Source organism: Ctenocephalides felis, unplaced genomic scaffold (genome assembly GCF_003426905.1).
Source record: "Ctenocephalides felis isolate EL2017-DRISC unplaced genomic scaffold, ASM342690v1 CF-g0.4_SCAFFOLD_01604, whole genome shotgun sequence".
NCBI classification, from domain to species: domain Eukaryota; kingdom Metazoa; phylum Arthropoda; class Insecta; order Siphonaptera; family Pulicidae; genus Ctenocephalides; species Ctenocephalides felis.
This window is the reverse complement of record NW_020537758.1, coordinates 38,346,995-38,419,083: the sequence shown is the minus strand read 5'-3', so window position 1 is coordinate 38,419,083 and position 72,089 is coordinate 38,346,995. Positions and strand designations below refer to the sequence as shown.

General features: G+C 28.3%; 5 protein-coding genes, 1 non-coding gene and 1 pseudogene across 6 annotated transcripts; 3 read left to right on the top strand and 4 right to left on the bottom strand.

Annotated features, from left to right (window-relative positions):
- Positions 1-41,920: 41,920 nt before the first annotated feature.
- Positions 41,921-43,235, bottom strand: LOC113373715 (ribosomal RNA-processing protein 8-like). Its single transcript, XM_026613992.1, has 4 exons — positions 42,806-43,235; positions 42,532-42,706; positions 42,205-42,441; positions 41,921-42,128 (listed from the first exon to the last, which is right to left on the bottom strand). The coding sequence occupies exons 1-4, from the start codon at positions 43,233-43,235 to the stop codon at positions 41,921-41,923; spliced, it is 1,050 nt and encodes a 349-aa protein (XP_026469777.1).
- A 2,135-nt stretch (positions 43,236-45,370) lies between these two features.
- On the top strand, positions 45,371-47,919 carry LOC113373713 (anaphase-promoting complex subunit 4-like). The gene is made up of 4 exons (XM_026613991.1): positions 45,371-45,479; positions 45,571-45,851; positions 46,012-47,603; positions 47,685-47,919. The coding sequence occupies exons 1-4, from the start codon at positions 45,371-45,373 to the stop codon at positions 47,917-47,919; spliced, it is 2,217 nt and encodes a 738-aa protein (XP_026469776.1).
- A 60-nt stretch (positions 47,920-47,979) lies between these two features.
- Positions 47,980-48,863, bottom strand: LOC113372471 (transmembrane protein 60-like). The gene is made up of 2 exons (XM_026612805.1): positions 48,680-48,863; positions 47,980-48,378 (listed from the first exon to the last, which is right to left on the bottom strand). The coding sequence occupies exon 2, from the start codon at positions 48,376-48,378 to the stop codon at positions 47,980-47,982; it is 399 nt and encodes a 132-aa protein (XP_026468590.1). The 5' UTR covers positions 48,680-48,863.
- Positions 48,864-48,975: 112 nt separating this feature from the next.
- On the top strand, positions 48,976-51,769 carry LOC113373712 (probable dolichyl pyrophosphate Glc1Man9GlcNAc2 alpha-1,3-glucosyltransferase). Its single transcript, XM_026613990.1, has 8 exons — positions 48,976-49,122; positions 49,505-49,777; positions 49,841-50,000; positions 50,087-50,308; positions 50,374-50,479; positions 50,568-50,739; positions 51,147-51,272; positions 51,340-51,769. The coding sequence occupies exons 1-8, from the start codon at positions 49,064-49,066 to the stop codon at positions 51,767-51,769; spliced, it is 1,548 nt and encodes a 515-aa protein (XP_026469775.1). The 5' UTR covers positions 48,976-49,063.
- Positions 51,770-52,864: 1,095 nt separating this feature from the next.
- Positions 52,865-55,148, bottom strand: LOC113373711 (probable insulin-like peptide 7). The gene is made up of 3 exons (XM_026613989.1): positions 55,048-55,148; positions 54,524-54,678; positions 52,865-53,058 (listed from the first exon to the last, which is right to left on the bottom strand). Exons 1-3 carry the CDS (start codon positions 55,146-55,148, stop codon positions 52,865-52,867), a joined length of 450 nt encoding a protein of 149 aa, XP_026469774.1.
- Positions 55,149-59,144: 3,996 nt separating this feature from the next.
- Positions 59,145-64,003, top strand: LOC113373710 (annotated as a pseudogene).
- On the bottom strand, positions 61,642-61,803 carry LOC113374102. Its single transcript, XR_003366950.1, has one exon. It is a non-coding gene; the product is annotated as a U1 spliceosomal RNA (small nuclear RNA).
- Positions 64,004-72,089: the final 8,086 nt, after the last annotated feature.

The window sequence follows — 72,089 nt, the reverse complement described above, 5'->3', positions numbered from 1 at the left end:
TGCTAAGGATCCTAAACTCAACATTGCTTGAAAATCAATTGACGTGTAAATTGTATATTTGTTAGAGTAAAATGTAATTTAATCAATTTTTAAATTTTGTAAAACTTAATTATCATATAAAAATATGAAAATTAAGTCCACAAGTCCAACGGTAAATTTAAGGTTTGAAATGGTTTGAAAATGCTATTTAAATTAGGAGATAAACAGATATATGAAACCAAGTCTTCAGTAGTAATTTTTGACAGTTTAGTAATAACCCTTTTTTAAAAACCTTGTATGAAAGATAGAAAGGCCTTCTAGTTCTCTTCCTTAGATTGAATCGGCAGATACTATATAAAAAATCATTTAAAAAATTAATTGATAATATATTTAATTATTGTGTGCATAAAATAATATATTGATATGTTGGGATGTAGTTCATGAGCATGTCCATAAAATTGCTTGATAATAGACATGAATTAGATTGTTTACATAATCTCAGAGTTATTGTAATAATGTAGATAATTATCATATTTCAAAAATTTGTTAATTTTTTTTTCATCTAATGTGTAATGATTCTGAGTACAACCCCTAAAGTGGTTGGCCATGTCTTCGGACACTGTTAATGAACTAGGGAATGAAATATCTCTCTGCCTTAAGCGGTTTAATTTAAATGTCTTATAGTATTATTCGCACATAGCAACACTTATTTTATGCTTTTATATATGGCTTGTCTCAGAAATAAAATGCTTTGAATGATGTAAAGGACATACAAATGCAATTACAGAACATTAGACTACCCAAATAGAGTAAAACAAAAACAAGATTATAATTAAAAAAGGTTATGTAAATTATAAAATGTATGTGATTAAATGAAAAATATCAATCAATTATATTTTTATAAACAAACCATTTCCAAATTATAAAAAAATATATCACTTCCAAGATTATTTGATATATTATATATTTTTTGGATTGAAGCCTGAAAACATTTGATTATATATCTTTCACCATCTCAAATGTATACATATATATGTATATATATATATATATATATATATATATATACCCAAGATAGTTGAGAATCGCTACGATCAGATTGGACATTAATAACTAATATTCAATAGCTCTCACAATGGTCCAAGTTTTGAACTCTCTTCAACAATGCAAGATGTAATATTAATTTTGCCAAAACATTAGTATTTGATACTCTAAGTGCACTATGAATAGCTCTATAAGTATTTGTTAAGAAAATCAATTAGCGATCTGGGAAGCACGATGAAAATTATATTAGCAAAGCTCGTGAAAATGTGAGGTTTACTAGTTATATTATATTTATTACAGGATATTACATTTATTTAATAACAAACAATATAATATGCATATGTTATTTGGGATTATTTTATTCCTATATGTCTTCATCACAAATGGTTAAAAATTCTTGTTTCCAAAACTGTACAATTCTAAATACAAAGGATCATAAATTTCATTTAAATAAATGTGTTAGTTTTATTAAAGGGAAATTTACTGAATCGCTTAAACTGTAAATGTTTGTATAAAAGGACTTACACTAATCAAATTTTTCATTGGCGTAAAATCTTTATATAATTATGACAAAAATCATAAATTTTGCTCTCTTTTTTCCTCACTTTAAAATCCGTTAGATTTACCTATAAGAAAAACTATTCAATTTTGCATAGTTTATTATTCAAATTTTCTACATAGAACCATAAGGCTTTTCTTATTAATATTAATTATCAACAAAAAATAGAAATTTTTATTTGGCTCTGATATAGTTGATAAGACCTATGACAATATATTTCAAATAATATGATTTCAATTTCAAAGTTTGCTCATTTCTGTGTCTATTTACCAAATTTCAATTTAACTAGTGGTGTATGGCATTGTGCCTTAACGCAAATTGCTGGAACTTCCCGTACCGTAACAAAATGTTTGAGGAATATTAAATGTTTTTAAATAGATTATTATAAAAACTGTAACATTGTTTAATATTTATAGAAACTATATAAACAGAATCACAAAATCAAAAATATTTATTTAAAGTATATAAGTGAGCTTTGAAACTTTAGCTAGAATTAAAATTGAAATTTGATTTATTTTTGATATAAAAAAATAATAAATAAAATGAAATGATTTTTTTTTTACAAAAGCAGTTTTTTGAATCATTCAATTCGGATGCTAATTTCTCTCAAAAACTGCTATTTTTGTATATTTAGATCTGTATCTTCGAAATGGCTGGGCCTGCCTTTGCCAAAAACTAATAACCACTTTTCCCAATCATTACTAATTAAATGTTTTTTAGAATAAATCGGATACTCCATACTCTCAAAAACTATTTCTATGTTCTGCGCTCTATGCTTATTATCTCCGTAACGGCTGGACCCTCCTTTGCCAAAAACTAATCAGCACATCTCGCTATCAATAGGAATCGAATGTTTTTTAACCATTCAAATCGGTTGATCTGTGCGCTCAAAAACGTGACTGGAAATTTGTATCCATACATACATACACACACACGCCTCCATTTTTTCTGAGGTATTCCAAATGTTCAGAAACCATCAAAACGTCGAGAAATGTAAAAAATTTCAATTTCGATTTTTGGCCCATTACAATAACTTACCCTACGGGAAGTTAATAAATGAAAAAAAAGTCGACTATATTTTTCTTACCATAAATCACAATTAAATTATCCATGTAATGTAAACAATCCAAAAGTAAACTATTCAATATTATCCAAGATCAGAAATCTTCAGCCAGATTGACATAACAATGAAGTGATGTAAAGATTTATCACAAATTACACGTCATTTATCTCGGCGTCAATTTGACGTTTATATTCGTTCGCTTATCTTCCAGTATTCCAGTGTGTCATAAGTAAGTAGAGGAAGATCATGCGGACTAAGACTTGTCTTATATGCCAATTCTGGCATCGAACAGAATAATTACATTCCCATGTCAGACAAATGGAGATTCTCTGTACTAACTCTACTTGTTGTCTGCAGTTTGTTCTATGCATCGAGCTTCCAAAACAGTTGGAGAATTAACTAGAAATATTAGATGGTATAGGTGCAAGTATATTTGGGAAATATGGATTTTTCCTAAAAATTTTTCTATTTGAAATATTAGAACTTGCTGAAAGAGAAGGATGAAGAAGAAAATGAAATGAAGATTGAATAGTATTAAAATGTTATAAATTATTTTTTTTAAAAGGTAAAAGATAATGTCAAATCATTTCTTATTCTCTTAATTAATAATTTATTTCGTTAATAATTTTTATCTGTTTTTCTGAAATAATTTTTGATCAACTTATGAGACCAACATACATAAGACTACTTTTACAAATCGGGCATATTTTGTAAACAAAAATAATCTTATCATCTTGGATGTAGAAAAATTTGTTGGTGACAAAAATATATTTATGCACAATCCATAAGCCTAATATATTTTATGAAAAATTAGTTGGCCATCATTGTCAGGTTTTAGAGGCTTTATTGGCTTATTCTTGAGCATAAGTTGTGAAATAAAATTTTCAGTTAGTTTATGGTAATTAAGACTAACGTCATTTCGAGAAAAAATTGTTGACAAATTTTACGAGCTGATCACCATATATGGAACAAAGTACAATTTTTTTTTTCATTAATAATATAAAGGCATCTAAAATCACTTTTAGATGAGTAATAGCAAACGAGAAATAGTTGCAACATTATTCAATAACTTAATAAATTATTTATTTTAAATATTTTAATTATTTTAATTGCTATAAAATATAAAAATTTTAATTAATTTTTTTTTATAATCAAGTTTTATAAAATAAAATTTCCAGTTAACTTAATACTATATGATATTAAAATTAAATTAAAAAAATTGTTAAATTATTAATAAAGTACGTTCTTGGATTGTTATTGTGTAGTCTATATTTTATTGATTTTTATTTAATATTTCCAAAATGAAGGAAAACATTAATTAATAAGAAAAAGTTGCATTTTTATTAATTAATTTAATTAATTTAATTGCTATAAAATATGAAAATTTTCTTCAATTATTAATTTTTTTGATAATCGAATGTTATAAAATAAAATTTTAGGTGAACACAATATTATATGACATTATAATAATATTTAAAAAAATGGTTAAATTATTAATAAAGTATGTTTTAAAAATGTTATTGTGCAGTCTGTGTTTTATTGAAAATTACTTTTTATTTCTGAAATGAAATAAGAAATCAATTAACAAGAAATAGTTGCAAATTTATTAAATCATTTTAATTATTTTAATATTTTAATTATTTTGATCATTATTGCTATAAAATACAAACATTTTAATTAATATTAATTTTTGTTTTGATAATCAAGTGTTAAAAAATAAAATTTTCAGTTAATTTAATATTATATGATATTATAATAAAATTTTAAAAAAATATTAAATTACTAATGAAGTATGTTTTAAAGATGTTATTGTGTAGTCTATATTTTATTGAATTTTATTTATTATTTCCAAAAAAAAGGAAAATTAATTAACAAGAAAAAGTTGGAATTTTATTTAATAATTTTAATATTTTAATTATTTTAATTATTTTGATTATTTTGATTATTTTAATTGTTGGAAAATATTAAAATTTTAATTAATATAATTATTTTTTTGATAGTCAAGTGTTAGAAAATTTCAGTTAATTTAATATTAAATGACATTAAATATTATAATATTAAAATAAAAAAAAGTTTAGTTATTAAGACGTTCTTAGATTGTTAGTGTAAAGTCAATTTTATTGAATTTTATTTTTCATTTCCAAAATGAAAGAAGAAATTAATTAACAAGAAAAAGTTGCAAATTTACTTAATAATTTTATCTATTTCAATATTTTAATTATTTTAATAGATTTAATGGTTTTAATTGTTTGTTTTAGTTGTTAAAAAATATAAAAATTTTGATTAATAATATTAATATTTATGTTTTGATAATCAAGTGCTATAAAATGAACATTTCAGTTAATTTAATATTATATGATACTGTAATCAAATTTAATAAAATTGTTAAATTATTAATAAAGTATGTCCTTAAAATGTTATTGTGCAGTCTATATTTTATTGAAATTTATTTTTATCTCCAAAACAAAGGTATAAATTAATTATCTTACACAGTTCTCTGATTACATTTTTTTCTAAACTTCCCAAAGTAGAAGTTTGTTTTCAATATGGATCCACATGGCAAATATTCAACATTTTCAAGATTTATAGTTTTTTCAAGAATGTAATAAATATGACCCTGGCAAGTTATCTCAAGGATAATTGTAAAACACCAGCAATTTCTTCAAAGGGTTGTTATTTAACAACTAAATCCATTTCCAGGCTGCTAATCTGAACCGCAGAACAAATAGTGATGTTATTGTTCGAAAAATATAAGAAAACGGCAACAAGTATCAGTTATCATAAAATGTAATATTTATATTGGACGACGTCGCGGGCGGCATGGCATGAAATTGAATTAAATAAATAATACCCGTGCATTACATAGGGGGGTCATTGCGGATGGCTTTCGTATAGTTATTTGAGGTTCAAATAAACTTATCAAATATTCAGAAGAGAATTTCGATCCAATCAACTGCAGGACCATAGGAAAAGCGATACGACATGCCGAGCGGCCAGAGGAGAACGACTCTCAAACTTGTAAAAATCAGAACTACAAAAAAAATTAAAATTAAAACAATTGAAATTGTAAGTAATATTATGAAAAACAAGGATTTACTCATCATCATTTCGAACACCAACCAGAACTTAATAGTCCTATAAGTTGTTTGGCTGATTTGTCTTGATACCAGTCGGTTCTACAGATGGCAACCCAAATAGTTGTCCCATCTCTCGGTGATTACTTATTATTATTATAATTTTTGTAATAGGTCAAATATTTTATTGATGCAGCAATATTGGATCGGGGCTATTTTCACTTGCAAAAGTATTGCTATAAATATTTCCAAGTAAAAACCGATATCACTACTGCTTGACAACAGGCTGCTCGGACAGGACTCGATCCCGAGACCGCTCTGATTCAGGTCTAGTCGTTCTAGCCAATTACCTACGAACAGACATTAACAGGGCATTAAATTGTTTTTTTTCATTTAATTTTATTCTGCAATCTGTATAAATTATTATATTTAGCAGAGAATGCTGACAAGTATTTGGTAAAATAGTTGATTACAAATTAGAAGATACCCCTAGTGGCGTATCTACTAGAGCTAATTTATATTATAAAAAAAACTAATAATAAAAGGCATTAACAGGGCATTAAATAATAATTATAATATTCAATATAAAGTATCTGCTTACGTAACCATAAAACAACTATTGTTGTTAATTCTTAAATTTCACCTAAAACGTTAATCATGCCAACTACTTAATTAATAGATTTAAGCCCATTTCTCAAATAAATTCAAGAAATAATCATCAGACAATAAGAATGTTATCTAAACCGGAAAAATTAAGCAATGTGCATTGAACAGAAGTGGTTTTTAACTTTTTGATATTGATGACATATTTGCCCCAGAAAGGTGATTATCGAAATGGAAGGTATCAAATTTAACTGTATTTATAAACTATTTATTAAATATTACTGGCTATATATCACTGCTGTCGATAATTTCTGCCAAAGAACTAAGAAGAAAAATATTTTTAGATTTTAGGTTAACATGTAATTATCAGCTAGCATTTAAATTCTATAACAGAGAAAAAATAACTGCAATTCAGCATTTTTTCAGCACCTACATATGTTTATAGTGTCAAAATAAACATATTAAACTATTAAAATTATTGAATATGCTTATTATGCATGAAATAGTTGTCAAAATAAAATAAAATCTAATAAAAGAAAATAAAATCTAATATTTACACTATTTAAACTGCTTGTGAAAAATTTGATCTGGCTGTATGGAATAATTTTTAAAACACATAAATAAGTTACTAAAACACATATAATCACACATATGTAATGTTACTAGATCACATATTAAAAAATGCTCTAAAAATTTGAATTAAGTTGAGGTTAAATCTCTGAAGACGAAAAAAAATGTATAAAATCAATTTTTTTAAGAAAATGGAACAATACAGCATGTTTTTAACCTAATATTTTGTTAAAATATAACGGAAGAAATAAGTTATTTTTTTTAATTTGTAATTTAAGCCGTCACTGCTTCTAGAAAAATATTCATAATATGATATGATATAATAATGATATATTGATAGTGAGGCTTAGTTGTAATGTGTACCTACTGTAGACGTATTTATGACTAATATATAACTAATATAAACGTTCTATTTGTTTCGAAAAGTGATTGGTTTAATTACGTTTTTGAAGCTAAATATTTGAACATATTGACAAAATGGTTTTTGAGAATATAATAGAAGAGATACTTATTAAACCAATTTAATTGAGAATTTCAGCCTACTAAATTGGCTACTTTTAGTAAAATATTTTCATAATATTCAAAAAAACGAGTACTTCAAATTTGAGCAATAAATTTTTAAGATAAAATATTTGGTTTACTAGAATCAAAATATGTTCTTTATTTCTACATTTGAGATTCAGTTCGTTCGCTGAAAAATACAACGCGGTTTCTGACCAAATGGAATAGAGAGGGCCGGCATGCATGTTTTAGTTGTGTCTCAACAGTTTTATGTGCATCGAATTCTATCAGAAGACGATCTATTCTTTCTTCCGGCACTAAATTTCATTCGAACCATTGCATATTGGCTATTTATATTTTAAAACATAAGTATGATCGACAAAACCATCTGATGAAAGACTTAATTATGAGCAATAATATTATTGAAGAATAATGTTAATAATTGCAAGAAATTTTGTTATAAGTTAATTATCATGAACTTATTATGTAATAGAATAATATGTCGAAAAATTCCATAATTTGTTTTGCAAATTGTAAGAAATCATCAGTAGATTCTCTGTTAAACCCACACACGACCTAAACTAGGTGTATGCGTCATTTTGCTCTGAGACAAGCTGCATAGATTTCTCAATATTTATGAATAATAATAATTTAAATTAATGCTTACCTTCGTAAACACTTAGTCATTCAACTGCCCTTACATGTTTATCACATCTGCAGTGTGTGCAATGCAATGCAATAATTAACTATTTCAATTATTGTTTATATAATAATTCAACAATAAAAATGCGATAAGTAACAAATTCACTAAAACTGTCCTATATACTCACAACAGTTTACGTAATCACAATTATAGTTTCAACTCGATAATAAAAATGCAATATTTAACAATTTCACTAAAACTGTCCTTTATACTCATAACACTTTACGTACTCACAATTATTGTTTAAACCAAATATTAAAAATGCAATAATGCCACTGAAACTTTTCTGCTTTCTTAGACAACTCGGCAATGCGGCACAATGACCCGGGACATTATTGGCGCCCGGGTCAGTTCGCCATTGCTGTGCCTTCAGAACACAGAAACCGAATGACGAGGTAGTCGGAAAATTGCGTTAACTTCAACAAACATAGATCAACAATGCTAAATTGTGAAGATAAGAACTTGTAAACAAACCATTTGAAGTTGTATTAGAATATCGATAAAACGGATAAATATAAACGTCTTCGGTTTGTGTATTTGATTTTATATAATTCCTATCTATATTATTTTTTTTAAAACACTTTGGTAACTGAGTTGACAGCAAATAATCGGTCAATGTTTTGATAAACAAATATTATTTAAATATGATAAAATTATTAATAAATACGAGAGCTGTGTTTGCAATTTTTAAGTTAAAAACTATTTATTTCATAAGACTTTCAAAGAGATTTGACATTCTATATCATTATTAATGGGTCTTTATTTTAAAAAACGTTCGGTGCATGACATAATGACTTAAAACATATTTGTTAGATTTGAAAATCTATTTGAAAATATTTAAAATAATTATTATAAATTATTGATCAAAATTTATTGGTATTATTTAATAGTCAAAAATATCTTGATATTCAGAGCAGATAGAAATTTGTACAAAAATATAAGCATTGCCATTCAGCCAAAAATAATAAGATTGATATATCGTAACAGTTTAACGCAGATTTATCTGAAATCTTCATATTAATATGATAACACAGGTTTCTTACATTCAATTTATTTTTGAATTTTTTAAATCTTTGACAAAACGCTGAAAAAAACTAATTTTTACTTGAATTAAATTACTGCTTGACTCTGTCCCTTAATATACCTATACCAGTTGAATGAAGATCTATTATAACCAATTTGTAAAAATTATAGTTTTTAGAGATGTCCGATTTCAACAAATACTAGTTTTACAAACGATTTGACAAATTAAATTTTTTATTCTACAGTACCTGTAATCATTCGACTTATCCATCCAGATATCCCACGACCAGCCATTTCCAGTTGATTTTTCAAAGTACGGAACTTTAACAAGATTAAGCATACATCACGTACATCAGAGTCTATACACTTGGAGCAGAATAGATAATCAATTGATTAGCTTTCACACGATATATCTCTATATACATTCAAGTTTTTCCGTGTGACGATTGATTCGTGATCGGAATAAAATTGTTTTTAAATGAATTCCATTTATGAACGTACACAATTTTTACAGAATTGATTAGACCTATTCTTCGACCTTTTGCTAAAGGTCGCTTACGTAGTACGGACTCGGTGATGTTTTTATATTCTGTACACATATCTACAAATCAGAATACATTTTGGTGTGAATAGGTAATAATATTATTGCTAATTACAAATTGTATGCAATCAGTAGAATTGTAAACCAATAATTGATATTAATTTTAACCGTGAGGTAATTAATATTTAAAATTGGGATATTCAAATCAAACCCATTAATTAATTAAATAGAACCTTAATAAATTTATTATTAATTATTAATTGGTAATGAAAATGCTGCAGAGGCGGCACGCACTACGGATGACTCATAAAATCTCATATAACTCGAGAATATTCTCATAAATTCCAAATGCCTGCGTACCAAGACATATTAAACCATTTATTAAATTAATAGGTCTCTGGTCAACTTATACTTCAGTATATTGCTTCTCACAAACACAAATATATATATATATATATATATATATATATATATATATATTCTGGAGGTCCTTGAATAAAATGACCACTATCATAGATACTACAAATTGTAATTAAGGTGATTAATTATTAGAACAAAAACTGCTATTAAATGAAATGTCACGTCTGTTTTTCATAATTATTTTATTCATAACTATGCAAACAAATTTGCAACAAAAACAAAGGAATCGACTTCAAAAATAATAAATTCCATTCAAAAATAACAACTTAAGACAATTTGTAAAGGACGTTATGAAGACTATTGTGAAGTCACCAATTTCAACGTTAATAGAAAAGATTCCAAATAGCATAGAACCATAATATATAAATATATGAATCCAGATATACGATAAATATAATAATATATAAATATAATATTAGTGAATCTAAATTTCAAATTTTACTACTTTATTGGAAAATTAAGCTACTGAACAAACCCAAATGTAATATGTCAAAAAAATATATCAAAAACACAAAAAACAAATGATTTTTCTCCGATTCTTGTTGACATTTATTACGTCATATTAGATGATATTATTATTAATTGTCAGTTTGGATTAAATGTTATTCGATGTAAATAACTATATCAAGTAACAAATTTCTAGAAAAATATATCTAATCTGATATATTAATTTATGAAATTGTGAAATCGATTTCCTACAAGTTAAAGGCAAACAAGGAAAATGCGTAAGAATTAATAATTATTTTATACCTAGATGGGTTATCTGTGTATCTATATATTTAAAAAAATTATTCTAGTTTTGCTTAGTTTGGTGATTCCCTTGGCCATAATAAATGCCGTAATTTTGATAATATCAATGACTTTCGTAATAAGAGCAGCTACTGAATCTGTAGATGTTCTCAAAGACCATTCGATAGTGCTGCAAGCATTGATGAAAGAACCAGAAAAAAAATTTGTTATTAAACAACAAGTTGAGTAAGTAGAAAAAAAATTAAAAATTACTTTGATTTTTGACAAAGATTGTCTTTCCGATGACAACAGGGATATGAATAAAAATTGAATGGATATATTTACAAAAAAAATTAAAAACGTTTAGTAAATAAAATGTACAAAGTCCATGATACTATTAATATTTTATTTACAACTTTGAGCATGATTATATTTATTCATTTGAAGCTGTGTTTTTTAATTTTTATAAGTTATAATTTATTACACACTATGTGACGTAATAATATTATTTATTTTGCAGAGAAAATGGATTTAAGAACACTATCATGACTTTCGCCTATATTTCTATGCTTTTATTGATAATACATTCCATTATAAATATTGTCACAGCAGCAAGAAAACCATGTTGTTCACTCGTCATTATAAGATCGTTTGTAAGTATGAAAAATTGCGATTTAGTCATTATATAAATATTTGATCAATTAATTTGTATAAGATCATCATAAATAATGTTAGATTGTCTATAGGCACTATGAGCTGCATTTTGTATCTGCTATACATAAAAGATTTTTTTTATGAGATGCAAAATAAATGTTTTTAGAAAATGATTACATATTTTTATTATTGATTTTTAGTGTGAACATATAACTAGTGCCATCCGAGTTTACTTCTGCATTATCGGATGTTTGATTTATGTAGCAATTATCACAATTGACCTTACAGTTTGCATGCCGACTCCAACATTTCGTAAGTATTTAAAAAATATATAATAATTACAAAACATATAATAAAATTTAAAAATAAAAATATAAAATTGCAGAAAGTATATAAAAATATAATACACATAATGGTATAAATTTTTTTCGTTAATATTTATATAGTTATAATTAATTACACATTTTTTTCACCATTCACATACCAACAATGAAGAACTCTTACTCCGTTGAATAATTAATAATAATAATTGTAATTTTAATATTAATCTATTTATTATTACAGCCATGATAACAAATCTCACAAAAGGATTTAAAGCAACTACGATGGTCGAAGCTTTGCCAGCAGAAATTCAAGGAGGTAATAATACTTCAAACTTATATTAATATATATGTGTTTATATATTTAAAAAATGCACATTTATTCATGTATTTTTATTTTACTTCAACTCTTCGCATATTATATATATCAGCACTTAATGCTCTTTAAATCATATATTTTTCTTCAACGCAACTCATCATTCATTTGCATTTTCTTTAACAAAACTTTTAAAACCGTGATTTTATTGTAGTAAAGTATTTGCATCAAATCTTTAAACTTTTACCAGAATATTCTTTATTTTTAATTAATAATTCAAGATGTTATAATTAATATACTTTTCTTTCCTTTAATATAGATACATTATTTCCAACAAAAGATGATATACAAGTTGATGGTGGAGAAAAACGGCAGATTGGCAGAAAAAAGAGATTTGATAAAGAAGAGAATTCTGAACTTAATATGTATATAGCTATTTGCGACTATTGCAATGCAATGAGAAGTAATGATTCTTTGCCATACATTAAGAAATATTACAATTTATGCGAAAGATATAACCACATACGAAAAAGACATGCAATGATGGTAAGGATTTAAATAAAAAAAATGAATATTTAATTTATTCTCACTAGTCTCATTCTCATACGATAAATCATCACTTTTCAATCAAGTTCATAATAAATTAAACGTTATTTTATGTTAATTTTTAGAACCAACTGGACCCAAATGATGACCATACATCTGATGATCAAGTCTTCGATATCTCAGTTGACAGATACATAATATTATCATGTGATTCAAGACAGACTTACATTGAAATTGCAAAGATTATGCCAGTAAATTATAACAAAAAAATACAGCGGACCAAGCGAGATCTTCAAGCACCATATATAGATAATAAAGAAAAATACAACCAAGTCGCTTTTACAACCAATGAGAAGCATTTTGAAAAATGCCATAGGCTGCAAGATCTTTTAACTCCTGGTCTGGTACTGGTTCTTCTGGCATTGACCTGTATGGTAATAAAATTATTATTAAAACACTTGAAGATAAAGGTTTGATTTTTTGCATAAAAAGAATTATCAATATCAATAATTGTTTGCCAAGGAGAATGTTGAAAACATATACTAAGTGCGGGTTAAATAGCAAGTGTGATTTGATATATGACACATTTTTTTGTAGACTTTCATTCTACTGATGAGCCGTTGTGACAGAAATCCCTGTTTGTGCGGACATAGTAAAAGGAGCTGCTCTTGCCAACCCAAGATCTGCAGGGCGTCCAGGGTACCAGGTGCTGGTTCGCACTCGTCCATCCACGATCCCTCTGGCATACGCTTCGCGGGCACACCAGATATAATAGCAGTAATAATAGAATTTTGTATTAAATTTTATTTTGTCGTCCAAAAATACTAATACTAATATATTTTATTATCCCAGCCGCCGGAGGAAAGTATTATATCAATCTGCAACCCCGGTGAAACAGTCGACCCGTACGGTGTCAGTATAGTCGAGGTGGAAGTTATAAGACCAGCAAGTCCTCCGGAAGATTTTCTGCAACCTTATCCACTAATTATGGGACAAGGTCCATATCAAATGACAAGCAGTGAATTGGAAATGCAAGAGTGGCGAATGAGAGAGGAGCAACTGGCTTATGAAAGAAATGCAGCCTTAATGGGGAATATGAACTTCGATATGTATACTAATGAGCAATTGCAATATTGGCAGAGGAGGAGATCACAAATGAATGAAAATGCCATGTGCGATTATAATGTTCCGCCGTACTATTCGGAGAGAAGGTTTCAATGAAATTATAAAAATAAATAAATTTGGTTATGATATGTTTAAAAATGTACTATTGTTACAATGTACATCAATACATTATCATAAAGGTAAAATATTTTTATAAACATTTGTACGAAAAGATTTGCGCTCACACTTTAATATTGACTAGAACTTACCTTGCTCCTTTTCCCTTTTGCAAAAGTAAAATAAAATCTCAATACTGATGTAATAACATAGCCTCCTCGACTTACTTCTTAGTACTTATCAATATTTTTTGCAATTTTTGTAGTATATTACAATTTTGTATCCTCTAACATCAACCCTCTAACTAACCGGTTCCAAAGTTCTTAGCCTGGGTCACAAACGTACATCAGTACGCTTCTGTATCCAATTTCCAACTTGTCCATCAAAACTACGACTAATGGTTGTAGATGTCTGATAATGTGCATACATCAGGAGAACGGCATAGCACGTACTTTGATTCATATGATGATCTTTAAAAGCATTTCTTATATGGTAGTATCAAGGTGTATGAATCTAATATGGGAAGCTCATGAAATAAGATGGTAATAATATTTTTGCGGTTGATTAATGCAAATCACACATATTAATATCATAAAATATTGACATATTTATAATAATAACCATTTAGGCTGAAGACAACTTTTTGCATAAATATGAATATTTGAACAGATGCATGATGGTATCTTCTCAAAAGCGACTCTTGCAAATTTAATAAAACTTACCACACATTATCATTATATTTTATTAATTGTGACAAAATTGGTTCATTCAATAGTTTTCGAGTTATGCAAAATTACTTAAAAATAATAACTTAAAGAACTTGGCCAGTATTTGCGATTACGGACCGACGCGCTCTGACCTGAAACTAGTCTAGTTTTAAGTTGAGAGCACGTCTGGCCTACCGAATATTTAAACAGATTCACGATGGTATCTTCTCAAAAGCGGTCTTGCGAATTTAATGAAACTTGCCACACATTATTATTATACTTTACTAAGATTGGGATAAAAAATTTGAATTGGTTGGTTCAATAGTTTTCGAAATATGCAGGATTAGTTAACAATTGAACTTAAACTGAAACTGCAACTGACACTAGCCTATTTTTAGATTGAGAGCAAACAAGCGGCTCTTGCAAATTTAATGAACCTTTGACACATTGTTATTATACTTAATAACTATACGAAAAACTGCGATAAGAGGAAAACTAATCTAAATATAATTCAAGAGAATTCATATATAAAAGTCAAATTATTTAAATTGTCTAAAAGATACAAATGAACAAAAAACTCCCTAAGTTCTAAAAGATATGCAACAAACGAAACATTTGATTTGAAGTCACTAAGGATGCGCTTGCATACAAGTGCAACTTGAATCCACATACGGAATCAAATTCGACTAAAGAAGATTCAACATTGCAATTTAACGGCAAAAGAGTATATGGAACTAGTTTAGTGAGAAGGCTGAGAGAAATTTGCATCACAGTTTTCTAAATGTATTCTGCACTTATAATTAGTTTATGAAGTATTCAACAATAACATGATTTTATATTAAATAGAAACAAATTACGTATATAAAATGAATTCATATTTTGAAAAAATTTTACTTAAACTGTTACTTCCGATATTCCTGAGCTAAAACTCATTCCTAACTTTTGATGCTAATTGTTAAGGCAACAACGATTCCTGAAAAATAACTAAAACTAAAAAAAATAAAGTTCGAGACTCACAAATTTTATTAATCTTTCTCTGTAGGTACTAAGTTAGTTATAAGAAATTATTCATTCTGTGAGTATACGTTGACCCGATCACATCTTATACAATTTCTGGACAAGTTATTATTCTCGATTCAGTTCTTTGTCATTTCAGGTCTGATACAGCCTTTTTGATAATTAATTATATCTGGTCCTTCGAGGAATAAAGTGTCCGTGTATAGTGATTTTTTAATTGACTTTTTAATATTTATTATAAAATGCAAAAAAAACGAAGTTCTCGTGCATAAAATAATTTTCTTTCTTATTTTTCTGAAGTAACAAGTAATGCATTTATCCTGAAATTATTTATTCCATGCTCCGTTACTATGAAATAGAAATGGTCGTACAAACGTCGACAAGATGTGCTTCGCATTTTGTACTTCAAATAAATGACCATTGGCCGTATTTCTACCTTTCGGATTATGCTTTGTCTGTTTACTAGTTCAATTGATAATACCCATTGTCAATAAGGTACAAGAATTTTGTGCATGCAACTTTAGTTTGTTAGAAAGTCGAGTACTATGCAAATGGATAAAGAAATATCTTTGTTAAGAATAAAAACAGCGAAATAGCAACGAGATAAAATCCAGTGAGCAACATACATAATATATAGTAATGTAATCAATAATTAGATTGAAAAAAATAATAATAAAAAAGCAAAAGTATTTTTCGCAATTAATTGTTGAGCTGTATAAGATGCATCATCGAGTAAGAAATATGGTAAAAAAGTCTCAATTATTTTCTAAATATGGAAATATTTTTCTTTCTAGTTCTATTTTTACTAATTTTTTTTCTCTTCATACGACAGCGATTTAATTTCATTTATTAATCAATGTTTAGAAAACTTACTAAAAAGTAACCTTTTAGAATAGTTGTTAATTACTAATTCACAAAATTACGGAATGTCTTTTTTGTATAAGACAGATTGTAATTAATAAAAGAAATAAAAAATAAAAAAATCTAAAAAAATCATCTTTTGCCTTTACCACATGGAGAGCAAACTCACCTATATGTCATTTTTAAAAAACATTAGGGATATTTCAAACTGAAAGTTAAATTTTTTACCTAACTCCAAATACAAATATTATGGCACATTTTTACAAAGATTATACCTAAATTTTTATCAGCAGAGTTGGAATAACTATTAATTTGTAATTAATTAATTTGTGAAATTCCATTTTTTATTAAATATACTTTTTTATTTACTGTTATTTTATTTTTACACCTTTGCTAGCTAGTGTAAAGGTTTAATTGGTCTTTCTTACCTCAGCCAATATAAGTGTTTTTAGATCATATATATATATATATATATATATATATATATATATATATATATATATATGAGTAAGTTCTTCAAGGGCATACATAAAATAAAAGGCAAAGATTTAGAAGTTAATCTTTAATTTTTCCAAACGTTTCGACATAGTATTTTATGTCATCATCAGTGGATCTACAGAATGAATATTGAAAAATTAATATAATCTAGGAAAAAATGACAGAAATTGGAAAAAGAACTATAGATATAAGTAATATAATTATAACAATAACAATTATACTTAACAGATAGATAAACAAGAGAAATGAAAAGTAAAAAGAAATATATATAAACATACAAAAGCGTAATATATATACATAAATATACACACAAACAAACATGTATATATGATATGCATGTAAAAACACGTACATATGCATATATACACACGAATAATACGTATATATAAACATATACATACGGACATGTACATATGTATATATACACATATATACATACATACACATACACATATACACATATACATACATACACATATATATATATATATATACATATATATATATACATATACATACATATGCAATACAGACACATACACATATATAGACAATGAAGGTAACTTACATAAATATGGTCTTACATCAGTAGCTAGCGCAAGGAACACAATTTTGCACTAACATATATACATTAACTTGTTTTTTTTTTTTTTTTTTTTTTTTATTAATATATTAATTTGTTGAACAGAGTATAGCAAAATATTTGTGAAATATATAATATATTTTGCAACAGAGAACGTAGTTTATGTGACAGAGCCCGAGGCTGTAGTAACATGTGTTTAAAAATTATTTGAAGAGACCGTTTGAGGGAATAGTTGGCGGGTTTTTTTTTTTTACAATCAGTGTTTCTAAGTATGGGTGAGAGGCTAAGAATCAAAGTTCGGGATCGGACCGCGTAAGGGTAGGTTTACAGGTTTGGAATTACGTAGGTTAAGAGGAAACAAATTTGAAAATATTATTAAGTATCACCTGATAATTTTCACAGAGTAAGGAGGCATCATGGCGTTTATTAATACAAAATTTCGAGGTGCTGATCAGACAAGATTCAGCAAATCTTCTCTGAATAATGTTCCGTTCGTGATAAAGTATACTAGCGTTGTAAAAGTCAAAAGAATGTTTAAAATTTTTTATATGTTCTGTTATCATAGTTTGATTTTGTCGTGGGTTTTTAGAGTTATTATCATGTTGTTTTAGTCGTTTTATTATATATATATATATATATATATATTTATAATTAGCAATCAGAATACAGATTGCAAAAATAAAGATTATAAATAAATACAAAAATATGATTTTAAGCAAATTAGGAAAAATAAGTACGTTAGGATTGCCTCCATTGAGTTAATTCTAAGTGTAGATTTAGAGGTCATATAAAGAATCTGTTGAACTTATATATTCATATATGTAATACCATGTTGAAATTAACAAAAATTTTATATCTGCCCTCTAAAATGCATTTTTATATTACATTTTTTATGACAAATATTTGTAGAAAAACTAAATGGTATAAAATATCGTTTTAACATAATGTGCAAGTTTTTCATTTGATTCCAGCGTGATGTATTAAATTGACCAATAAATCATGGCCTGATGTCACATCTAATATATACGAGTAATTGCGATATCGCCATCAAATACCTTAAGGACGTCATGCATTGAGCAGAATATTATATTAATAATAAGAATCGGTAGGACGCATTTAATGGCGAATGCCGGCATATCTTCGTGTGACACATAGAAATAACGCGGTGTAATTGAAAAAGCGGCCGGCACCCACATGATGGAATATTGCATCGGGATTTTAAACCATTCATCATAGGATTAGGGGATGCTGGGGTATGTGTATGTTTGCATGTATTTTCGGAATTGCGAATGTATGGGCTAGAGGTAGTGAGCGCGGCCATCGTCAACCCGAGGACAGGGGTTGGGAAATAGGCGTTTAAAGATTAGGAACATGCGTTACGGAGCGAAAGGAATCAAGTGCAAACAGAATATAGGAGGAAGAAATATGTTACAGTTTTATTTTTATTTGCTAATCCAATATGTGATATATCTTGGTTAATTTTAATCTCAATTTTAATGGTCCAAGCTGGCAGACATATTGAAAATCCAATCACTGACCAGTAGAACTTCAGCATATAAGTACGTTTTCATATTTTTCCCATGTAAATGAAAAATTAAAATGGATTTTACAATTTATTAAATGTTTCAAATATTTTTTGCTGTTCCTGATCATTAACTTCCCATAGGATAAGTTATAGTAATCTCAAAAAATCAAAAATGAAATTTTTTGCATATCTTTACGTTTCAAATGTTTCTGAACATCATATCATCATAATTTGGCATGCGTACAAACAAATTAATGTATATGTGTGTGTATGTATGTATGTTTGGATATGATATTTCATCCACGAATCAACCGATTTGAATGATTTAATACACATTTGATCCCTATTTATAGGAAGATGTGCTGATTAGTTTTTGGCAAAGACATGTTTTGCTGTTTTAAAGATACGGGGAAAATTGTGCCAAAAACGGTAATTCAGTTTTTGAGAGTAAGTAGCGCCCGATTTAAATGATTCAAAAAGCGTTTTGCTTGTTTTGACGAAATGAAGAACTGATTAAATTTTTAGAAAGGCAGATATAGTGGTTTCGGAAATACAGAGAAAGAAGTAAAAAAAAGATATTTGGCTGTCAAAAAATGATATTTAGACATATGTTCATCAAATTATCAAATATTTTATACATACTTTAAAAATGAGTACTAATTTTGTTAAAAATTTTTGGGGTTCCGTACCAAAATTTTTAATTTTTAAAGTTCACTTGTACGGTTCAAACAAATATCAAAATTTTCAGAAAAAATTTTGTTCAAAATTTCAAAAAAGCTATATACTTTAAATATAAATTTTGAATTTACAATTTATTTTAAAAATGTATATAATTCATAAGCGTTATTCTAATCGTGAGGAATATATCCTCAGATAGATTCATCCGGCATGTTAATGTAAACATTCTCAAGTGTGTTTTATGCGATAAGATCGTCGCTATATAATATGAGCGACAAAATAGATTGTATATATAATTATCTATTAGAAAATATTTAAAACAATTGTTATTAATCATTGACCAATATTTATTGTTATGATTTTTTTTTCCTCGAGTATTGTTATAATTCTGGTACGGGAAGTTCAAACAATTTGCCTTAGGGCACGATGCTATGCACCACTAGTTTTTTCTTTAATTCGTTCCTAAAAATTTATAAATCAATTTATTGGCTAATGAGTACAATCCCAGCACTGAAAAAACAATGGGTAATGTCTGAAAAGTCTTGAAAATGATCAAGTAAAAACTGTATTGACAACTACGTTGCTACGTTCTAAACTACATATACATATGTGTATGGGTGTGTGTGTGTGTTTAATAATTGTTATTAAATTCAAATTATTCATATAGGTTCATATTTATATTTTGTTTCTACTGTACTCGTTTAAACTGCGATATCGATCATTTAATTATCCATGTTTCTATGCCCCTGCGTTTTGGGCTGATATGTTATGGAATGTCAGAAAGTCGACCCAACGCGGTGTAAATTTTAGGGTTCAAAAAACAAATTCGAAACGATGAACTATATAATAATTTATAAATTTGTTAAAAGATTGCTGATATTTTAAGTAAAAAAATTAAAAAAGTTTTATTGTAATTTTTTCAATATTTTATTAAAAATTTATATTTATTAAAGTTTGCAAACATAAAATAACTACTTTTAAATTTTAACACCAGCCCTATTATGACAAGATTTGGAACTAATTATCAATTGAAATCATAAATACAAAAATGTTAAACTTGTTAAAAATTAAATAAAAAGGTAATTGTTGTTGATGATAAATTATATATTTTTATCAATAGGTTGTAGTTATATTGTATGCTATAAACGTAATTAATTGTTTGAAATACTATTTGGCAAATGAAGATAAAAAACACTATATAAACATTTTAAATCGTTTGCAGCAGAAAAGTAAAGTTTGTAATAACAACTAAATGGATATTTCAATTTAATTAAATAATTAGCTAAAATTAATAATTAATTAAACGATCTCACCCAAGGTAGAATAAATAAAGTATTCCTAATATCTGGTTCATAACGAATTATTTCAGTTTCTTTACATTATTTCCTTATATAAAATTTTTTAAAAAAATATTTTAATTTGTTTCTAAAACCAAATTCTAAGTTTCGTTGCTGATTAACATGATTTTTGATAAAATTTTGAATTTGTCAATAGAACATTCAATAAACTAATTTTTGTTATCAAAGCACTAATATAAATCTAATCCAAAAAAATATTTTAAAGTTAGATCTAAATCTAATTATTACTAATAAAACAATAAATTATGTTTTTAGTTTAAATTAAAATGAGGTCTATTTAATATAGCCTATGGAAATTCTATTGTTCACTATAGAGTGAAGAGTGCAGAAACCGTAATCAAAAACTTGACACGATAAATTTATAGCATCAACTTTAACTTTGTGCTTTTTCGATATTTATTACTGCATTTTGCCGATCACTAACTCCGCTGGGAGGCTTCGTAAGGGGTGTTTTCACTATTAAAACGGGCGTCGGGAAGCAAGCTAGGGACAGCGGGTTATTGCTTTTTATATTAACTTGCTGGCCGGTGTGCGTTGGCCTGTGTTCGTGCACCGCAAATGTATATATATTAATACATTTATATATATATATATATATATATATATATATATATATATGTCTATGTATGAGAGTTTCGCTTATTTCTCGTTGCGTCGATTTAATTACTAGAAATGGACTGTGTTGGAGAGTTCGCAATAGGTGTGTATCGATTACTCCCTCTTACCTTTCTTCTGAACGTTTATTACGTGTATGCATGCTTAAGTGTTTATGAGTTTATTTCGCTGCTTTATTGCAAAAAATTGTACAGCAACGCCAAGATTTAATTAAAATTATATTAAATTGATGTTAATAAATACTCGACCCATCACGTGAAATACTAAGTTTATTATAAATGTCTGGTGTAATGACTACTTAAATATAGATGCTTCGTAGCAGCACAGTACCTTATTCGATTTCTAAAATTTTTTATTTACTCAAAATTGGATAAGAAGTATAATTTTAATTCAATTGAATATCTAATTAGTAATTTAAATTATTAATAAATTACTAAATTAAAACGCTTCACCTGCGCAATTTTGTTTACAAGTTGGTTGGCACTTAAGATACTTTTTTAAATACATCCTCTTGTGTAGAAACATTGTTTAGTGATCTCACAGTGAATATTATTAGAAACTATTCCTATAGTCAATATTTATCAATACTGTGTTTACTTATTTATACATACACACATTCACATCGTACATATTTAAAAAAAAAGTATAATTTCGGAGAGGGAATTATAGCATTCTAGATCCTCCTCCATGAAAATTACTTCATAACGCAGTTTGGTGGGGACCAGAGGCAAAAGATAAGCGAAGGTTTTAGTCGTTATTATATCTAGGCAGAATTGAGTCCGACATACCCAGACAAAAGACTTAGTCTGGGATGCATAAACGCTTTTCCTACGCTATACAAACATATATATACATAATCATCAAAATAAAATCAAAATATAGTTTAATGTGACTCAGTTAAAATCTCTTATTTAACGCCTTCCATTATAATTGAATTTGTTATATCAAGTTCAGAAATATAAAGTTTCTCTTGAGTTTCTAAATTTGAAAATTTTTGTTCTTTTTAACTTCCCGTAGAGCAATGTGTGTGTGTGCGTGTATATATGTGTGTGCGAATACAAATTTTCGTCGACCATTTCGGAAACACGGGTGAAGCGATTTGAATAATTCAAAAAACATTCGATTCGTATTGACAAGGAGACGTGCTGATTTTGGCAAAGGCAGGTCTAGCCGTTCGAAAGATATGGGGCAAAAAATGCCAAAAACGGTAACTCAGTTTTTAAGAGAACGGAGTGTCCGATTTGAATAATTCAAAAAACATTTTAGTTGTATTAACAAGATGAATAACTGAATTTTCATGAAGGCAGGTCTAGCGGTTTCGGAGATCTTGTAGAAAAAGCATTTGGCGATCAAAAATAATCATTAGAAATATGCACATCAAATTATCTGATATTTTATAGAGATTTTAGCAATAAGTATTAATTTTGTTTACATTCCTATGGGTTCTGCACCCATGTTTATCCGTTTTACGCCGATGCGGCGTTTACGCGCATCGTTATTTCATCTCTGTGCAGTTAAAGCAGTACGATTGCTTTGAAAAAAAGTTCAGAAATTTCAAAATATTTCAAAATAAATTTTTCTTCAAAAATTCTATTTTTTTTTCAAAAAAAGTAAATTTTTGTCAAAAATTTATAGTTTCTTAAAAGTCTATTATTTTCAGAGTAAATTTTCTTCAAAAATGTTAATCTTAAGGCACGATGCCATGCGTCCCACTAGTTTTTTTTATTTCAGAAGCATTTTATGACTTACACAAATGGATACCATGGCCGGTCAGAGTCTTGATTCCTAGGATGATCAATACTTTTGTTTTTGCCTTCAGTTTAAACAAATATATTTTATGTCACATATAAATAACTGTCCAATAAATTCCAATGCGATATTGTTTACTCAACAATCCAATAAATCTTATCTGAAGCAGCACACTTTCGCGGAGGGTAGTTTATTTTATGCTAGGGCCGATCTTTTCTTTATGGGATATCAACCCTTTGGGTTGGGAGATAAATCTAAACTTAACAGTCAACTTGTCGACAATATTATTTACTTGAGTTGACGGCTAAACAAATTTACAGTGCAAATAGTTTTCCTGGTATGGACGATTTATTTGAAAATATTCGGAAATGTTGAGATGTATTTAAAACGAACTCGATGATAGATCGCTTCGAGAGTTTTACGCAAATCCATCGTACGATAAATTAAATGTTATTGAACTATCGATATATTTATAAAAGCTATATTTTGAACCTATATTTGAACAGCAAAAAATGTAAATATATTCTAAACAATCCATTCGCTTTCAAGTTCAAAAATTTTGAGCATTATAATAATTGTTTCTTAAATAAATGTTAGTAAATAATATAAAACCAACATTATACTTCTAAATGAAATAAGGTCCACCAAAGAAATCCATTCACGTGCAACAATATATATTATCAAGCAAAAGGTTGCAGCTCGCATACTGGATCAAATTACTATATCCTATTACTTTTATGGGCAATTCCAAAAGCTTTGAAGATCGATATCAAAGCCATACAATAGCATATCGATTTATGAAATATGTAAGTTTGCAAAAATTGAATTTGTACTCTTTAACTTCATATGTAAGAAAAAATTCTTATATGTAAACATACTATTATTGAGTAGAACTAGTATTGAGTAGAATTGTGGTAAAGTAGCACTAAATAATCTTATCTATTCATTTAATAAAATGAATAGTCTTATTACTTATTAAAAATGTTTGTTTGTCAAAATACTAGGTTTGTAATAATAAAATACTAATTGACTATTAAATTGAGGATATTGGAATTCAGGATATACAACGTAAACATAATGCATAGGTATAAAAAGTTGTAAACATTGAGCATAGTGAAAAAAGTAAATAATTTTATTGATTACACACACAGATATATATATATATATATATATATATATATATATATATATATATAATATATATGTATATATGCGCCGGCATGTAACTTAATTTGTCTATTTTCATTCATCTTTTTTTGTGATACGTTTTTGCTCTTTACACTTATGTAACTTATCATCTAAGTTTTAACCATCTGCATAGAATAAAAGTATTAATTAATTGATTATCAGTATTAATAAGAAACCTTAGCAAAAAATTTGTGTGACGATTTTTCCAGGAAAAGTACGGGCTTTGTATATATTAATAATATATCTGAAAATCCGCCACTACAAAATAATTAAATTCTCGAAGATTTTTCCATGCGATATAAAATATTATGTGAAATAAACAAAACGATAATTAAGGGGAATAAATTAAAATTATGTAAAAAATTACATAAAAAACACGGTCGTCTCACAAATCTTATCTGAAAATATATTTATAAATAAGAACCATGTATGGCAATGAATAAATTTTGAAGATTTGATGGTTAAAGGCATCATGATATTAAATTCTGCACGTTGACCTTTGTTTAGTAGTCTGCTCTATATGAATCCTCCTTCTCTACTACACAAAAAGGTAAAATCCAGTTAATGCTACCATTAAATATAAATAGGCGCTCTTTTTAGAGAAGAAGAAATTGAGTGTCAGAGCTAATTGGCAGAATATCTACGCACCAAATTTGAAACCGAAGACAGATTGTCGGTAGTAACCAATAAAGCTACCAAACATACAACAAAATTAAACAAATATTTATAAATGGCTTTCAATCCAACGAATTCTTAATAGATTTGCTTTTATGTAGAACCTTCAGAGAAAGCATTTGCAAAATTTGAAAGCAAAGACAGAATGTTGGCAGTAGCTGATAAAGCAATATTTAAACAAGTATTTATAAATGGCTTACATTTAAAAAAATCATCAATAAATTTGCTCTTATGTAAAACCTTCAGAGAAAGCATTCGCAAAATTTGAGACCGTAGATAGTATATTGGTAGTAACTGATGAAGCGACCAAATGTACAAAAAATGTATTTAAATTTCATCATTAATTTTTAAAAATTGGGCCAGCGGTGGCGCTATCGGTTAGAGCGTGAGCTAGCAGCAACTAGTCCCAGGTTCGTGGTTCGATTCTCGCTACCGCCATAGCCCGACATCAGGCAGCTTTGATGTCAAATTTCCACTTGGGGTTATAGATCGCAATATAATTCCAAGTGGACATAGCTGCAACATCCAATCACATGTTAACTATTAGACGTAAGAGCTAATATCAAAAATATCCCACACATAAGAGAATGGTAAATCGATGGATTGCCTCTCATGAAATAAGTAGGCATAAGTCTTAACCAACAGCTTATAGAACATATAAGAGTTCTGATTGCGTTCAAACAATTACAATAAAAATAAATAAATTTCTAAACATTATTTATAAATGACTTACATTTCATTAAATCCTCATTCGATTTGCTCTTATGTAGAACCATAAGTGAAAGCATTCGCGTGTTGCTCTACCTGTGCTTTCTATATTTCATTTATCCGAACAGCAAGTATTCGTTTTTTCCCAGTTCCATACCGTGCTTTTAGTAAGTTATTTAGTACCGGTGGCATGTCGGCGTTTAAACGTTGTGGCATTATCGTTCGCACGTCCGCCCTGGGGAGTTGGAGACTGCAACACAATGCATATGCGCTTACTATAAGGAACGTGAGATTCCTCCTAAAGGAAAGTAGTTGATCTGTTGTGAAAGAAAAGCATTAGACTGTCGTCCGCGTTAAATGTACTGCAGCAAATCTGTTTTAAGAAAACCATTCACGAAAACCAAAACTATTTTTGCACTTTGCGGGAAGGCGCTATTTATTCCCTCGAGGATGAAGTAGATCCATCCAGTAAGAGATATAATCATTCATTGCTGATCTAATAATATAAACTCCAAATTTTTCGGAACCCATGATGTCTCGTTGCTTATGGACCAGGATACATAAACAAGTGCATCGATCTGAAAGATGCCCATGTATATGCAAATTTGTAGATGCACGTATAAGTGAGAAAACTTGCGATTGCCATTATTAAAACTGTTTAAATATATCAATAAACATTAAAAAGATGAGAAAATGTAAAACTATGATTGATTTAAAACTGGATAAATAAGTCATATGGATTATTATGCAAAGACTACTTAGAAATTTGAAAACATCACAGCACTGTTTTGTAATACATAAATTATTGCAATTTAATAAGAATCTTTGAATATTTTTCAATAGTTTAGAGAGATTTTTTTTTTCATTCTTGTTGTTGAGCAGCAATCTAAACTTAACAGTTCTATAAGCTGCTGTGATGATACTCTTCAATAACTTGTCTTTTTACGTTAAATGCCTTGTCTAATTTGATATATTTGTGATGATATATTGAATTTAAAATGGGTCGACTTTGAGAGGCACTCCATTGAGAAAAAAGGTATTTGAGTGTGGTGGCAAGTTTTATCAAAAGTTGGCGCACTTTATCAAGAGACTAATATGGTTAACTATTTGTTAGTTTCATAATAATATATCCCGAGTAAATAATTAAAAATCTACAAATGATATGTTTTTTGCTAGAGCATTTTCTTCACAATTAGTTCAAATGTTTGTTAAATGCACAAGCTCCAATGTGCAAAAGAAAAACAGTTGAACTGAATGTGAGCAAAATGCGTTAGCCGTTATCGTGTTATTATTAGGTCTTTATTTTTCCTTGATTTTTTTTTAATATATCAAGTATTACATAATTTTATAATCCTGAATAAATGCACCCAATTCTGATGAAACATGGCAAACCCTTGAGTATATTTTTTGAAAGAAACACCTTTCAAAGTCAACCAAAAAATTTTAAATGCATAGTTCAACAAAGTCCTAAATCATGAAGACTTGGGGCAATTGTGCCATTATTTTTGACTAGACCTTAGAAATTTTACTTACAATTACAGTTTAAATGAATAAAATTAAACACAATAACCGAAAAATGGTCAGAATTTCACCAAAGCCTTATATTATAGTTAAAAGCTCATAATTTGCAAACAACATGAGATAAATGTTTTCAGAAGTTAAATTTTTTTCATTTTTCATTTATATATATATATATATATATATATAGGAAAACAAACAATATATATATATATATATATATATATACAGGGCCGGTCCTGGGTACTCAGCGCTCGCATGCCATTTTTTTCTAGCGATAAAATTTTTTCATTTTATTTTGTCATTTTCATTATTTAAAATATCCAAAAATGCATCGTAAACTTCTCCTGAGGGCCGAATTGAATGTATTCATCTTCACTTTTTCATCGTGTATTAGATTCTTGTTTTAAAGTTAAATTTTAAACGGATTTTAAAAATATTGTCCAAAGAACAGTAAAAGATGCAAAAATTTTGAATAATATTTTGAAAACTATATTATAATATTTCATATCCGATTCTCGTTTTGGGGCCCCCTAAGGAGTGCGCCCTCATTTCTCATTCAAGGTAGAACCGGCCCTGTATAAATATATATATATATATATATATATGTATATATATGTATATATATATATATATATATATATATATATATTATGTTATTATATTAGTAAGTAAGTGGAGGGTACTTTCATAAGTACTTGGGCAATACAGGCGGAAGTGGTATTTCTGCTCTTCCACTGCATCCGTCAGCATTACCGTCCCAGCCGGCTTCCTGCGACATTGTTATACTTTAGATAACGAGTTGAGAATTGCACAACCTACAGTTTGAACTTTAACTAAGTGCTCCAAGTGACCATAGGAACATTCAAATTTGAAAAGTATCAGTAATAGTATTGTTAAAATCATAAATTTGGAACTTTATGAGCTCATTATTTCAGCTATCAAAATAGGCTCTCTTATACACATCTATTAATACCTACATTTAAGATGATAACCTAATTAAAAACACTCTAGATATAATTTTGCAAATGCAAATGTGAACTAGGTAACATCTACATTTAGCGACTGGCAAAATATGCCATTGAATTAGGTCAATAACAAGGTTGGCAGAGAATTCAGCGGCAGGTTGGTTGTTGAAGTTTTTACATTTGAATTTTTCAACTCGAAATCTATACTATCTAAAACATATATTTGTTTTGATTTTTTTTGTTTCGGATGGAAATTGTGACTTGCATCTTTCCCACCAAATGGCACCTGCACATTCGTGTCGCATCGGCTAAATGCTTGTACCCGGCATATTATGACATATATTTTAATGAAGAAATTTGAGAAGAATGTTGAAATATATAACAATAAACCCTGCAAGTTTCGTTTTTAATTAAATATTCATTTCTTTCCCAAAAAATTCCTCAAAAATCGATTTTTTGAAAACCCTAATATAGGCTCCCCGCTTAACTTGATTTTAGTAAAACTGCACCTAATAGTAAATACCTACTGGGGTAACTATTGTGAATAATTAAATTTAATTAGTTTCGATCAAAATAACTTAGAATGTAACTAATGTTCTGATTGTTATTAATAAAAAAAATTGAAATAAACTTCAAAGTGGCATTTGAGTCAAAAAGTACCGATACTCATGTATTCAAGTTATACAAGATGATGTCCAGAAAAATGATAATTCTCCAGAATCTGAATTTTGAGAACACCGTTCAAGAATTGTTTAAATACATGAAATAGTATCGCTCGCCATAGCTCGACAAATTTTAGAGCATTATCCAATACATAATCCCAAGTGATTCATTAAAAAAATTAATTTTGATTCAAACGATCAGGAGTGCAGCAATTTTAATCCCTAAGGAAGGAATAGTTTAAGAATGGAGTACATCAGTAGGATATCAAGATTCTTAGCAAATAAAGATAACTTTTTTGAAGCAGTCTGGCTGTTTGGAATATCTATTTCATAATTTTCTGTCAATAGCAACCTTGATTTAAATGACCAGGAGTGCATCAATATTAATCCCTAAGGGAGGAATAGTTTATGAAGGAAGTGCATCTGTAGGAGATCAACATTCTGAACAAATAACGATATAAATTTTTTGTGTATGTTCGTGAATGTTTTGGGGCAGTCTGCCTGTTTTGACAATCCATTTCATAATTTTCTGTCAATAACAACCTTGTACGCCCAAGATTTTTTTCCATCTTCAATGCTAAATCACATTTTTTAGAAAAATTATAAAATCGAAAATTTGAGATTTTGAATAGATACTAGAATGTTATTTTTGTAAACACTTAAAAAACATACTAAGCATTTGTGGAACCAAGCGTAGAAACGTTGCCAGTCGTTGAACAAAAAGTATAAATAATCTGATGTGAGAATTTATTTATGAAAATATTTTATCAAATGAAATTCAATGCATATGGTCAAGATTTGACCAGGGCTTTTATTTAACCTGGGACCCTTCGGGGTAGGGGGTACAATTATATGAGTATAAATACCTGTAACATATAATAATAAGGGAGTCTAGCAAATGTAATAAGAGAAGAAGGTTGTAGAGTATAGTTCAATATATTTCATAAATTAAATAGTGGTTTTATTCACATTTTCTTATGGTGATGAAATATTTATAATTTACAGTCCACTCAATATCAAATTAATCAAAGTGATCCTCACCATAATTGCTCCATTTCGAGCCGAATTTTAGATCAAAATTGGTCACATTAAGCCAAATTTTAGATCATAAATTGTCGATCTGATCCGAATATAAAAACTACAAAGTGAAATAATATACTGTGATTTGTGATTTTGATCTGGTGCTACATTGAGTCGTGTAGTGGTTTGTTGTAAGTCATCACGGATTTGAGACAATCGGTCCGTTCGAGAACCCGACTGGAGCAAATTGCTAGCCAATATAGCATTTCAATACAACTCTTCAAGATCTCAAAGGACGACTGCTGCGTATTGTTTAGAACTATTAACAATACTGCGTACGCATAGCTGGTTCCTGCAGGAAGTTTTATTCAACCATTGGAAGCAGATTTATCTTGGCCACTAGTTGTCGGATGCTGCAAATGGACACTCCTCCAGAGAAATATCAGCTAAGTCGATTTATTTGCTAAATTTCTATTGTTTCTTATTGTTTCTGTTTTACCAGAATAATATTTTATGGATTTTGTTTCATTTGTCGAGCATACAACATTAATGTCTTGACCGAAATAGTCTTATCATAGGGATATTGTTAATAATTCAATAGTATTAGTGAATATTTTTATTATTCTTTACCTTGATTGTCAAGTGCTTTGTTGGAATAATTGTTGAAAATGTTGTAATTGAAAATTTTGAGATACTAGTCTGAATATTAGATGTCATTTAATTGCCATATAATACATAATTTAGTAAAATCAATTGTAACAGTTAACGCGTCCCATAACTTTTCGGTAAAATTATTTTCATAAGTTATTATAATTATTACTTTTAATATTTTTCGAGTTTTCGTGATATTTAATCAAAATGGCAGAATTAAAAAAGTTATTATCTAAACGCCAAAATATTAAAATTAAATTTGAAAAAACCTTGAGTAGGGATCTTCAAGGAGAGCCTACAAATTTATTAAACGTTTTAAAAACGCGGCATGAAAAAGATTATTTTAATTTTGAAAATATACAAGATTTAATTAATGAATTATCTGATGAGCACACTTCAGAAGCGCAAGTGATCGATGATTTATATATAGAGGTAATCTTTAAATTAGAACGTATGTTAAGCACAATTTCAGAGCCCGTTAATAAGAAAAATGTAGATAGCGAACCGCAAATAAAGTTGCCCGACATTTCGATACCAAAATTTGACGGATCGTACAGGAATTGGGTAGGGTTTAAAGAATTATTTTATGCAACTATTCACAATAATAATAGTTTGTCTAACGTACAGAAATTTTATTATTTAAAAGGACATTTGATCGGAGAAGCCGCAGAAGCAATTAATAATTTGCAGTTGAGTGACAGTAATTACCAGATAGCGTTAGATTTATTGTGCGCGAAATTTGAGAATGTTTGCCTAATTACTTATTCCTATTTACAAGCATTAACAGATTTACCTTCACTGTCTAAATTAAATTCATCAAACATAAAATCTTTTTCTAATAACGCTCAGCAAATTATTAATTCGCTTAAGGCTATTAACACTAATGTTGATAATTGGGATCAGTTGTTAGCCTTTTTATTATTGAATAAATTTGACGTAAATACTAGGGTTAAATTTAATAGTTGCAGATGCCAAAAACAGTTACCGACGGTGTTGGAAATTTTCACGTTTTTAGACCAACAAAGAACGGCATTGGAAATATCACAAGGAATAAATTTAAATACCTTAAATAAATACAACTCTACAGAGAGGAAATCCTTATTGTCCCAATCAAATAATGTTGACAATGCATGCGTTTTATGCAATAATAATCATTATTTAGTAAATTGCTCCAAATTTCTTTCTATGGCATTATCTGATCGAGAGAATTTTATTAGCGGCAACGGATTATGTTCTAATTGTTTGCAAAGGGGACATTTACGACATAAATGCTTTAAAAGGTATAGATGTGGGATATGTTCTCAGAAACATCATAGTTTGCTCCATAAAGATAAGCAAATAAATATTAATCGGCCAGGTATAGACGAACCCGACAATGCTAGCAATACGTCTAATACGGTTATGAATACAAATCTCACGACGGGGGGTGCGCTTTTACCTACAGTAAATTTGTTTGCGAAAGGTAATAATGGAAGCCGTGTTAAAATTCGAGCAATATTGGATTCAGGTTCGGAAATTAATATAATATCAAAATCGCTATTTAAGAAGTTGGGCGTGAAATCTCAATCAACGAGCCTTAAACTGCACGGTGTTGATGGGATTTCAACGCAATCAAATAATTTTATAAACTTAGAAATATTGAATGAAGATAACACATTTGTAAAAAAAATAAATGCATTTGTGCTCGAGAAAATATCGAGTCCACTACCTGCGCAGCAAATTCAAATTTCTAAATTAAATCTGCCAATTGGATTAATTCTTTCGGATCCAAACTTCGATATACCTCGCGAAATAGATATGCTGATAGGTGTTGATACGTTTTTCGAAATTCTCGGTAACGAAAGAATTATTCTAGGTCCCGCTAAGCCTATTTTACAAAACACGGTATTCGGTTGGACACTAACGGGTAGATATGAGTCAAGTATAATCAATAGCAAGGCAAATAATAATCATATATCCGTCACAGAATCTCTCACTAAACATGGTAAAGTTACACGCGTTGAAAAGTTACATAAATTATCGACACACAAAGAAACGTGTGAACCATTCTTTTCAAAAAAACTTTCGCGAAACAAGAATTGGCGGTGCAGAAGCCCCGATAAAAAATTAAAATATTTTGAATCCTGTAATTATGGAACTGTTTGTGCACCATTTCTTGCACATACACGTATAAACATTTAACTTTTGACAAGGATCTTAACTTCCGTTTGGCGGCAGATGCATTGCGCAATTGGGCTATGCCAATTTAGTTTTAAAGAAGTAAGTAGTAGTCTCAGTAGAGTAATTACATTGTACATAATATTTATTAATGATTGCAACATTGTTCGCGACATGAGACAAACGGATAGAAGTCGGAATATTAAATTCGGTTTTACTAGCTTTTATACAACAAACCGATCACTCGCGTTTATGAGGATGTTACAAGTCGATTCAATCTATCACGTGGTCTATTTTTTATTATAAGACGCGTTAACTGATGTATTGCGTAATAATTAACTGACTTGTTAACAGTGATGTCACTAAGAATAATAATACATTTTCAATTTTGATTTACGTCTGCATTTAATTATAATTAAGAGCCGACAGTTACAATGTCGCCATCTACGGAATCAAAAATATGTCTTGATTGATTTTACAGATGATATTAATATTGTTAACTAATGTATCATGTAATGGTTATACAACTGATGTATTTACTGATATTCCTATGCATATATGTTTGGATAATTTAAGTAAAATATTACCTTTTTATAATTCAGAGTTAATGTTAATCGTATTCTTTGATATACTTACACATGTATGTTTAGATGATCTGACTAAAATGTATTATTTGTAATTTTTATTGTTCAATTTTAATGTTAATTTTACTTTTGATATATGTTCTACTAATTACTAATTAAGAAATATATAATAAAATGATAAATAATAAGTTACAGGGTAAAAGATATTAGATAATAAGAATTCATATTTTTGTAATATTTAATCAATTGTTCAGCATTAATTATAATGCAGGGCCGGCAGTATGGTCAAGATTTGACCAGGGCTTTTATTTAACCTGGGACCCTTCGGGGTAGGGGGTACAATTATATGAGTATAAATACCTGTAACATATAATAATAAGGGAGTCTAGCAAATGTAATAAGAGAAGAAGGTTGTAGAGTATAGTTCAATATATTTCATAAATTAAATAGTGGTTTTATTCACATTTTCTTATGGTGATGAAATATTTATAATTTACAGTCCACTCAATATCAAATTAATCAAAGTGATCCTCACCAGCATATTTTAGCAACATTTCTGCGGATTTTAACCAAGTTTATTTACATCGTAATGAGCAATAAAATCCTAAAATTCTCAATCATCTTCAGCAAAATGACATGTGTTACTGTTAGGATTTTGCTTTACAAGCCAGTAATAAATCTAATTAGAAGCAGTCGGTTTCTAATGTGGCGTTCTATATGTGTTCGGCATCGGCCAAGTCGCCCACACCGGGAGTACCTGTAACTTTAAACCTTGTTATAAACGTCCATCACTGTCTTGTTTAATGCGAACACACGAGCGCTTTATTACATGGGTATTAGTGGCAACTCAAATACACAAAATAATGTGCATGTGCACATAACGCTTTGGAGTGACTAACAACATACATACAAACACACACATACATATACATAAATATGTATACACACATATATAACTATACACATATACATATGAGTCGTGCGTTAATTAACTAAGGTCTTAGAAGACTTTGTACTGTGGTTGAAGGCGAAGTATTAATCTAATGTTAGATGCAATATAATCCGTGCTCAGAACATAGACGAAACTCTTACTAACGAAAGCATCACAAGTAAACCCACCGTACCGAATACATGGCTGTTTCTTAGTCCGAGATTTCGTGTCCACAAATTCAAAATATTTGTATTAAATGTTATAGATAAACTTTAATATCTTGTACCTCTAAGAGCGCCTTATCTATCCGACCAACTAGTACTAGCCCAACTTATTGAACTTTTCACTAACTTATTGAACTTCTGATTAAGCATTGTTACTACAATGTTACATTAAACGGAGAATCTAAGTAAACAATATATAATTTAACATACATGGGAAATCTCTCATACTATTCTTTCCCGATTCAAGTTGGAGAGTCAAAAAAGCTCGCGGATCTGCCCTGGAGCCGAAAATCCACTAATTAAATCTAATATATAGTAACATTTTCTCTTATTTGGAAACGGTTGAGTTAATTGATAAGAAAATATAGCGAATAGTTTACAAAACTACCAAAAAAAAGTTTTGCGGGGCTAAATAATTAAATTAACCAAAATCTCAAATTTGAAATTTTTTGCATTGATACCTGAATTCAACATTTATTTAAAACTTTTGTTTGCGGATAGAATCTCAGTGAAATATTTCCTTAAAACTTTTTTAAGGCAATTTACTGGAAACGATTCTGAAAAATACACAACCTCAGTGAAATATTTTAATTAGCGATATTATGATCTATCACTTTTTCTCATTTTATAAAACAAATAGCTATATATTTGATTTCAGTTAAAAGTAATGAGTCTATAGTATCTATAAACTTATTATTTTTATGTATTTATTTTCACACAAAGACATATTCCCAGGTTGCTTATTTGAATCTAGTAGAAAGACGTAAAAAATTAAGATATAATTTAAATTTCAAAAAATTTGGCGATATTTTTAAACAGAAAAATCTTGAAATTGCTGATTTTTTCAAAATGTAGAATCTAATTGTTATGTATTTATTTTAACACAAAGCCTTATTTTCAGGTTGCTTATTCGAATCTAGTAGAAAAACGTAAAAAATTAAGGTATAATTCAAATTTCGAATAATTTGGTGATATTTTTAAGCAAAAAAATCTTGAAATTGCTAATTTTTTAAAAATGTAGAATCTAATTGTTAAAACTTTTTTAAAGCAAAAGCTTTGCTGGAAAATATTCTGAAGAATACACAATATCAGTGAAATATTTTAATAACTGATATTTTTGTTTTAACTATCACTTTTTTTTCATTTTATAGAATAAATAATTGATTTCAGTTAAAAGTGATGAGTATTTCTAAACGCATAATCTAATTTTTATGTATTTATTTTAACACAAAGCCATATTTTCAGGTTGCTTATTTAAATCTAGTAGAAAAACGTAACAAATTAAGGTATAATTCAAATTTCGAATAATTTGGCGATATTTTTAAGCAAAAAATATCTTTAAATTGCTGATTTTTTAATAAGGAAGAATTTCCTCAAAAAAAATTATGGAGATTTTAAAGAAAGTTACTAAATTCTTAAATTTTAAACTTATTTCACGATTTTCAAACTATTTTAGAAATCTTTTCACCTATTTTCAATGTCTATTATCTAGTAACGAATGCAATTAATTTTATAAAATTTTCATAGCTTTAAAAAATATAATAAAAAATTACTGAATTGTGTACAAATACTTTCAAACCTTGAGATTAATTTTCTTATCAACAAGTATGAAATATTCACACTCGCGTGTCCAATTATTATTAACACTCGAAACGCGATCTTCAAAAATATATAATAATCCTGTGAGAACGTCTGAATTTTTACCTGTAATCCTTGACGTTGATTTATTTCAGAAAAATATGATGCAAAGAAAAGAATCCTTATAAGAAATACGAATGGGTTTACTGAGCTGATTATAAGCAGGAAGGGATGTAGTCCATAACAAAATCAGATATTGTAAAATTAATTATGAACTATATTTTAACATTTTATTAAATTTATTATTAATAAATTTTTATTAGTTAATTTCATGAAGATTTTTCTGTTTAGAATTTGTTAAGCACACTAATTATTTGACATTGTAATCAGTTTTTTTTTGTTATTTTAGGTAAATTTAATTGTTTGATTATAATCAATTATTTCATTTCTATAACTAAGATCGATTTTAAAAGTAATTTATATCTATGAATTAAAAGGTCGACCGATGACTTAAATATTTTATGAGCATTTCTAGCTTCTCATAAACTTTTAGTATAACATTTTATCGAAATGTTCCATGTTAACTATAATAATCCAACCAATGTCGAATAATTAGTGTGCTTAACAAATTCTAATGATCATTTTTGACTGCCAAAAAGCACTTTTTCACTCTTTTAACTGAATTTCCAAAACCGTTAGACCTGCATACCCAAAAATTTAATCAGTTAATGTTTTTTGAATTATTCAAATCGTACGCTCCGTTCTCTCAAAATCTGAATTACTAAGTTTTTGGTACTTTTTGCCCTGAATCTTCAAAACGGCTGGATCTGCCTTTGCCAAAAACTAATCAGAACGTCTCCTTATCAATAGGAATTGATCGTTTTTTGAATAATTTAAAGCGGTTAAAGCGTATTCCAGAAATCGTCAACTAAAATCCAAACACACACACACACATCCACATACATTTTTTAAGGTATGCAAAAGTGTTCAGAAACCTTTAAAACGTGAGGATATATAAAAATTTTCATTTTCTATTTTTTTCGATTACTATAACTTACCCTGCGGGAAGCTAAAAAGTGCGAAAACGGTAATCTTGTTAATAATAATTGTTATGTTTGGTGCTCAAACCTAAAACTTTAAGTGTTTTATATTATGTTTTATAATTTATTGCATCCATAATGTGAGAAAATATGTATTGAAATCCTCCTCGATCCGTACCCGAATGCACCCGTGCCCTATGGTGTTAGAAAGCCAATACGACGCTTATGCGCTTATGTCTGTATATCATCTGATGGAGATTAAGCCAATTATAATTGGCAAGTCGTTGTGCAAATGTGTATGTGTGTCAGAGATCTCTTCGTTAAAATCACAAAATCCGCTTGTAAAACAACGAACGTTTGTATCTGCACTCGTATAGCCCGACAGCTGGCCAAGATTTCATTTCAGGCATGATCTCTGGTGCCTTGTGGTAGTTTTTAACGTGATATAGAGCTCAATAGAAGAGGACACGTGTGATTAATTCATTTATTTAATTACGCGATTAATTAACTATCCTTAATAAACATAAATGAGAAAAGTGTTTGCATTTATGCAATAATTTTTCAATGACTGAAAATAATTCAATTGGCCAACAAGAATTGAGATTTGCTAATACTCCAATCATTATAGTAAGTTCACCTCGGAATTCGAGATACCCAGCTGTAAGTCTGTGAATACTTGTATATTGACATTCAAAAGTTGTCTCAAAACCTTCATATGGTAGGGTGTTCATATGGTAGGGTTACAAGTATTTACCACTGGGTATATCGAATTCCGAGATTGTAACCTAATTTAAATGACTGGACTATAAACAATTTTTGAATATTTCAAAGTTACAAAAGAAAATATGTTTTCTATGTTTATTTAGTTAAAATATTTTGTTTTTTTTTAGTAAAATTATTTAGAGAAAACAGCACACATTTTTACAAACCCTCCAAAAAATTATTAACTGATGGAATCTATGTTCCAACTGAGGTATTTGAAATGAATTTAGAATTACTTAACTGTATTTTAACCCTATCCACTCGCTAAATCCGAGATTTATATGAATGGCGGCGGCATCCGAGTGGAAAGGGTTAAATTTCTAATTAAAATATTTGACATTCACAATTTCCAAAAATTCAAAATCCCTATACATTTTTTTTGAGAAAACAACATTTTGAATCTGTAACTGTAATTGTGTGAAAATTGTTCAGTCTATCACCAATAGTACAAGTAAATGTTAACAGAAATAAAAATATTTGTGGCATATTTTAAAATGTTCAAAAAAATTCACTAGTTTATTTTCGCAAATAGCTGGTTAGACTTCAAATAACTAAAATTGAATTTCCTAAAGATCTTTGAAACGAGTTTTGAATGTCCAAAATCAGTTTAAGTTTTTTTTTTAAATCGTAGACCAATTTTTATATTTAACAGCACTATAAAGAAACTTTGATTGCCTTGCAAAACTAATAACATGAGTTATTTATGAAACTCTTGAAGCTATTTATGAGAAGACAAAACTCACACTAACACTTGAGTTCTAATGCTAATGATATATAAAATATATTTTGGAGTAGATGAATAATTGATACTCATTGAATAATTGATTCAGATTAAACATAAACAACTGAAGTAATTAAAAACTACAAATTTGATGAATACATACGTTTCGTTTATCTTTGAGGCCAGCATGGAATAAACAAATCAACTTGTCTCATTAAGTACTACTCAATCTACAATCAACTAATCCAAACGGATTTTTTAAATATCACTATGTATAATTACGAAACCTTGTTTTCAAAACCGAAAAAATTAATGTGGACAAAATTTTTATTATATTTAATTTGCAGCCAGCATATGTGGCTTTAAATAATATCTACATTTAGGAAAACAATAAAAAGCACAACATCTTTTACATCGGCGTTCTTCTAAAATTTATGACGCAATCACTCTTATTGTACCATGTTCACATGAGAACATCTGAAAAGGTGAGAGCTGACGAAAAGTATGCAACAATTTGACAAATATTAGACAAATTTGTTTCATATTAAGATTTAGATTACCAAGTTTAGATTTTTCAGTAAATTAAAATAATATATTATCAATAAGCATTAAACTTATGCGACATGTTTTCTGAATACATATAGATACATTATACTCTTTGCAAAAATCACAAAATGTATTAAGTTACACATTATAAGAAAAATTTTACATTTTGAAATTTGAAAATGTAAAAAGAATGTACAAATAAAAATTATAATTATGTACAGACTCTAACAAAATAGGGAATGTACGTTATGCAAGTGGTTAAAAGTCTCAGACTTTCAACCACAAGGTGGCAATTTCTAATTTCGCATTATAAACTTACAGAGATTGAAAACATAATATGAGTAGATAAAAAATAAAGCAAAAAATTTGTTTCCAAGTGAAAATAAGTCATGAACATAACTGCACAAAAAAGTAAGTGAAAAATTAATAGGGTAGCATATGAAAATAAAAACTTGTATTCATTATTTATATGAATAAAATATTGTGACAAATAAATATGTAAAGAAAACCAATAAAAATACTTTCTCACAGTAACTAACAGGATATTAAAAATAACAATATTGTAAGTTGCTAAATGTTTTAAAGCGATCTATAGAAAATAAAATGATTTATCAACAGACTCTGATCGCAGAAATCATGTTTGTTTATATCCTAGAGTTAGATAATCATTTTTTAATACGCAGGATATTAATACAAAAGATATTAATTACGATACAAATCTCAATATGCATGCAAAGATTTCATCAAATGGTAAATGTGAAAAGTTACACGATTCTACCTAGAAGTGAATAAAAATTCATGCTATAATTAGCGAAAAGCAACATGGAAGTTGATTTGATTTTATTAGTACTGCAATAAGGTAAAAAAAAAATCATCAACTTTTAGATAGATATACTTATCTAACTATAGACTTAAGCGCTGTCACATCAATTACTTTTTGACGTGAATATCTTGAGCCCTTAGATTTAAATATTTTTCCCGCATATGCCTTAAAATGTACACCAACTTTAGTACTATTACCGAACATACACTTAGTTGAATATTTACATATATATGCATGTAAAAAAGACATCGCTCTCGGAGTCGTAAAAACCGCCGAATTGGAGTTACTTTAGAAACATCACAATGTTTTCAGTCATAACAATAACGTCAAATCTTCCCACTTTCATCTTCATGTATTATTTAATTGTATGGAGATCTGTTGCAGGGAACGCCTCAGAAACATAAGGGAAAACACATTTTGCTGAGTGCTATTCCATTTGTATGTGCCGCTTGGATACATTGGGATATTTTATTCCAATGTATGGGATAAACACGGAATGGGACTCTCCATACTTTTCATGATTACTTTATCTATATCTAAGTAAGTGCTAAATTGTATAGAATATTTAAATCGTAATTAAAATTACTTATATAATATTTAAATTCAATCTATGATGCAAGGCACTTTTAGATATTAGTACATGATACGTCGCATTATCAGTATCTCATTATCAGTCTCATTATACTTTTCGACAATTTTTTTTTAATAAACTAGCACTAAAAATCGAATTGTGCTTGAACTAAAAATTCTTGCTGAAAATAACTAAAAAATATTCTAAATCATTGTAAATATATAGAAATATTCAGTCCCATAATTTTTAGTGAATGTAAATTTGTTTTTTATTGAGATATTATTAAAAAAAATTGTTTTCAGTCATTGAAAGTTTCTGAAGAAGGGAAAATACCATATCCCCAGAACGTAGGAAATATGAATAAATAAAAAATTTGATAATTTTGCGAAAAACAAAGAAGACTTTTAATTTAGGAAAATAAAATAATAATAGTTATAAAAAAACTTATACCTAAAACTATTCTAATAGATAATAAACTTATGCTTTTTTATAATTAATAATAGTCCTATAATATTTCAGGATGTTTTGAGGAAAGTCGTGCACTCGATCGCTATGCAAAGTTTCGTCAAAAATCGTAAAAACAAAAATGTTAACAATTAATTATGAAGAAAAAAACACGACTCCCAACTCATATCTTTGGAAAGTTTTTTAATAACAGTTGAAAATTTGGCAAAAACGTTGACGAATATTTTGCTCGTAAGCGCTAATGATAGAGAAACGGCCGATCGTCGTTATTGAGTTTAAAAACGATTTTTAAAGTTTTGAATAAAAGTACATATTTTTTCATTTTTCATTTCAAAAGATTCAGAATGACAGGAAAATTTTCAAAAAATAATATAAATAATAAAGTAAGCAAAACCTATTTCCTAATAAAATTAATCTTCTCCTTGAGGAAGTTAATAATAGAATAAGAAATTTAAAAAATAGTGTTGTGGAAAAAAATTATTCTTTAAACATAAAAATAATATTTGTGCATTTAAATAAAAAAAAACATTTAAAACATTACAAGAGCATAAAAGAGTTGCAAGAAATAAAAATGTCACTAAAGCCTTATACTGGTCATAACTAAGACAAAAAATCTGAAGAGTATATTGTTATAATAGAGACAATTTTTATTATTCATTTTTTATTATTTATTATCGTTTTTTATACATGCATGACTTTAATTCTATTATTGGTACCTTTGATTTGTTAGGAACTGAAACCTTTTTGAAATCCATAAAATAGAACATATCATGGGATAAGTTCTTACTCAATAATTTGTACCCATACTTTGTAACCAACTTTATAAAATTATTTACATCAGTAAATCGACTAGACACTTCAGCAATTTTCACTGTACCTCTGAAAAATAAAATAGTAATGAAATAAGCGATCACCATAATTTTTACAATATATACATAAGTAAGTTTATACATACCCAATCTTTAAAACTCTTGAAGCTTCCAACAAATAATCTTTAATATTTACACCCATTAAAGACAGACAGAAGACAACTACATCTACTGAACTAGACTTCAATGGGACATTTGCCATATCGCAAGCTATCACATTCTCATTCAATGCTACTAAATCAAAAGATTTAACCGTTTGAGGAACAGATGATGCTAATTTTGCCTCGCCACAACCAAAATCAGCAATAACGTATGAAGAAGGCCTGTAAATAATAATTATTTATTAATTGATAAGTTTCAATTACGTTAATTAAGTACATTCAAACAAGATTGTTGAAATTTGAAATATTTACATTTGGTTAACTTCATTGATTATTTTATCAAGTGGATTTAGTGGCCATTTCAAAACTTGATGCCTAAATCCTTCATGGTAAGCCTCGAAAGCACTAGGGTCTTTTTGAAACATTTTTTGTGTATCATTTCCTTTTGATGTATACATTTGTTCATTAAGATATCGAAATCGTGATCCTAAAAATATTAATACATTTTTATATTTTTGCAATAAACATATATATATATATATATATATATATATATATATATATATATATAGTTCTCCAAATTTACCTTTAAGTTTCTCCCAAAGTTTTTCACGAAACGACATTTGCTGATCCTCTTTAGCAGGAGAGTCTGTTTGATGCAATATTTTTTTCAGCTTTCTTAAAGTTCGTTCATCTTTCTGGTCTTTAACTTTATCATTACTTTTGACACCCGTTTTAGTATTTTCTAACCTTTTAAGTTTTTTCATTTGACGTCTTCTGCGTTTTGATGAAGATAAATTGTTCGTGTTTATTATAAACGAGTCTTCGGCCATGTCTAACCGAGTTTTAGGTGTTTTATCTTTAGAAGTATTTGCATTTGCTGGTGTGTATTTGCTTTTAATTCTTTCTAATAATTTGCACTTTACACTTGGTTCTGTTGATAAACCACTTTCTTGTATGACATCATTATCCCATTTGGCAGGAGAAAAAAGTGAATTAGGTTTAGTTTTCTTCATTGTTATGTCGTATTATAAAATATATAGCATTATTGGATTACACAGTCACTTTGCAATTATTATATATCACCTAAAAATATTTATATTAAATGTAATTTAAGATTTTTCATATTATATTGAACTATGTGCAAATTTATGCAAAAATTTAGACTAGATTCAAACTATAATTACCTAGAGTATTTAATTTTGTTGGTGCACTCACAATTATGGAATAAATGGCTAAATAATTTTACAAACAGAACATAAATAACAAATATTGACGTTTGAATAACCTCTTAATTATTGACCACGTGCGGCTACAATCAATCTGTCAAACTGTCATATTTCTGTTTACTTTTGTAAGGAGTCCAAGATCTAAACCTAATTTTTTTTTTTAAATGCATTTTAATATATTTATTCTATATTTATTTATATAAAATTAGAATATCTGCATTATATAATGTTTTGTCAATAATTATCAGATTTCTGAATTTTTATTATGACAATCTGTCAAAAACATTTCTCCCACTAGTGTTGGTACAAAACAATCGATAAATGTCAAAAATGACACCTGTCACCCTTTCTCCTTTCGATTTGACATCTTTGAATTGACGGTTATTTAGGGTGCGTTCGACTTGGACGCTTACGCGCTGTGAGCGCTCACGCTTATAAGCACGAATTTTTAGCGTTCGACTTGGCCGATAAGCGCTCAGAATCGATAACTAAATTCCGTTCGTTTTGGAAACTGTGAGCGTCAATAAGCATCAAAATGGCGGCAACTGGCGGTAACGGTAATTGTGTAAATTTTATTACTTTCTGGATCTTTTAGCGGGATTATAAACAATTTAACAATAAATAAATAAATGAAATTTGGTTTGCTTATGCTTAATTCATATTAATATTAAAATTAAAATTTAAAATTATTTAAAATTAATTAAATTTAAAATTAATTAATATTAATATTAATATTAAAAAATAATTGTAATGCACAGCTCGCCATTTTTGCGTACTTAATGAACTAAGAATGAATGAAATTAGGATTAGATTATGCATTCCATGCATTCGTTTTGATAAACGGCCATGACACTTTCATGTGCCTCACCTCCGTGGCGTGAGCACGTTTGAGCGCAAAATAGGTGCTACGAACATGCTACGATGATGCTACGGGCGTACTTATGTGACGCTCACAGCGCCAAGTCGAACGATGAAAGCGCGCTCACGGCGCGCTCACAGCGCGTAAGCGTCCAAGTCGAATGCACCCTTAAGGTGCGTCCACACCTAACGAACGAACACGAACGAACATGTCGAACAAGAAAATACAAAGAAGAACGAACAGGAACACGAACGAACGCGAAAAATTCCAAACGAACTTGAACAAGCGCTTAAAAGCAGTGAGCGCTTGAATTTTCGTTGTTCGTAGATGTTCCGTGAAACGTCAGTTTTATTATTGATATGGATGTAAGCTTTAATCATACGGCATTTTCACTGGTTTTTGTGTGATTTTTGTTCGTGTATATTTTGTAAATATACAGTAAATAAATTATTCAATTAATTTCACTCAGTTTTTGTATTTAATATTTATATTTTGAGTCGTTTTTTTTCTAATAATTTTATAAAAAGGGTCTTTAGTCTCCCATATTATAGGAAACTTTTCTATTTCATTTATGTGTGATAAAATTACGTCATTCGACCATTTCATAATTTATTCAAAATTTTCAAACTGTAAACAATAATTAAAAGTAAATATTATTAAAATTTTCAAACTGTACACAAAAATTAAAAGTAAATATTATTAAATTATTAAAATTGTTATTAAATTATTAAAAAATTATTATTAAATTATTATTAAATTATTGAAACAAAATGTTCGTTTGCGTTCGTTGAGACGTCCACACTGCAAATACGAGTACCAACATGAACGAACAATTCCCTTTGATGTACCGACAAGTTGCGGAACATTGCTCGCTATGTTTGTTTATGTTCGTTCGTGATCGTCGTGGCGTCCACACTATGCTGTTGCCGTTCGTTCTGGTACGTTCGTTTATGTTCGTTCGTGTTTGTTCGTTAGGTGTGGACGCACCTTTAGACACAAGCAAATATTTATTTGTATATAGTATTAAATATTATTTTACTTAAACAGTTTAAAAACTATCAATATGTCTCTTTATGCTATGAAAGAAATAGAGGAAAGGATAGTGGTTAATGAAATTGATGTCACATCCTGGTGCACTAGACTAGATTTAATGGCAATATCAAATAATAAAGGTTAGTGTTTTGTAAAAGACAAATGGAAAACTATTGATATGTTCTAAATGGGATGAGAACATATAAATTATAATATTTCTATATACTCCAGGAGAAGTTGCTCTCCATAGATTAAATTGGCAAAGAGTTTGGAATTTGCCTCCTACGCTAGAAGGACAAATCGTTCAAGATATAGTTTGGAGACCTGATGGAAAAGTTATAGCCGTAGCTTATACTTCAGGAGAAATCATTTTAATTGATGTTGAAAACAAGGAATTAGTTCATAGCTTTACTGTTGATGGTCAAATAAGTTGTTTAAATTGGTCTCAACAAGCTGATCAAACAAATCAAAATGATATAGCAGACGCCAACAAAAGTTCTACAGAAACAATAGTTAGTATAATGAAAATTTGATTTAAACATATATTTGCTTACAAGTTTTATTGAGAAATTAAATCATTATATGTAATAATTTTTTTAAACTCTTTAGAAAATAATAGATGTTTATGATATCCTTCTGTTACTATTTTACATTAATATAATCTTTTTTCAGCATGATCACACCACATTTTTACCAAGATTACCATCACTCTCAACGAGCTATTCAAATAAAAAAGTAGAAATGAGTTCTGATTCAAAATATCTTAAAGACCAGACTACTTTGAACATATTAATAGTTGGTCTTCTAAATGGTTTAGTATACATTAGTGTTTTTGGACTATTTCCTTGTGGAATTATCGACCTTAAAAAATATACCAAACATGAAAATCCAGTAGTAATTGATGCTAAATTGTCAGAATCATTCGAGTATATGTATGTATCTTATAAAGCAGCTAATAAAGTAAATACTCTAATTCTTAAAACTTCTACACTAAATATTTATTCCAAAGAACTTCATGTATTAGCACTAAAACATGGCCACATAATTCACTTAATGTACTATATGCAAAATACTATTAATTGTATAGTAGAAGCTTGGGAAACGGCATTATTAGAAATGGATAGAAAGTTAGAAAAATATTCTGCGTGCGTACCAGAAGGTGGTGTTTCAGCAGACTTTCTAGATTTATTGATGTTTGGCACAGCATCAATAGAATTGCAAGCATTCCTTTTGCATGATTTAACAGAGAAAGGACTGAAAAAAATGGGAGCTTCTATTGAAATTAGCTATTCAACTATACAAAAATTGGTCTTAAAAAATTTGAATACTGTTGGCCAAGCTTTGGTATACCACATATCAGATTTAAGAGGAATGGCTAGATTAACTTACATTTATGAGGCTTTAGGATTGAATGAAAATTTAGTTACACAAGCCTTGAAAGACATTGGTTCATTTCTGGTAAAAATTGGTGAAGTTCAGCAGGTTATAGATCATTCCATGAAAAATTACAAAGCATTTTTTCGCTGGCTTTATGTTGTAATTGTTAGATTAATGGATGAAAGAGTGCCTCATGATTTTGCAGAAATGTCCCAACAAGAAATTAAATATATAGCAGAGTTTTTGGATAATATTGATGGTTATGTAGAAAATCCAAACAATAAAGATGAAACAATAAAAGTGCGTCCATTTAATTTGGAGCGACTAGGCCAATATTTATCAGACAACTATTTAACCATTCCTCCTGTTTTTGACAAAAATCCATGGCATGAATTTTTAAAACAAAATTCATGTTTATCACTGCACTCATCTATAATTGAACATCACGAAAATCACTCTTTAATTCAAGAACACAACCAGTTCATAAAGTCAATTCAAAAAGTATTTGAAAAGCCACTTGAATTAATTGGAAGCAACTTTATAAATGAAGGGAATATTAATTTTATTGGCTTATCCGACTGTGAAAGCCTACATGTGGATCAAGTCAATATCCCTGGAAAAGGCTCTGTTTTATTAGCTTGTATGGACAAATCAGAAAATGATGATGGATTATACATTGTTCAATATGATGTTTCAAGTAAAGAAACAAAAGCAGTGTGTGTCCATTTTAAACCACCATCTTCATTTAGTGATAGTAAATTGCCAAAAAATTTACCCAATTTAAAGCCCGTAAATATGCAATTCTACTCATCTGAGATTTGTTCAGTTTTATTGCACCAACAAACAGTGAAACAAAACTGCATATTTCTACAATTAAATATACTGATGTTGAAAGATAAATTTGTAAATATTCAAAATATCAATAAAGAGACTGGAATGATATTTGTTGAAAAAAATATGCTTCCTAGATATAATGCTTTTGATATAATAGACGCTTGTAGTATTAGATTGATTGAAAACATGTTATGTAATGACTTTGCAGTATCATCAACTAGAAAAGTTGCAATATTAATATCTCAGACCAAAAAGAAAATAAGAATATATGAAATGGAGGTCGAAGATGATGAAGACGATGAAGATTTGGAATTTTCAAAAGACAGTGATAATAGTTTAATTAACACATCCAAAGTATCTGTAAGCTAAAAAAATAAATTATTAACAATTTAGTAATGATTATTTATTAAAAAAGTTTATATAAAGCTTTTAATACCTATTACTACCTCTTACTAAAAATAAAAACACATCAACAATTAAAGCTGGCAACAAAATCCATAAAGGACTTAAAACTAAATAAATAGGAAGATTTAATTTAGGATATTCTAATTTCAAGCATATAGTTATTTGTGCAGCCATTTTCAAGAGTATGGCTGCCATATACCAAATATTTTTACTCAATGAATTTCTTATTCGTTCTGTGCAAGCATTGCATTGCTGTATCATTTGAAATAGTACATATATCAATAGTATTCCATCATAGCACCACATGGGGATAAATACTATGAACCAATTCCAATGAGTTCTTGTCTCGAGTCTCAGGCATAAAAGAATTAAAAACACTAGCAATATAAACCAGGTGAATAATGCTCTGTGAAGCACAGCCATCTGTAATAAAAGAATAATTCTATTAGAGACTGTAAATAATTCATCTTTTGTATATTCATAATTACATCTGCACTTAGAAATTTGATTACCATATTTTACATATGGTAGAAGTAAAATTGATTGTATCTTCTAAGGAATATTTTTAAATCGGCAATTCTCTTTCAGATTAAAAGCTTAGTCAAATTATCTAGTGTAAAAGGAACTTGCAACTATTTGTGATCATTAATAGAAATTATCTTATCTATGTTACAAAAATTAGTCTGAAAATTGTCAAATAAGATTTAAATAATTTATTATTTACCTTTAAACCATTGTATATACCCTACAAACATTAGCGCTCTTTCATCTAGGCATCTTACAAAATTTCAAACAATTATGTATTTATCAAACATATATTCTCATGAATTATGTTTTAAAGATAGGGAGCTGAGAACTACATTTCATATTACATATTTTGAATCAATTTTAGTTCATTTTTTGCAATAATCAAGTTATTCAACTTAGTTTTCATTTCTCTAAACAACCCATGTCAAAATGAAAGGACGCCAAAATGTCAAAAACATAACCTAACTTTTATCATGCTTCTAATTTTTAGATTTGTTTTTAGATATTAATTAACATTAGTGACAAACAACGTGGATCCACGTTTAATATTTAATATTGACTATATTTTAAAAATTTAATCATGATATGGATAATATTTATTTTAATAACCTGTGTAAAATTTTTGTTTATACCTGCATAGTAAGGAATATAATAGTATAAGCATTTTATATCTTTCTAATAATATTGTATATCATAAATCTCTATCAAGTTATATAATATGTTCATTTATTGTAACAATATTTCGATGCAACTAGCAAATTTTTAGTATTCCAAATATAAAGGAACATGAATGGATAAGTCATTGATTTCACAAATTTGTATTATAATTAATAGAAAAATAATTAGAATCTTTTACATTATAATACTATACTAATTCAAGCATATGCAGTAATTTGTAACACTTGTTTCAAAATTCTAAACAATTAACCTCAATTTAATGTCAATTTACTCAAAATTTATCTTGTTTCCTGGTATTTAATCTGAGTCTTAATTTAATTACTTTTCTTTTTTACCTTTCTAGTCGTTCGACAGATTTTGAAGTCCACAGGAATTGGTTAGCAATAACACATAGTAAACCAATTTATTTGTGGTACTTTGAGAACACCTCAGAATGGACATTAGATTACCCACCATTTTTTGCATGGTTCGAGTTTATGTTATCGCATATAGCAAAATATTTCGACCCAAACATGCTAAACGTGAAAAATTTAAATTATGCATCTGATATGACCGTGCTTTTCCAAAGATTATCAGTAATGGTAACAGATCTCTTGCTGCTATTTGGAACTCGAGAGTAAATATTTCACAGTAGAGTTAAGTTTAATTATTTTTTTTATATGCATTTATATTGTTTCAGGTGTTGTAATTCATTAGGTAAAAGTAACTCACAGCCTAAAACTTTTTTGGCAGTTTTAATATTGTGCAATGCAGGTTTATTTATGGTTGATCACATACATTTTCAATATAATGGAATGCTGTATGGAATACTTCTATTATCAATTTCTTGCATAATGAAGGTAAAAATTAATACTAATATTTATTTTATTAAAAATTATGAAGAATATACAAATAATTAACTTGAGGCTTTTAATTTCTATTATAGGAACAATATTTGATGTCTGCTTTATGGTTCAGTATTTTATTGAATTTGAAGCACATTTTTGCATATGTGGCTCCAGCTTATGTGGTTTATTTATTAGGCAGTTATTGTCTGCAAGGAAATTTTGATTTGTCTAAAACTGCAAAACGAATATCTAAATTAGTATTGATAGGATTCATTACTTGTGCAGTATCTTTTGGTCCGTTCATTAGACAAATTTCTCAAGTAAGTACTATGAACCGACTAGCTAATTTATTTTTGTCGATGACAAATATAATAATGATTATCAGGTTATGGCGAGACTATTTCCATTTAAACGTGGATTGTGCCATGCATATTGGGCTCCAAATTTTTGGGCAATTTATAATGTAGCTGATAAGGCTTCCACTATTACTGGTATGATATTGAAAATTTATGTGGTAATAGTTATTTGGACTTGGATCATTCTCTTCTTTATTTAAAATGAATGTAAATTTTGTTACAGCAAAAAAACTTGGATATTCTGTTTCTAATAGTACTGCAACAATGACTGGAGGTTTAGTGGAGGATGTTGTCCACACAACATTACCAACAATAACACCTTCAATTACATTCTATTTAACATTTCTAACTATCGTGCCAGCTTTAATTAAATTGTGGAGAATCATTAGATTCAAGTAAGTATGCTTATTGTATAGAAGCAAACGAACCTGCATTGTTTTAAGAGTTACACTATTCTGGACAATAATTATTTGATATGAAGACCATACAGGTAGATCTATAATTATTATAACTCTGAGGAAATTCAATGTAATCTCTGAACCAAAGCAAACAATTAATTTGTTGGAGATTTTTTAGAGTAGTAGATTGACATTGTTATTTTCGAGATTTTGTGTTATCCCTTTTTGAATCACTGAATAACTGAATGTATATTTTGTACCTGATTTAAACACACAAAAGCATTGTGTACATTTAAATGTACAGAACATTTAACATATAATTATATTTTATATTTCGATTGTAATTACTATTTTTGAAGAAGAGGTATATACGTAAGAATGTAAAAAATTTATATGATTTTTAGCAAAACCCCGATTGTGATATCGCCTCTACAATTTATTCGATGTTTAGTGATTTGCGGCGCCTGTTCTTTCTTATTTGGATGGCATGTTCATGAAAAAGCTATTTTGATGTTAATTATTCCTATGAGGTAAAATGATTTAATCACATTTAGAATAAAATTATAATATTATAATGTTTTTAATATTTTATTACAGTATATTAGCGGTATTAGAAAAAGAAGATGCCAAAATATTTTTAATGTTATCGACAATTGGTCATTATTCGTTGTTTCCTTTATTATTTACAAATGAATTATTGTTGCCGAAAGCATTAATTTTTATTAGTTATTCGGGTATAGCTTTTAAGTTTTTATCTCAATTATTTCCAGAGAGCAACAAAAATCGATTATGTTTACCTTTATTAAATATTTTGGAGAGTATGTACATTTATGGTCTAGGATTTTTATTTATTTATGAGAATTTTTTACATAAAATAATATTTAAAGAAAAATTGCCGTTTTTACCTTTACTATTAACATCTTTATATTGTGCTATGGGGGTGATGTATAGTGTTTTGTGTTTTTATAAATATTTCTTATGTTTAAGTGAAGGTACCAAAGGATTGTATAAAAAGAAAAGAAAATAAACAAATATTTATTGAAATATAGTCTTATTCTCAAGTTTCTACGAAATTATTGAAATCAACCAATTTTTTTCATATACAATTTAAAAATAATAATTATTCGCAAGTTTTAAAGATATGCGCAAAAAAGTTGCGTCGTGTTGAATTCTAAACATTTTAATTAATTCTACCAGCAAAATAATGAGTAAATTAAATTAATATTTACTTCAATTAAACACTTATCTAAGTTTAATTGAATGTATTACTAGGTAATATGTTTGTTTTACCATTCTTCAGCCAAATTTAATATAATTAGAGTTAAATTTTTAGGAATGACGATTTTTATTTTATGAATAACATGAATAATTAAAAAAAAATCATTCTTAGTGCATTGCTTTATTCACTGTTTAAATGCATACAATAATTGTTATGGTTAATGCAGCAACTAGTTAAATTGAATTGAATATCACAAAAACCATATAGAAGATTTAAAGACTTATGTTCACAAAAATATATACTTTTGAAAGATATTCGAAAGCATTGAAATTTAATAACACTAATCTTTTTGACTTAAGAACAAAATGATGCAGCAATTAATACAACATTATTATAAAACTTTTATAGTAAATTATAATATTATATAACTTATCAGAATTTAAATTAAAAATTGAAATACTTAAAACTATTCATTTTAACAAGAGTGAAATATTTATTTCAATGTTATACATAAAGTAAAATAATTTTAGAGAAAATTAAAAACATGCGTGTACCTATGTGTTTACGTAAGAAAAGGAATTTTATATACCCATTTTAATAACGCCTATTTGCTATTATACTTGGATTATTTTTTTTAAAAAACATATATAAATATATATTTAATTAATTCAGCAGGATTAACAAAATCATGTTTACTTTACAACAAACTCGAAAATTGGATTGAAAGATCAAAATTAAGTACTGACCAGAAGCTCTACCGAATAATATGAGAACAAATAATCCTACGCTCTGTAAGTATCTTCATCTTTTCATTCGAAAAATAATATAATTTTATCCTGTGAACTTATATCTTGTGATAAATAATTTGCAATATACCAATTCGGTTATGAAATTAATTCGAAATTAGACAAATTGATTGATGCGTTTATTATTTGGACAGTATTCAGCATATTCTTCCCAAGTGCAACCCACGGCGTTGCAGCACTCGGAGGTTATCGAAGGCGGGACCCTCGGTCCGCCGCCTCCTCTGATGCGGGCTGACCGTCTTGATCGAACCATGCGAAGGGACATCTCGGCACCAATCCAAGGAAAAGCGACTGAAATTCATAGTCACGATTAGTATATTTACGTACTTTTTCTAATTCTTATAATATATCGAAAATTTAATATACGTAATTATATTATATAGAAAATATAAGTAATTACGAATATAATATAATATAAATATCTGCACGTTTCAAGAGTCGAATCATTTCTCATTTCTCCCATGCAGCACGGAGTGGTGGCGTAGACCATGTAAGGACGTCGACAAAATTAGGGTTTGCAAGGTACCCCTTTTTATAAAGGTAACAATTGTTACCGTATCAACCAATCATTGTTTTTTAATTTTCAAACTTACTAACATTAGAATTTATTGTGGAACGTCCAAATTTTTATTTAAAGATTTATTAATATATCAGAAGTTTCACTCAACTTAGCGCTCGTGGTAATTGGCATGAAAATTTATTTACATATGAAATAAAGAGTAACTTAAAACTGATTTAAAAAAAAGATAAAAAATAAATTTATCCTTTTGTATAGGAATAATATACTTAGTTTTGATAACACTGAAAATTTCAAAAAAATGTAGGTAGAATGTTCCTTTATATGGTTATTTCTATAATCCTAAGTTTATTAATGATTTTGAAACTTACATTCAAAATTTTTGTGAAACGTCCAAATTTTTATTTTAGAATTTATTAATTTAAGTAGTTTCACTTAATTGAACGCCCGCGCTAATTGGCATAAAAATTTAATTAAGTATGAAATGAAGAGTAACCTAAATCTGATATAAAAATATTAGGATTAAGAATTTTATATTTTTGTATAGAAATAATATACTTAGTTTCGATAACAAACACTGGTGATATTTTAAAATATTCAAAAAAAATGTAGGTAGAATGTTCCTTTATATATGGTTATTTCTATTATGGCCCAAATTTAATAATAATTTTATGTAGTTTGTTATATGTATACGTCACATATTGATTTTTAGCCCAAGATGCACTATTTGGTCTATTTTAGAAAAAATCAGCACTAGTCCAGTCATTTAAGCTTAAATTAGGTAAGAATCTCGGAATTCGAGATATCCAGTTGTAAGTTTGTAAATACTCAGTAAATACACACTAAAAGTTGTCTCGTAACCTACATATGGTACATACACTCTACCATATGTATAGTTTTGAGACAACTCTTAGGGTGAATTTACAGAGTATTTACAGCTGGGTATCTCGAATTCCGAGGTGAACTTACCATAATGACTGGACTACACAGTATACAAATCAGATCAGTCTCATGAGGAACCCAATGTCTGCCTATGTCGGTAAAGAAATGTAACGTTCTTAGAACGATACACACACGTACTTTTTTTAAGATATTCCAAAATAATGATGTCTTGAAACAAAAAGATAAAAAACAGACCTATTCTATTTGTTTTGCGGTTGCAACAATTTATTCTACACAATGTTGTTATGTTTTGGGAATCATTCCATTTTTATGAATATGTATTATATTATTAGTTACCTGGAATTTTCTTCTCCCTGTGATGTTCCGGAACTGATCTCCGAGATATTCTATAAATGTCCTTTTCGCATGCCCAGTACATGTGGCGCATCAAATGTTCTCTACACCTGGAATGCGTTTCTTTATGCCAAGCATCGCCCCAATCTTCATCAGATCTACAAATCAGAAATTTTGAATTATTTGTAATAAATATTTTGTGAAATTTAAATAACTGTAAGAAATGTGTTAGTTTATCAAAGTTGCGTTTAGTTGAAAATGCGTTTTATATTCATAAATTTTGATAATTTGATTAATTAAGTAAGTTCACCCTAAGATACCACCCTACAAGTTATCTCAACATCTACATATGGTACGTTCCATATGTAGGTTTGGAGACAACTTTTAGGGTGCTATTTTAAGGTATTTACATGATTACAACTGGGTATCTCGAATTTCGAGATTCTTACCTAATTTAAGCTTTAATGACTGGACTATATATTTATAATGAAAATGATCTGTTAAGAAATTTTCATGAATACTCTTACCTTTCTCTGAAAATCGTTTCAAGATCTCTGTTGTTAGCGATTGTTTCTGCTAAATCCAGTAAAACGCAGAGCACAGTTACCATTGATACTTGAAGCCACATCTTAAAAAAATACGTTACAAAATGAACTTTATTAATATTTAATATAAAATCAGTAATAAAAAACCTATTGCTGATATTTATTAGTACGAATTGTATAACTTTTTTATATGAAAATTTATTTATTTTATTATACGAAAATCATAAACGAATTGTTTATTGTACTATATAGTGCAGTAAACGGAGCGTTTTAGGTCTGAATTTTTTTACTGTGCTCCGAATTGAATGAAATTTTGGAATTAGGTTCATCTTACCCTCAAGTTCGAAAGTGAAAACAATTCAGGTTGCGCCATCACCCCCCGGGGGGATGACACCCCTTCTCAATTGTGTAAATACATTTTTTCAAAATAACGTCGGAAATCGATAGAAGAACTAATTATAAGAGAAAAATGTCTTCTATAGTTTTAAAAAAAAACTAATACTTTTCAAGTTACTGGCCACTAAAGATTCATATATTTTCGGCGTTTTTTTCGTTTTTTTGCAAATATCTCCTAAAATATACATTTTAACAAAAATCATGTAATGAACAAAATAATGCCAATAAAAATCTTAATGAATCAGTATTACATAAAGTGTTCTAGGGAAAATATTAAGCAAGATTTGAAATAACAAAGTCGTTTTTTATTTCGTTCAAGATTTAATTGTTGTATTTAAAGCCATCTAGTGTCGAGGTATTACATTTTATGCATTTCGGTGAAATTGGGTTTTATAGTGTTCAACATAAGCTTTAAAATGAGTGCTGTTAGAAGTTTTTTGCGTGTAAATGAGTGAGCTATCATGCAAATAAGAAGCATATACGAAGTTTTTTTCTTTTAAATCATATGGTTTAATGAGCGCCATTTCCACCAAAATTAAAGTAATTCACATTCCATCTAGAATTCACTTCATTATAGACATCTGATAGATTCTAACAGATTCACTACTTTAGTACAAACTATTTTCAGAAAACTCACGATTTTATAAAAACTTTTTTTTCCATTTTTTTTTTTAAATCGAAATTATTTTCATTATATCTCAAAAAGAATAAAAGATACGTATAAAATCATAAAGATAAAAATCAAAGGGATCTTTCTGGCCTATTATTGTTTTTTATTATTTTTCTTTCACACAAAAATTGACAGAGTTATGAATGTTTAAAGACTGCGCGGCCGCGCTAATTGGAAAAAAAGTTTTTATAAAATCGTGAGCTTTCTGAAAATAGTTTGTACTAAAGTAGTGAATCTGCTAGAATCCATCAAGATGTCTATAATGAAGTGAATTCTAGATGGAATGTGAATTACTTTAATTCTGGTGGAAATGGCGCTCATTAAACCATATGATTTAAAAGAAAAAAAATTCGTATATGCTTCTTATTTGCATGATAGCTCACTCATTTCACACACAAAAAACTTGCAACAGCACTCATTTTAAAGCTTATGTTGAGCACTATAAAACCCAATTTCACCGAAATGCATAAAATGTAATACCTCGACACTAGATGGCTTTAAACACAACAATTAAATCTTGAACGAAATAAAAAACGACTTTGTTATTTCAAATCTTGCTTAATATTTTTCCTAGAACACTTTATGTAATACTGATTTGTTAAGAGTTTTATTGACATTATTTTGTTCATTACATGATTTTTGTTAAAATGTATATTTTAGGAGATATTTGCAAAAAAACGAAGAAAAACGCCGAAAATATATGAATCTTTAGTGGCCAGTAACTTGAAAAGTATTAGTTTTTTTGAAAAACTATAAAAGACATTTTTCTCTTAATTAGTTCTTCTATCGATTTCCGACGTTATTTTGAAAAATGTATTACACAATTGAGAAGGGGTATCATCCCCCCGGGGGGTGATGGCGCAACCCAATTGTTTTCACTTTTGAACTTGAGGATAAGATGAACCTAATTCTAAAATTTCATTCAATTCGGAGCACAGTAAAAAAATTCAGAGGTTACACCCTTTTTTCCTCTCCGTTTACTGCACTAATATATAAGACTCTCTATTTACCCAAAATGATTCAAACAAGAAAATATTAGAAAAATTTGAAAATTTTAAATAAATTTATGAACACACGATAGAAAAGTGCATTATGTTTTGTCTGGTAGGAAAATGATAGGTTGCCTCTAATAGAATATTAAGTATTTAATGTTCAATAGATAGCTTATAAGACAGAAGATTAATCTGATTTCTGTTAAAACAACAAATAAATAAATAAATAAAAATGTTCTGTCAAAATACATAGCAAAATCAATCGAGAAACAACCGTCTTATATAGAGGATTATTATTGAAAAAAATAATATTCTCAAAATAAATTATTGAAACTTATAAAATTTTGGATACAAAAGCGGATCACACAGGCTGCTTACAGATATATTTGCATGCGGACATTTAGAAAAATATTAAAATCGTTATTTATAAACTTGAAACTACCATTTGATTAAAATTGGAATAAAAATATAAAAATTCACTTACCTTAGACTGAATTAAATAATTGTGATGATGTACCAAATGAACCTGCGTACCACAAATTAAGACTGTTAGCTATCAAAGTGTTTATCTCCCATGGATGTTCAATATCCGAGGTCTGATAGTTTAATGAAAGAACTTATACTGTGTATTGTAGGATTGTTAAATCAGACACACAAGGGGTACTTATTATAAGATACTTTGCGCAAGTCAGGTATTACTAGGGGAGACCGGGATTTATAAATAAAAAAAAATTAAAAAAATGCTTCTCACAGACCATCGTTATTAATCATAAATTTTCGATTAGTATAATCCATACCATTAATATAATACATATTTTTCCACATACATTATTTTTCCGAATACATACATTAATTTTTAAATAAATACTAATATTAAAAACTATACTTTAATGATATATAATTTTCAGTTATAAAACCGAAAATCATATAACCTGTACCACTGCTGTAATTTTGGAATTCTAAAGTTTATAATATATTAAAAAAATATATTATAAGCAAATCAAATCAAACAATATTACTTATTGTTAAACTTGAGTAGCATTTAATTTCTTCATACAAAAAGCTATTATTTTAATAGACGTTGAAATAATAATATATGCATTATTTTAACGTCTATAAAAATAATAGCTTTTTGTATGAATATATGTATTATTTTAACGTCTATTAAAATAATAGCATTTTGTATGCATAATTTATTTTAGCATTAAGTAATATTGTTTGATTTGACTTTTTTTTAGTTTATTATTTTTCTACGTCTTATATTAATTTCTAATTGTAAGAAATTTTTTCGATTAGATTGTAATCATGTCTCCTGTATATAAATTCATACATATATATATATATATACATATATATATATATATATGTGTGTGTGTGTGTGTGTGTATGTATGTATGTATATATACCAATATACACACAAACATATAACATATATATCAATAATAGATATGTAGGTAGATTTTAGTTGGTATATTTTACTAAGATGAGTAATTAGCAGTACTTTTTTCAAATTTATTTAAGTGATGTTATTATATTATAAAAAAAATTACTCACTTTATGGAATTTATTAACTTATCAGTTATGAGGTATGCCAAATAGTATTTTATTTTGTATGAATAAGTAGTAAATTGAGTTAACATTTTTGAAATCAAGGTATGCGTTTAGTTTATCATAAAATAATTGTTTTAGAACACAGTGACTATATTTAAATTAAAAGTAACCGTTACGTTTGAAAATTTATAAAAAAATTCAAAGTGCAGATTTAAAAGTTTAGTTTATTACCTTCATACATTTTGTTAAGTCATGCAATCATAAATAAATCATTAAATATTTGCTCAGTTTCAACAAATTAAATCAACCGAAATAGTGACATATGTTGGCAATCATGACATCAGAAACAAAAGAACGCGAGCGTATTTCTATCATTCGTGGATTGATTTAATAACTAGTAAACTATTTTTTGTGTAAAACAATACGTAAAAGTATAAAATATAAAACCAGTATCGTCAAGTTTAAAAAACATGGGATCAGTGCTCGCAAAAAGCGAAAAACTCAAGGATCCACTGTTCGATGACATTGGTAATGGATTCGTCGATAATGAATTTATTAATAATGGACAGCATTTGCAACAGGCCGAGAGCAAACCGCCTGATAATAATCCTGGGACCTTTGAAGAACTCCATAAATTGTGCAAGGATGTCATGCCTGTGACGTTCGAAGGCGGAAAAATCATTTTGAATAAAATGCTAAGTAATAATTTTCAGATTTCCCATACTGTCAATCTGGGGGCTAACACTGGGGCAAGTGGATACAGATTTGGCAGCACTTATGTTGGCTTGAAACAGTTCTCGCCGACGGAGAGCTTTCCTGTTCTTTTTGGAGATATTGATCCACAGGTAATATAAAGGAAATAATATGCATTTTGATTAGTAAAAGCTGGCTAATAAGTAACTTTTAAAATAATTTTGCGGGTCAAAAGTAATTCAACCAAAAATAATTAAGTGTAGTAATCCACAAATACCTGTGAATAAAAGGGTCACATGTATTAACTTATTGTTTGTGATGCTTCTTATTAATAGGTAGAATGGTCAGTAATATTTATTGTTATTTATCATATTTATTTCTTAATTTTAAAATATATTGAAGTTTTATGTCTTAAACACTTCATTCGATAAGTCCGTAGGATTATTTATTTTTGGACCTTGAAATTTTGAATTAGTTGAAATGCGGACTTTAGTATTTTTATAATCTGCAATATCACATACTAAAGTAAAAGGAAATACATAGTTCGTAGATCAATTATGAGTTATTCAAAATTGCAATATCCAAATATAATTATTCTATGGGCTTATTAAGTAATGTATTATTTCAAAACTAATCCTTGCCACTCAGACTTCGCCGCTCCGGCGTTAGAATACATATGAATCTCGCAATTTGTGAGTGGAAAGGGTTAATATTGATATACAAACTTTAAAGGTGAATGTGTTGAATCCAACTAATTGGTGTTGTCATTAATTTAGTACTTCTGGGTTTAAAATATTTTTTTCTATTTTTTTTCAGGGTAATCTAAATGCCAATATTGTTCATCAGCTGACGGACAGAATTCGATGCAAAATATCAACTCTCATTCAAAATAGTAAAGTCGCAGGAGCCCAGGTTTCAGCAGATTATCGAAAGGAAACTTATACATTATCGTGTACAGTGTGCAATCCTAATATCATAAATTCATCAGGGATGTTCCTGGCTCACTATTTACAGGTAATAGAATAGTTATTTAATATTTTTTCAGTAGAATTAATATTTGTGCAAAATCATTAATTTCTTCGAAAAAATCATTATTTGTTAGAAGCATCGCAATATAAAAGTGTTTCCGTAAACTATAATATTCATTATACTTGAATGGGTTTATGGTTGAATTTATTAACTTCCCGTAGGATAAGTTATAGTAATCGCAAAAAAATCTAAAATGAAAATTTTTATATATCTTTACGTTTCAAAGGTTTCTGATTTTGGCATACCTTAGAAAAAATTGATGTAAGTGTGTGTGTGTGTGCGGATACAAATTTTCGTCGACGTTTTCGAGAACATCGATCTACCGAATTGAATAATTCGAAAAACATTCGATTATTATTGATAACGAGACTTGCTGATTAGTTTGTGGCGAAAGCAGGTCTAGCCTTTCCGAAGATACGGGGCAAAAAGTGCCACAACGGTTTTTAAGAGAACGGAGCGTCCGATTTTAATAATTCAAAAAACATTTTTCTTGTATTGACAAGATGAAGAACTGATTAAATTTTGGGTAAGACAGGTCTAGCGGTTATGGATTCTTGATAAAAATAAGATAAAAAATGTCATTTGACATTCAAAAATGTTTATTGGACATATGTACATCAAATCATCAGATATTTGATAGAGATTTTAATAATGTGTACATATTTTGTGTAATTTTTTTTTGGGTTTTGTACCAAGATTTTTAATTACGGTACGGGAAGTACCAGCAATTTGCCTTAAGGCACGACGCCATGCACCCCACTAGTTTTTTGGAAAGCATCGCAATGTAAGTGTTTTTGTAAACTGCATTATACTTGGATGCGTTTATGGTTGAATTTATTTTCAATTTCGATCAATAATTAATTTTGTATAATAAAACACTATCTTATTATAACGTACTGACCACTAGCACTATTGTTTATTATTGTATTAATTTTTTTTTTTTAAAAAGAAAACACGTTGTCCGCGTTGACATATAATTTCAATATTTACTATTGATGGCATAAGACTCCTTAATATAATAATTTTGACAAAAGTAGTAAAGAGTTGTTTTCTTTGTTGTGTGGGAATAATATATTTGTGTACAATAAAATGATGGGTATTGCTTGTGACAAGGATGCTGCTGTTAAGAAATCTGATTGCTTTCCCCATTACATTAAAAATATTTTTTCTGACCAAGAAAAAGAGAAAAAGAGCAAGAAAAATATAAATATATTTTTTACTTACAATTATTGATGAGATTTATTACCGGGACAGCGCGTACGCAGTCCCGACTACCAAAAATTGCGCGCCCGAGTTATCCACATTAGGGACAATCGCAGGGGTCAATCCGACCTCAGTGCAATGGTCAGACCTCGCCCTGGAGGAACCGCCTTGTTGATCACGGTAACCTCCACGCCAGGTAAGTATGCTTTGGGGTCGGAACAGACCGGACTAACCTTGCTTGGAGAACATTCTGCAGCGTGCGTTACAGCATAAGGGACACGTAGCCCATCTGTTGGTAAGTCGGGGACCCTAATGCCTAGGGAGTCACTCCTGCAGCAAGAAGACCAAATGGCATTGTCCCGATATGTTTTACCTGGATATTTTATACACCGGTGGATATGAGTTATTTTATAATATATACAGTACTACTTCATTCGCTAATCAGATTTTATGATATACTGCATATGACATACTCAGAAAATTTGCCAGAACCTTACTACTATACTTTTTTAACTTCCCGTAGGGTAAGTTATTGTAATGGGCCGAAAATCGAAATTGAAAATTTTTACATTTCTCGACGGTTTGAAGGTTTCTGAACATTTTGGCATACCTCAAAAAATGGATGTGTGTGTGTGTATGTATGTATGGATACAAATTTCCAGTCACGTTTTCGGGCGTACGGATCAACCGATTTGAATGGTTTAAAAAATATTCGATTCCTATTGATAGGGAGATGTGTTGATTAGTTTTTGGCGAAGGCAGGTCCAGCAGTTACGGAGATAAAGAGCAAAGAGTGCAGAAAATAGAAATAGAGTTTTTGAGAGAACGGAGCATCCGATTTGAATGATCTAATAAACATTCAATTAGTAATGATTGGGAGAAGTGCTTATTAGTTTTTGGCCAAGGCAAGCCCAACCATTTCGATTTAAATGATTCAAAAAACTTTCTGCTTGTCTTTCAAAAAAAAAAAATTGTATATCGAAAATAATTCAGATTTTAGTTCTAATAGTTATAATAAATAATTCTGACTATAGTTCTAATATACTTGAAACAAATAATCTCAACTTTGCAATTCAGTTTATATAATTCTTATAAATATTAGACAATGTTACAATATTTATTTAAACTAATCTATTTGAAAACATTCAAAATTCCCCGAACATTTCGTTACGGTACGGGAAGTTCCAGCAATTTGCCTTAAGGCACGATGCCATACACCCCACTAGCTAATTTTTGAAAAGACGACTTTTGGAGCGTTCTGTATGGGTGAATTTTCTTCAATTTTAATTAAAGTTTATAAATAACGTTTACGAATAATTATTCATAAACAAGTTTTTACGAAACAAATCTAATCATTGATCATCACTGCCTATCCTGTCTCAAAATATTTTATGAGGACTTGAAGCTCATTTCTAAAAAAATAACAATGCTTAACCCAATACGACTAGTTTGTCTGTTTATCGGTGTGTTATTTACACTTCCATTCAGATTATTTACTGATATAATATTTCAAGAGATTAATATTAATTTAGATGGAAGAGAAGTTGTGATTTTGAATGGTACTTGAGAGATTTGAAAAATATATAGTGAAGAAAATTGTAGGAACTGAATGATATATCTAAAAAATCAATTTTTTATAATACAATGTTTAATATTTATAATTTTTGTATTACTAAAGATAAATAAATATGCGTACTAAAGAAACGTGTTTTTACCTTGAGGTGAATATCTATATATGAGTATGTGTATAATACTATAATATATTGATTTGTTTCTAAAAATTACTATATGAATGATTATGTTTGTAATTAATTGTAATAACAATTATTTCAAACGAATTAGTTAAAGAGAACGAATCGTTATTTTCAGAATATTTACCCTGGTCTAGCTATGGGAGCAGAATTTGCCTACCAGTGCAGCAGGCAAATTCCTGGCGGAGAAGCAGCTGCTTTCGCCGGTGCAGCACGTATAGAAAATGGAATAGTATCATTGTCTGGAACTTTTGGCCAAACAGGATTGCATTTGTGCTTTTACAGGAAGGCGAGTGAACAACTTCAAATTTCAGCCGAATTTGAAACTAATTTCAAATCGCAGGAAGCGGTTGGCACCATCGGATATCAAGTAAATATTATTTTGCAAATGATTCATTTATTGCACTTACAATTCTTAATATTTATACACATTGTTTGAGATTCTAAATTTATTTTGTGGTGGTATTATTATATTTCCAGGTGGATTTGCCCGCTGCAGATCTGGTCTTCCGAGGTTCCATAGACACAAATTGGAATGCCTCCGCAGTATTCGAAACCAAAATTCGTCCCTTGCCAGTAAACTTTGCCCTCAGTGGTCTACTCAACCACCAGAAGAGCCAATTTCGCTAGGATGTGGTGTAGTAATAGGATGAAAAATTGGAACCGAAAGTGTCAAGGATTTTAATTAAATGTTGACAAGGTATTTGAGATCAACAAACCATCGTTTTCTTTAGAGTGCATGTAATATATATTTTGAATATGTAATTTTAATTTTTTGTAACGTATGTATATGTATGTATTTAAATATTAACTAATACATGCATAACAAAATGTTATATCCAATTTATTATATTCATCGAGAAAATGTTAAATTTGCTCTTAGTCAAAAATTGATCTTTCGATTTTGTCCTACAAATATCTATATAGAACACCTAATTAATTGCAATAAATTAGAAGGATGTGTCGTTATTATGATTGTTCACAAGATTTAGTATTTTTTATTATGGAAATTATCTATTACGATCTATTCACACGAGAATTAGTTATAATTCAAACGAATTACGCCTACAACAAAACTATGACGTATCGAATAAATGATATGTACGTTTCTGTTGATTCTCAATCTACGAATGAAGAAAATATGAGATTTTTTTGTTAATGCTGGTAAGGGATATTTTTACTTGGAAACGTATTGCCATCTATATTTTGAAGTGAAAACCGATATCACTACTGCTTGACATCAAGTTGCCCGAGGCGAGTACTAAATCTGGAACCTCTAATTGAAATCGCATCACACTAATCACTAATACACAAAAAATCTCTTTGTATTTTTGAATTCATTTATATCTTTGATTGTTTTATTTGATTTGAGCTTTTTGAGCTTTTTACATAAATGTTTCGTGTGACGTTTATTGTGAAAATACTGATTTGTTTCAAATATGGTACGTGATTTGATTAAATTATTTTTAATTTAATGTATCCGGATGCATTTTTCTATTTTAGTTGTTTTTTATACTGGTACGTTGCTACTTTGGTTCATTGGTTCTGCTTTTTGGATAAAATGTGATTGTTTTTATATGTTAAAAATGCTAAGGACTACATTAAATTATCATTTTACCCAAGCCCTTAGTGCGTACCCAGAAGCAATTATTTCATTAAAAATACAATAAATAGAATGTTCTAGAATCTCTTCCATAGACGATAGAATAGTAAATATTTTCGATTTGCTATACAGTACTGATTGTCACCAATAAATTTCTATGCTGGCAATCTCAAGGGAGGTTTTACGAGTTCAGGTCTCAACGATATTCTGGTAAATGATACAGATAAAATGGAATCAATGAATAAGGGCGTTCCTTTGATAAGATTCACCCAGATACAGTAGGTACTATTGTTGCAAAAATATAGTTTTAAAATATTGCCAACGGTTTTTTAAAGGACTTGTTAGTTGCAAGGGCACGTGCACTCTTTATTGTAACAGTTGGCCCTTAGTAAGTTCTACATTGTTCAGACTAAATATTGGACGCTATAAATTATGGAAACAACTGATAAAGTGAAAAAAATGTAATGCATTGAATTTTATCCTAAAAAGATACTGCAACTCACTCTTTTATAAACGAATTTAGACCTATTGAAAAATGGAGCACATCCAATAAGGACATTTTTTTTTTATTTTGTGGACCCGTGTTACTAATTAATATTTATGAGAGACAGTAGGTAAAATAAGAAATCAAAATTGAAGATGATACATAACTTCAAATAAAAATTAAATATTTATGATGGAATATAATATGCGATGTGAACGATAGATGGCTTATCGATTGATCACAATTGTTTTTCTTATTTTGTTGCACTTAATTATTTTTTTTTGTCGATGTGTAGAATAAATTTCTCATCATGATAAATACAAAATGATCAAAGAATTCTTTTATGAATTGTTAACAATTTTTACTGAAAAAGAATCCTTTGATCATTAATTAAAACAAAGTTTTTTAAAGATTATAATTATAGAATATTGTACCTAAAAGCACAAATACTTGATACAACTTGATTTTATTATAACTTTAGTACGAACAATCAATTTCTGTTAATTTAGGGTAAAAAATTGTAAGAAAAATTCACAGTAAAAATATGAAAATCAATGGATGAATATATAAATATCATCATCGAATTCTATGAAATATTTTATTTCTGGACGTCAACTTGAAAAAATTATCCATGACGTATACGAACTCAATATAAAACATATGAGGTGAGGTAGGTTAATACAGAAATCCACATGAACGTCGAATCGACTGCATATTAGCGAACACGTGTAATTGAATAAAATCAACAAGTGGACATAGACAGACATTTGATAGTAAAATTGCTTACTTTTATTATTGTCATAAAAAGTCTATTTAAAATTGGTAAAAGATGAGAAATCTAAAATCATTGAAATCTGTGGATACTGGGTTCTGAATCTAGTATTTGTCTTATAATATACTGAATGTAGTACTTGTCTTGTTATACCTGTAGCTATAAAAATTTTACTTCACCTAGGAAATTAGTTTTTAATTATCATTTCATCCTATTTTATGTTTGTATAGTAGTTAAAAAAATATATATTTCAATATATAAAATGTTCGTATAATTTTAAAATGTATTGTGAATACAGAAGGCTTTTATTGAATAACCTATCTAGCTTTTTTTGAGATATTTATATTGAGATCTTATTTAGCTTTCATTGAGTATCCTATCTAGCGTTTATTGAGAAATTTATATTGAGATTCTATTTAGCTCTTATTGAGATATTTATATTGAGATCCTACTTAGCTTTTATTGAGTATCCTATCTAGTTTTTATCGACACATTTATATTAAGATTCCATTTAGCCTTATTGAGATATTTATATTGAGATCCTATTTAGCTTTCATTGAGTATCCTATCTAGCTTCTTTTGAGATATTTATATTGAGATTCTGTTTAGCTTTTATTGAGATATTTATATTGAGATCTTATTTAGCTTTTATTGAGTATCCTATCTAGTTTTTATTGACACATTCATATTAAGATCCCATTTAGCTTTATTGAGATATTTATATTGAGATCCTATTTAGCTTTCATTGAGTATCCTATGTAGCTTCTATTGAGATATTTATATTGAGATTCTATTTAGCTTTTATTGAGATATTTATATTGAGATCTTATTTAGCTTTTATTGAGTATCCTATCTAGTTTTTATTGGCACATTCATATTAAGATCCCATTTAGCTTTATTGAGATATTTATATTGGGATTCTATTTAGCTTTTATTGAGTATCCTATCTAGCTTTTATTGAGATATTTATATTCAGATCCTATTTAGCTTTTATTGAGATATTTATATTGAGATTCCATTTAGCTTTTATTGAGTATCCTATCTAGCTTTTATTGAGATGTTTATATTGAGATTATATTTAGCTTTCATTGAGTATCCTATCTAGCTTTTATTAAGATATTTATATTGTGATCCTATTTAGCTTTTATTGAGTATCCTATCTAGCTTTTATTGGGATATTCATATTGAGATTCTATTTAGCTTTTATTGAATATTTTATATAGCTTTTATTGAGATATTTATATTGAGATCATATTTAGCTTTTATTGAGAATCCTATCTAGCTTTTATTGAGATATTTATATTGAGATCCTATTTAGCTTTTATTGAGTATCCTTTTTTCACAACTGTCCAGCTTTCATTGAGAATCCTATCTAGCTTTTATTGAGATATTTATATTGAGATCCTATTTAGCTTTTATTGATTATCCCATCTAGCTTTTATTAAGATATTTATGTTGAGATCCTATTTAGCGTTTATTGAGTATCCGTGTTTTAGTCAAAATATTGAATAACTAAAAAGCTCCTACCTAAATTTTAATGTCATTATTTTAAATATTGAGAACTTAGTGCCTAAATTTATCTTCAAGATTAAAGTTCTCACTAATTTTATTATTTTATATAATAAGTTACGTAGCAATATTCATAAAAAATGGTACTCAATACTGTCAAAATCAGGCGTTTTACACATGAAATGCAACTTCCCTCAAATGTTATTAAGCCATATCCCAAAGATGCAGTTATTATAACATCTTTTTTTGACATTCATGCTTTTCCTAGGTTAGGTTTTTCATCTAAAACGCCTGACTTCACAGTAACCAAATGGCTTTTGATAGAACTTAATACCATTTTTTATGAAAACTGGTGCATAATATAGCCTTGCCATAACATTGGTCTATTTCACGGCAGAATCGGCCGCATGGTCTTGATTCTTTACGAAGTTTAGGAAAATCCATCAGGTGCTCAAATATTTATTAGTTACTTTGAGGTGGAAACAATATATTTCTCTGCCTTATTTAATTTTTAAGTAAAAATTCCATCAACGTCCTTGTTATGAGTTGGGTTCGAGTGTTCTGCTCCCATTGCGTCACGTAAGCAATATCTGCCAAACGGATATTTGTACTCGCCATGGGCGGATATGTGTTTTATATACAAACCGCTATTGACCGCATTGTTTGGGAAATTTACAAATCATTTTCACGTGGGTTTTAGTTTATTAGTCTTAAGAAAATTCTATTTATAAGTCAGGAAAATCTTTGTTTATTTTACATATTTTTTCCAGTAAAATTTTGAGTTTCAAATTTACCCTAGTTGCGTTGCAAGAGTTATTTGAAAGCTAGATTGTATTTTTTAGTATGTTTGTATGTTTCTTCCTAATATTGCGTGTTTGGTAAACAACCAATAAATACTATCATATTTTATAAAGACAGATTTTTAAAGAACTACATAACTTTAGCTGTTTAGATTTTGATTAATTTATACAATATTAAGTAGTAGTAAAAACAGCTAATGAAAATCTGAAAATGAAAAAAAATCACAAATTTTGCTCTTTTTTCATTTATTTATTTATTGGCTTTTGACATACATCCTAAGGCCAGATGCCAGTCATACAATTGTTTGCTACAAATTCTTATTGAATAATTAACTTATAAATTAAGACTACTATATTTTATATGTTATTTTTTGTGTAACCTTATACTCAGTTATAACTTTTAATGAAATAATATATAAAGTTACTTTGCAAAAATTATTTTAAAACTTTATATTTTCTTCTTTCTATTGCTTTCTTTGTGATATTGCGTATTGGTCGAACAACAAATAAATACTATTATCATAATTTATAAAGATTTTTTTGTGATTGTAGCTTTTCAGATGTTGATTGAATTTTGGGTAGTATCTCATGAAAATCTGCAAAGCTTTCTTTGCAAAATTTACACATTATTCCAAAATGCTACAAATATACTAATTCTCACATAAAGCATAATTATTAATATTTGTCCTTTTATGTATACGAAAGTGAAATGGGAGTTGGTGTAATCTTACAATGTAGAAATATAAGAATAAAATTAATTTTCTAAATATTTGCATTTTATAATGATTCACAATGATATAGCTCTTGATAGCCATACTCATAGTTCGATAGTTAGATATAGTTAGATAGTTCAGCGCCTTTAATAAAAATATTAAGTACTATATTAGGGATTATTTTTGTAGCATGTCTTACATATTGGAGACATATTTAATTATTATTATTTTAAATAATTAATTATTTTAAAAATTAATATAAACAATATCTCACTTTTTCGAATTAATTCTTACAATTCATTGTTCAAATCATATTTGCCATGAAAAAATTCTTTGAAAACTAGATGGTACTTTTTCACCCTGAGGGGTCACCCATTGATCACGCGAGGTTTCTAGGGGGAGGAGAAATTTGACAAAATGTATTGAAAAAATCCAAAAATTTTCTACAAAAATAAAAAAAAATACAATTTTTTGTCCTAACTAAAAATACACGTGATGTTTGGTGGGCGAAGGGGGTCCAAAATCCTTAAAAACTCGATCACGTGATTAATGGACAACCTCCGACCAGTTTTTAAGATATTATTTTAGGATCGATCTAATTCCTAAGTTCCACTTAGAATTGAATTTTTTTATATCAAATCTATTTTTGTAGTAGTAATTACATAGTATTCAATTTTATGGAAGAGCTTTCTATGATCTGAATAAGAAAACTATGGGATACAGATTTTTTGGTACCATACATCTACGTATCAGAGACGGGACAAACAAAATATATTTTATGTGGGAATTTTATGTATATATTTATTTATTATATTATATAGTATATAATATTGGACTTCAAATACCAAAAATAAGCTGCCATCTACGACCAGCATCTCACATCCACCCTCTCGAATACCTGATCAATATTTTCACCTTGGATATTGTACTTTCTTCTGTAGAGATGTCACTGATGATAAACCAAATGTGCTCTACATATTCTGATTAAAAAAGCGCTAATATTTGAATAACTAAAAGTAATCGATAAATGTGAAATTTAAAACTGCACATATGTGATATGTGATGTTGAACAGAAACAAACAAATATTTGACTTGTAACAATGAAAATAAACTCGAAATTCAAATATGTATATTAAATACAAATAAGAAATTTTAATCAACTTAACATTTTTTAATTGAAAACATTTTCAGCATTACAAATTAAAAAAATTGAAAACCAAAATATCTGAATGTAATAATGTGAAAATTTTAAAATAATTTTGATTATTGACAACCAATTATTTTTGAAAAGGTGTTGACGATATTTATATATTTAATATTGAATATTTTAATTTTCTTGAAATCACTCATATTTCTTGTTTTTTAGTTCCTTAATATCATATATTTTAACAAAAATTTAAGTTTTACACACAAAGTCGACAAACATCAACCGTGCCAAATTTTGAATTTTTAATTTGCTAAATAATTTCTTACTGAATAAGTCATTTATTTATAGAAATCGAGATGTTCATACAACTTGCTTTCAGTCAAATTTTAATAACATCTAGTTTTGTTATCAATTGACACCTGAACGACAATAACCGTCGTCAAAATTTATCAGATTCGAATGAATGTCCAACACTCACACAAGATTCTTGAATGTTCCATAAATTCATATTCCATAAATCCATATAAAAACCAAAAATATATTCCTTATTTTGCTTAAAAAGTTTAAAAATAACATGGAAAATTATATCAGTAAATAAAAATAAATATGTTAAATGAAATAGATAATTAATAAATTTGGATATAAATGTTCTGAATTTTTAATTAAAGCAACAAGTTACAAAAAAATAAATATCTAATACTTAGGTTCTTTTATCAGATTACTAAATATTGTTTAACATGGACCATAAATTTATAAAAATCAAGTTTTTGGCGTTAATTAAATAATTTAATTTTATATATTTTTTTTTAGACAATTTTTAAAAAATTCCATCTTATCCTAAATCAACTACAAGCTATATGCACAACTTACTATGCTTTTTATAACAAAGCTAAAAAAATAACTTTTTATAAAAAATAGTTTTATTAACGAGCTCTACCTCCGTATTCTGCTTCTAGTCAAAACTGATTTTCCATGTAAAAGTTTATAATTCTTAATGGAGAAAATAATTTGATGAGGATGCAGGATATATCAGTGCAAAGTTTTGCGAGTTATATTTTAGAACTTGAAATCGATATTGCAGTGTATATTGTATTTTTCATGATGTATTGTTGCTTAATTTAGATTGAATAGTAAAACAATGTTACTAAAGTACTTGAATTTTTTTTATTGGCGTAAACTCAATTTTAATTTATACAATTGAAAAATTGAAAATATTTTTTCACATATCTTTATGTTTCAAAGTTTTCTCAAAATTTTTGCCTATCTTATTGTTAAAAAAAAATAGATGTGTGTGTGGCAAATTTTCGTCGACGATTTCGTGAACACGAATCAACCGATTTGAATAGTTTAAAAAATAGTCGACTCGTATTAATGGGGAGACCTATTAGTTTTTGGATTATTAGACTCATTAGTTTTTCGCAAAAGGCAGGTCCAGCCGTTTTGAACATTCTGGTTAAAAAGTGCTAAAAATGGTAATTCAGTTTTTGACTGAGTAAAAAAACATTTTACTTATAATGACGAAATTTGGGGACGCAGGTCCAGCGGTTTCGGAGATTCGAAAAAAAATTAAAAAAATGACATTTAGTCGAAAATGATCATTAGACATATGCACATCAAATTATTAGATGTTTTAAAAATCAATACCAATTTTGTTTACATTTCTATGGTCCGTATCAAGATTTTTAATGTGTAACCGCTAGACCGCAATGCG

Coding starts and splice junctions, on each gene's coding strand:
- LOC113373715 (XM_026613992.1), bottom strand. CDS start 43,235: ATGAAGAAAACTAAACCTAATTCACTTTTTTCTCCTGCCAAATGGGAT. Junction 42,707..42,805: donor ACTTTGGGAGAAACTTAAAG/GTAAATTTGGAG, acceptor TAATATTTTTAG/GATCACGATTTCGATATCTT. Junction 42,129..42,204: donor TCAAGAGTTTTAAAGATTGG/GTATGTATAAAC, acceptor TTTATTTTTCAG/AGGTACAGTGAAAATTGCTG.
- LOC113373713 (XM_026613991.1), top strand. CDS start 45,371: ATGTCTCTTTATGCTATGAAAGAAATAGAGGAAAGGATAGTGGTTAAT. Junction 45,852..46,011: donor AAAGTTCTACAGAAACAATA/GTTAGTATAATG, acceptor ATCTTTTTTCAG/CATGATCACACCACATTTTT. Junction 47,604..47,684: donor CTACAATTAAATATACTGAT/GTTGAAAGATAA, acceptor TATGCTTCCTAG/ATATAATGCTTTTGATATAA.
- LOC113372471 (XM_026612805.1), bottom strand. CDS start 48,378: ATGGCTGTGCTTCACAGAGCATTATTCACCTGGTTTATATTGCTAGTG.
- LOC113373712 (XM_026613990.1), top strand. CDS start 49,064: ATGATATGGATAATATTTATTTTAATAACCTGTGTAAAATTTTTGTTT. Junction 49,123..49,504: donor TTTTTGTTTATACCTGCATA/GTAAGGAATATA, acceptor TTACCTTTCTAG/TCGTTCGACAGATTTTGAAG. Junction 50,740..51,146: donor TGGAGAATCATTAGATTCAA/GTAAGTATGCTT, acceptor TATGATTTTTAG/CAAAACCCCGATTGTGATAT.
- LOC113373711 (XM_026613989.1), bottom strand. CDS start 55,148: ATGTGGCTTCAAGTATCAATGGTAACTGTGCTCTGCGTTTTACTGGAT. Junction 54,679..55,047: donor GAAACGATTTTCAGAGAAAG/GTAAGAGTATTC, acceptor TCTGATTTGTAG/ATCTGATGAAGATTGGGGCG. Junction 53,059..54,523: donor CAGGGAGAAGAAAATTCCAG/GTAACTAATAAT, acceptor TATGAATTTCAG/TCGCTTTTCCTTGGATTGGT.